The 72,089-nt window shown below is 37.8% G+C and overlaps 4 protein-coding genes across 5 annotated transcripts; 3 read left to right on the top strand and 1 right to left on the bottom strand.

Moving 5' to 3' along the window:
* Positions 1 to 23,288: 23,288 nt before the first annotated feature.
* LOC129728650 (serine protease inhibitor 28Dc-like) lies at positions 23,289 to 25,152 on the bottom strand. The gene has a single exon (XM_055687102.1). It carries the CDS (start codon positions 24,955 to 24,957, stop codon positions 23,410 to 23,412), a length of 1,548 nt encoding a protein of 515 aa, XP_055543077.1. The 5' UTR covers positions 24,958 to 25,152; the 3' UTR covers positions 23,289 to 23,409.
* A 12,826-nt stretch (positions 25,153 to 37,978) lies between these two features.
* Positions 37,979 to 41,299, top strand: LOC129727729 (phenoloxidase-activating factor 3-like). Its single transcript, XM_055685832.1, has 6 exons — positions 37,979 to 38,440; positions 39,398 to 39,527; positions 39,602 to 39,765; positions 39,840 to 40,054; positions 40,611 to 40,807; positions 40,864 to 41,299. The coding sequence occupies exons 2-6, from the start codon at positions 39,449 to 39,451 to the stop codon at positions 41,274 to 41,276; spliced, it is 1,068 nt and encodes a 355-aa protein (XP_055541807.1). The 5' UTR covers positions 37,979 to 38,440; positions 39,398 to 39,448; the 3' UTR covers positions 41,277 to 41,299.
* A 5,273-nt stretch (positions 41,300 to 46,572) lies between these two features.
* LOC129730207 (phenoloxidase-activating factor 3-like) lies at positions 46,573 to 63,935 on the top strand. 2 transcript variants are annotated; one of them, XM_055689358.1, is made up of 6 exons: positions 46,573 to 46,755; positions 46,812 to 46,969; positions 54,450 to 54,691; positions 54,754 to 54,941; positions 54,999 to 55,423; positions 63,797 to 63,935. In XM_055689358.1, exons 1-5 carry the CDS (start codon positions 46,698 to 46,700, stop codon positions 55,403 to 55,405), a joined length of 1,053 nt encoding a protein of 350 aa, XP_055545333.1. In that variant the 5' UTR covers positions 46,573 to 46,697; the 3' UTR covers positions 55,406 to 55,423; positions 63,797 to 63,935. The 2 variants fall into 2 exon arrangements, with proteins under 2 accessions (XP_055545333.1, XP_055545332.1); XM_055689357.1 differs by lacking the exon at positions 63,797 to 63,935 and having other exon boundaries at positions 54,999 to 55,521.
* Positions 63,936 to 63,995: 60 nt separating this feature from the next.
* Positions 63,996 to 65,752, top strand: LOC129730206 (phenoloxidase-activating factor 3-like). The gene is made up of 5 exons (XM_055689356.1): positions 63,996 to 64,239; positions 64,324 to 64,481; positions 64,715 to 64,998; positions 65,062 to 65,261; positions 65,321 to 65,752. The coding sequence occupies exons 1-5, from the start codon at positions 64,182 to 64,184 to the stop codon at positions 65,725 to 65,727; spliced, it is 1,107 nt and encodes a 368-aa protein (XP_055545331.1). The 5' UTR covers positions 63,996 to 64,181; the 3' UTR covers positions 65,728 to 65,752.
* The last annotated feature ends 6,337 nt before the right edge of the window (positions 65,753 to 72,089 follow it).

Here is a 72,089-nt window from a genome sequence, read left to right as displayed (position 1 = left end):
CAATCAAGCGATGCATTCGAAAAGTTTTGGCATCATTTAAAAGCTTCGTCGGAAAGCCGGTTACAGACCTTCTTAAGTGTTCATTTTTTTTCGTTTTTTAGGTACTTCTACCTTTTTTTGACAGCAATTGAAAAAAAATGCAAAATTTTATTTGTCTCTTTCTACGATGTTTATCAGGGGCTCGATTCCGTTTTGGGTATCTGTTAGGCGACTGAGAGATAAATGACAGCGTATACCCAGCAATTTTGTCACCTCAAAACTAAAAACATTATTTTTCTCACCACCCAATTGAACCGTTGCACAGTGGTTTAAAATAGCAATGTCGCGAACTTCCATAGTGTTTAAGTGCTTTACTTTAGGACTATAGTGTCTTCGAAGCAATTGTTTGTATTGAGATTGCCCACATGATGGTGCTATGCAACAATAGCCATAGCCTACTACGCAAAAAATAAAATTTCTAACTTTTTTGTTTTTGCATAAAACTAAAAGTTGTCTTCGGCAAAGTTGTAGATAATTACATTACAAACAACTTTGCCAACAAGACTTTTGCTCTATATACTGTAGATTTTGACAGAACTTGAGTTTTGTGTAACTATGTCCGTAAAATCTGTTTTTGCGTCTAACTTTTTGGTTTGATTTTTTTTATAAACACACTGTTCTAGAGAATATTAGGCCTTATCATGCTTTAAAAATTCCATGAAGACACTATGCTAAAATTCCTTTTGGTTTAAAAGATAAAAGAAATATTAACAATAATTTACCCTATTTTTAACTGTGGATTAGAGAAAAAGGGGGACGCCGGGAAGTACACACTCACCGCCATTTTGAAGCTTCAGGTTAGTACTACAAAATGGTGGAGAAGTTACTCGTCCGACTCGTCACAATTTTGAGAAAGAGCGTTAAACATTTTCGTAGTTTTGCGTACTTTTCCTTCAGCGGAACGAGATATCTTCATAGTAACACGGTTTTGAACACGGTCATGCACTTTTGAAAGCAATATTTCATTTATAATTAACGATTTTTGCCACTATTTCAGTGAGTGGTGTAAAAACTCGATGTAAATGAGGTTTGCACTTGCCTACTTATGCAAACAACGAATAATGTTTCACACTTTGCTTAATCCCTATTAAACAAACAAACGATCGCCGGTCGAGTTTGTGCAACAGCAACGGTAAAGACTAAAGGCATCAATGAAATGTCAACCAGCAGCCGTAGCGTTCAAGTGACATAGACTGACATTGCCACAAATTAAATCAACAAAAACCCGGATAAATTAAGCGCATGCAAAAAAATCCGTTGAGGTACCCAATTTGGATGAAACCACAGCGAAACACAAGTTACCTTGTTCACCGTAACATCACCTGATTCCCCTCAGATGCACGGATAGATCTAAATTATTTGTTATATTTTAATTGTTAGTTTTATGTCTTAAGGTGATTCCCAACCCTTCCAATCAATATCTGACGTTTAAGAAATGTGGTTTACATTGCAAGAAACTTTACACAATTGAAATCAAAAACAGGTGAGCAACTTTATATTATTTAGCTACATATTACGAAGTTGTAATTTGTAACTAGCAATAAGTTGTAAAGATTATTAAAAGATTATAGAAGATCAGTCCAAAACTTTCTTGTGAATAGTAAAGACCTCGACGGTATTTGCTGCCACTACCGGCGAACAATGAAGCAAATTGTTGAACCGTGCAGAAAAACGTGCAAACAAATTGTCATGGAAATTCCCAGATTAACATTCTGGCGTTTGAATTCATGCCTCCGTCACGTGACGCAAATATGAGCCAATTTTGCCCGTATGTGATTTAAATTTCTAAAGCAGATTTATGTTTTTTACACACCATTAAACACATCCTCTTCTCCGAACGGTGCTACGTCATTTGGGATCGCACTGTCTTTTGATTCCATGTTTGCTCTGCCGTTTAACATTCTTTCTAGGAGACACTCATGTCGCAGTGGCATTTTTACTGTTCGTTCAAGTTGACAAATGATGCAAACGTTTAAAATGAATGTCGTCAAAGTAAACACCTGTGTCGCTAAAAAATGAATTCAATTATAGTACTTGAATGTTAATATGTTCTATTACCATTTTTGAATGTAAGTATTGAAAACAAGCACTATCATAGTGATATCTGATTTCTACAAAAGTAAAAGTAAGCTAGACATACATGTTCTTCATTTTCTTCTCGCCAGTTCTGCACAAGTCGTCACTGAAGTCCCATGTAAAATCCTTGAACGCGGCTTTCTCTAAACAATAGCTCTTTAATTGACGTGAAAGATTATCCTCTGAGTTTTCATCAGATTGACACCAAATTTTGTTAAACCTTTTTGTCACATATTAAAAGTGCGTGGAAGAGGTTTTCTCAATAACTTTAGTGCATTCAATGTTATAAAATATGAGCAACCGATAATTTCAACAATTACTTGCAGCCCCATTATTTCCAGCGACCCTCTTGATGGTTGATCCGTCGCAACCTAAATAAAGTAAACATTCTTCATTCGATCATAAGACAAAACAAAATATAAAGGCAAAAACAAAAGCAAGCGGTACACATCTGTTTAAATCATTAGTACCAGCCAGCGGTCCGCAAGCTGGTCTGTTGTCGCCGCCCGACAGTACACGCAAAACTTTTCTTATTACTTTAGAAGCAATAGCGCAAAATTACCTTTTAGGTAACAAATCCATTACTTAAAAAGCAATAAAATTCTTCCCCAGTCAAGTAACAACACATACTGTCATATATTTAGCACGTGTTATGAGAGTACGACTATCTAATAATGGTCGTTTCAACCACATGCAACGTTTTTTCTGTCGAAAAATGCTCCCTTTCCACCTCAAGTCAAAAAAAATCACACACCGTCGCATAAGTTGCACATGTTACAAGTTTTTTCAATCTCTAATTCATCCGGTGGGCGTGTATTAGTTCGCTCGTTGTATGCATACGGAGTAGCGAAAAAATATGACAAGAGCTGCCAAGCAACATTTTCCCCGTCATAGAGTATGCAAACGTTGATGATTTCAAAGACTTGAAATGCGCCTTAAAATGACATCACGATCTGTAAACTGCGTTAGAGAAAAATAAAAACATTCGCTTTCTTGCAAGCTATTTACAGCACATAATCATTGGTTCATGGAAACTCATTTGCACCTGTTTGAATACACAAAACTGGTGCCCATCCAGAACAATATTAGCAACTTCGGCAACTCTGGATAGACAGTATAACATATTTCCATTTCAAGTAAACACTGGGGGACGAAACGAAAGTGTTTCTAATTGGACATTTGAGGTTGACGGTTGAGATTCTGATTATGTGTGGATGAAGGGAGACAAAAATGAACCAGATCTCTGCATCAATACAAATGCGGCGACTGAAGTCTTGCCAACACATGCATTGCGGTGCTTGGCTGTATGTTCTCCTGCAGAAACACATACAAGCGTGTGGCCGTCATAATTTTTATTACTTTTGGTTAAAATAAAAAATTGCCCAAGAGTAATAAAAGATTCCCCGTTTGCGTTGGGTGTAGTTTCACAACCCCTCGGAGGCGCGGCTCGCTGGGGGCGAACTTTGTTCATCACGGTTGTTGACGGCAGCGAAATTTGGATTTTCCCAACGGCACTCTGTCATCTACGTTTCGCAGGAAAACAGGATCATTGCCATACGAGCGTAACCACAACCAATCGATCTTACGTCGTGCCGATGAGATAATCCACGGTGATCGTGCCAGTTTAAACGCGCAACCTTTCTCGAAATAGTCATAACTGGTGGGCAGCACGTTCCACTGTTTATGAGAATAGTGTCATTCAATGCAGTAATTCTATATCCCAGATTCGCTGAGAGAAATAGTGATCACATCAATCAGACCGACAATCATTTTTTTTGTATTCCACAGCGAAATTAATTATGAATTTGATTCATTCAGCTTCTATAATTATGCGGTGAAAATGAACCCATACTGTTCATCCCGTTCTCACCCAAGTTAGTGAATACATTAAACACGATTATATCCATGCGGGGCTCGTTGTGATTTCAATCAGAGTATCTGAGAAAACATCTTCTCGGATCCTCCCAGTTAACCACCATGCGGTGGCGCAAAGCTCATGTTGATCTTATCAAATTTTTGCACTAGCTGGGATGAAATCATCTGAGAATGATTCTGGACTTCTTTTATGTACAACAAGATGCTTTATTAGAAGCGTGACTTGCTGATACTCCCTGGTTTTTTCGACGGATATCGAAAATGATTCCCTAGTGAATTCGTGAGAAATGCTTATTGATTGGAAAAATAATAACATAAATTAGATCCTACTTGCGCACGAATAGAATCGTTTGATTAAGCAGGAGCATTATTGCAACTTGGTCATGACATTCAGTTTCAAACACGTAATAAGAGATCCTATGGAAATTAATACAACCACGTTCTACAACCAGAAAAATTTTTTATCGTTCTATTTTCAAGACAGTAATTTTGGTTTTAAGATATATTGTATACATTTTTAATCTTTCATAGCAGCTGCGATATCGACACTTGCACAGCGTTTTTAACGATAAAGCGAGTTTGACGTTCCAAGAGAGGGAGAAGGTTTTGCTTAACTTTTTATAAGGCAGTGGCAACTATATTGCCACCAACAACTTTCGTTTTTTTCTGCTTCATAATTACGAGCTATGATCAGTGATCAGAAATAAACAATAAAATTAAATAACATATTTTTTGCCTCGGCCCGTTAAAGGGTTAAGTCACCTTCTATCTACAACAATTATATGAGCTCGGTCTTCAAGAGATAAAGCGCTAACATGAAATCTAGTTTGAATCAACCAATCCAGGTTCTTAATTTGCGTGATAGAAAAAAAGAAGGAATACAGCGAATTTCATGATTAATTTGGACTTTTTTGACTTTTTTCGGTATAGCTTTATTTAGCGAAACATAAATCAAACTAAACGATCTATCAGTGCATTTCGCGCGCACTCGTCTATGGAGCTGGCAGCACCTTCTTTAAATTCAATAGAATTTTGTGGGTTGTTGTTTTCAGCAATTTTTCTAGACTAACACTTCAAATAGTTTAGTCTTTAAAACTTTTTTTTATTGATCGACATATCTGAAAACTGACAAGAACTAGAGACAAGTTGTTAAGGGATTGCCCTTAGCCAATTGTGCGATTAGTATATCATTGTCTTTAATTGAAAAATATTGAAAATAAAATTAAGTTGCATTGGAAAAAAATTTATTTGAAAAACATTAATTGATTTTACAAAAATAAACGATTATTTCAGATATCTTTAAACTAAAGTTTTTAGATAGACAATGTAGATGCTTCAAACTTTTCTGAATTAAAAATGAGGACTATTAAGGAAAAAAATTCCAACAAAAATTGTTTATATGCCCCGCATTGTTTCACCTCTTTTGATTCTAAACGATCATGCGTCTCCATATTTATCAATCAACACTCTGTGAAGCTCTGCGGTAATCATGGTAATCACTGCTGTTTGTTAAGCTGAGTGCACATGTTTTCTACCCTAATTAGGACATAAAAAAAATCTGTACTGATTCTAAGCTCAGATCCATAAAGTCTTCTACGTTTTGTTCTTGTATAAAAAATGAACAGATAAGTTGAATAGTGCACTCAAATACTTGTTTAATCGAGGTTCGCAAAACGTGACGGGACAAAGCTAGCTATTTAAAAAGGGGCTTGTGTCAGCATTGTCCTGTCACGAAATTGCATAATTGTAAAATATGTTTTCAAGTTTATTTGATGGTCAAAACTTGTCATGTTTTGGTTATTGTGGATTTTAGAAAAATATGCATAAAATGTGCATATACGATGCTCAAGAATTACGTTCCGCCAGCAGAAATAATAATCACTTTTTAATGAAGAAATGACAATAATTACTACAAAAGTCGTGTATATGCACACTGTAAACCGATATATTGTACCTCAAAAATGAAAAATGTATTCAAACATCGAAGTTCGGCAAACTTTCTTGACACAGACATTGGGACGCAACATTCAGGATTAAATAAACGGTAGAAGAATTGTTTGTTTTTATGACAAAACGATAACGCTTTTGCAATTGAGGCGCAGTACTGGATTGTACATGTTCATTTATGAGGGCGGTTTACCCACAAATTACGTGACATAGCGTAAAAGTAGAAAAAAAGCATGTGAATCGCCTGTATTACCTTTCTAACTAAAACTGGACTCACTCAGATACCTAAAGGTGGTAATGTGACTAATCACATTTTTTCTCGTAACGTTTGCGATATAGATTACAAAAGGGATTATACACGCGTTTTATTAATGGGTCTACCTTTCCAGCCGGGGGAAACAATTTAAATCAAAGATTTACACATGGAACAGAACAACTTAAAGAGCATGGTGTGCATCTTGTCATCTATTGTCGTCTCGTCTATTGATTACGTAACGCAAATTTATGAGTTTTCAAATTCACCCTTCTAGGTATGTTAGAACGTATTTTTTAGAGCGGTAAGCTTTGTCAAATCGCCAAGACATACTTTTTCTTTCTCCTAGGACCGTTACGTAATTTATAGATGCCACCTTTCACATTTCAGGCAATATAAAGTCTAAAAACACAGGACTTTGTTGGCTGATATACATGCGAACAGATGCCTGTTTTCAATCAATAAAAAACAGGAGGGTTGTGTGCAGAGCCACGACCGCAAGGTTGAAGAAGAATACTTTTACAAGAAAGATAACCCGGCTGCTTGCGTGTCAGTCATTTTTTCTAGTAAATAAATGATAACTAATCAGATCAATCGAATTTTGCGCTTCGACAAGGATTGACCAAGTTGCTTGTCATGGTTGGGGCTTGACAATTTTTAAATTTTGAGATGAAATTTTTTCGGATGTCGTGCTCATGACTGAAAGAAAAGATAATTCAGTACGTTTTGAGACACGGAGATGAAGTAAAATGTAAAACTTTTACAAATTTAAAAATGTGAATTAACTCATTAGAAAATATTTACTCTTCAATCAGGTGTTTATTTCATCCTGAAAAGGACAATTTGTTGTTCATTTTAGTATCGGATAAGATGCCGATCACATCTTTGCGTTATCGCTGACAGGGTGAATAAAGTAGGGGTACTGGGGGTAAGCCCGGCCCCCTAAGGGAAATGATTCTTTAGTAGCATTTGATGGCGAATATTGTTATATTTCTTTCACAGAATCATTGCCCAGATTGTTTTCTACAAGATATGAAGGTTTCCAGTACTTTCAAACTGTTATTTTACAAGGAATAGTGAAGTTTTGAAACTAAGATAAAAACGACTTGGGGGTAACACCGGCACCTAAGTATGTGCATGAATTAACTCGAATTAACTAAACCAATTTGAATACGGAAACCGCCGAATGAGAGATCTTACATTTCTGTATGTTACTGTTGAATTTGGTTGTTGTCGGTTAGCTGGTTCTGAGCAGATTGCCGGAACAAGTTCCAGTGAACATTATGTATAAACAATGAAAGAATTTGATACTCGGCAAGCCTATCATGTGGCACTTTAAATCATATTATTAACTAGTTTCATTGAAGCTAGGATCACATTGACCACACCGAAGCACAAAACAAAACTGACGGCTTTCCTGGTGGTATTTGAAATATTACCACCGGAAGAGCCGTCAGTTTTGTGACTTGATTCAGTTCATTTGACACCTCTAATAACCCTTGGAATCATTCATAAATCACAGAAGAGCTTGAGTGCATGGTTCTAAGTCGATTATTTGATTTATTTATCAGCGAGAAATCGGTAATAGATGAGAAATATGTATCAGTAACATCCAACACTTCACATATTCCAAAACACAGTTAATTAGCGTTTTCTAGTAAAATCCTAGCGGTGACGGTCTTACCCTCAGTGCCGGGCTTACCCCCAGTACCCCTATTCCTTGTGATAAAGTAAACAATGAAATGCTGATATAACACTCAAAGTTAGACGTGTTGTCAAAATGAGTCAACTTTTCATTGAATGCATTTACTAGTGCCCACTATCGCACAGAGACTGCATTTCACTAAAGTGCCTCACTCCACCACCTGCTATCGATGCTGAGATCCGCTGCAACTAGTTCGCTATCCATAGCCATGCCACAGTTGTGGCCGCTATACGCTGCCATTGGTATCCACTGTCCCTGCATCAGCTGGCCCAGCTGCTATCCTTGCTGGAATCCGCTGCAACTAGTGCACTGTCCATTGCTACGCCACAGCTGTGGTCGCTTTCTGCCATCGCTTGTATCCACTGCCATGCTAGTGCTGCTGCTAAGGGAGGACGACTGCTGTTGTCGCTGTCTAGAACTATTATGAGCGGCTTCGGCTGAAACAGGCTCTTACATAGGTCAAATAGCATGTTTTCAATTGCAAGGTATATGATTCTGTCGACCGTGCTTGGGAAGCAATCATATAACGACCAATCAGAGGTCGTATTTTTCGTTTTGATAAGGCTTGACTATTTTCAATAGTACAATAGTGTGAATAATAAAATTACAATTATCTTCTTTTGGAAGAATCTTAGAAGATTTTCCAATCTATTGCTGCAAGAACGAAGGAAATCCATCGAATACTAACCATAGCATTTGAAATTGGACATATTTTTCACATTTTTCGGTTTTAGATTTTCATTTCACATCCCTATGCAGCCGAACTTCTTGAGAGAAGTATTCTACTTCAAAAATACCAACATTTTCGTGAGGGGACAACGCAAAGTTCAGTAATTGCAGGAATGCTGGCAAGCTTGAAAACCTAAATTAATCCACCTAGTGGTGCAGAAACCTTTGTTATACTAACTATTACTTTATACATATCTGGTCAGTCACTTACAAATCGTATACCATCATAAGTCCAATTTCAATAATAAATGAAATGAATTTGAAAGATAGTTTTCAGAGAGTTAACCAAAGACGATCATTGAATTAAAGCTTGACGTGGTTTTTGCAAATAATATGAATGTTATCACTGGAGTACATGAGTCCTATTTTTAAAATTTAAAATTGTTAAAAGTCTGTCCACGTGGTATGTTTGGATGGTCCCTTATCTGAAAATGATCCACGATCTTTGAGAATTTTAGATTTTCAGAGTGTAGGCGAGAACATTATTATTTTCGAAGGCCTAAAGACTTTTTAAATCTTGCTGCGATAACGAGAAGAGGAATAACATGGATACTCTGTTTGCACTTAGTCTTAAATTAGAAAGCAATATTTATATCTTACATGAGCATATTGTATCATTCATAGAGATAAGTGACTTTTCACCTGCGCACACTAGTAAACTTGTATAGCCATGTAGAGTTGCTTCAACACTTTTTCCGAATTTTGCTGATTACGTTCACCAGCTGCTTCAGATTCCTGGTCACAAATTCAATACATAAAATAAGTATTCAACTGATAAATTTTCCAGCTGTTCAAAACGTAGCATTGCAAACAAAACAGCGATTTATTTGTGTTTTTCTCAACGGGAGGCACTAACACATTCGTACGTAAATAGGTCTATACATCTTTGGTTAAGCTTTTCAAAATATCTGCATCGCTAATTGTGTTACATGTGCAAACTGTGGGATCAGATTCTGCTACAATGCTTGGCTCAAGAAAGCTGTAAATGTGTCTAACTCTTCGCAAAGCTAGGTTCAACGTACAATTTAGTATATATTTTATAAGAAGTGAGGACTGGAGCTTCGGAAGAAAAGGAGCTAAGTAAGCATTGCAGTTTCTTCTGAAATCTGGTTCAAATTTCCAAGAAAAAGCTTAAAGGTAATTTACGAAGAGTGTAAAGATTATGAAAAGTTGTCCATGATTGTTGATTTCCTTTGAGAAATAAATAGCGATACGAAAAAAGAGGGATAGAGAAGAGGAAAGAGCAGAAAGAGAGAAAAATTATCCAGAAAGTAAAATATCCCATGTCTAAAATATACTTTGGTCAGAACTCTACAGTTCAAGCAACCATTAAAAGATCGCACTCAGTATGATTTTCAAAGATCTCTGTGGCTTTCATTTGAGCATGCGAACATCAAAATCGGAATAAGCGTTCTGTAAAGAGAGTTTTTTTTTGTTATTTTTCTTTTTTGGGTCGATTTTGATATACTACACATATAAACAACATATTTACACATACATACGTACAGGCACACATACACAAACATACATAAATTATTCAATTCGTCGATCTGAGTAAATTGGTATATAACACATGGCTCTCCGTGCCATTAATTTTGCCTTAATAGTTGAATTTCTTATATAAAAAATACTCTTTGATCGATATTTTAAAATCTAAGCCACTAATAAAAAATCCACTCGGTAGCATTCTGGGGGAGCACAGTAGCTTTCGTTTGCGTATAAGATCATTAAAATCGGATATTGTGTTCTGTGAGAGCAAGCGCACCGGTGAGTTGCCATTTGAGTTGCTATTTTCACAACGCTGGCCGTTGCTGTTTTGGATAGCAACCGATCTTCGCACCGGTCGTTGCTAATGGGGATTACCAATTCCACTATTTCTTTTTCACACCGGCAGTTGCCAATTTCTGAAGACCGTCACTAGCCAGCGTTGGCAAAAAGTTTGTGATGTATTTCGCATATTTTTTTGCGGATCTAGTAATAACCAACTTATACGTCAGTCAATCGTTTCCGGAATGATCTACGTTCTTTCTATTTAATAAAATTTTCTCTACATTTCACGTAACTTTGTTTTAACTTTGTTTCCGTTTTCCCAAGTTATCGATAATGTAATTCTTTTGCAGATTTTTTTACTTGTGCGTACATAATTTTTTTCATCCTTATATGTTTATTTAAAGTAATTCCGTAAAACTCGGCACGTCCCGCAACGTTGGCTTAAATGACTATTCTACTGAAAGCTGACGAACTGTCATTAGTTGTATTCTGTATTTCATGCTGTCTCGGTTCCCACAGTTTGCTATTAATATTTGAAAATTTGCCGCCGAAAAGAACTTAAATATAGAACGCGTAAATTATTTTCGATTATTTGATTGATTCTAGTGATGAAGAAAGTGATTTCGCAAAACAAATTTCCTTATACGCGATTAAGAAAATAGTTTTTGGGAAGATTCGGGGCGACTCTCAGTCTAGTAAATAGCCAAATATTGACCGCCATACGGAGGAAGGTGCCATCCAGCGTTTCAACAACGGTCTATACCGATGACCATTTCCAACGCCGCTTTCGAACGCATCTTAGGTTGTTTTTGAAGATTGAAACAGCGGTAAAGGAGAAAAATGGTTTTTTATACAACGACCGAACGAAACGGGAAAATAGTTGGTAATACTCCCGAGCAGATTTGCTTAAACCTTCCAGGTTTATTGAATAATATTGGCCAATCTTGTGAGGATTTGAGTTTTCCGCATCGTGTAGGTTGCAGACCAAAATGCCAACCAAAATGTTCATCTCAATAAAAAAACCTATACAAAATGTTTACCTGCCCGAAAAAACACCCTGTGCAAAATTTCAGTTCAATCGGAAATAAAATTGAGTAGTGGTTCACGCCGACACTTGCCGAGCACAAAAAAACAACAGTTTGACATTTCATCAAACAGCAACGATTCGGCTCGTTGCTATCGCGTTGCCAAATTAAATAACTCGCTACTACCCGAGGTGAGGATTGTTATTTCCCAAACCAACAAAGCAACGCCCGGTGCGGTTGCCGCGTTATGGTGGGAGTTGCCAAACTAGCTTTAGAAACTTCAATTTAGCCACTGGTGGGCTTGCTCTAAGAAAGGTGCGTTAGTATTTTGCGACACATACATACAGACAACATACATACACACACATACACACACACATACACACACACATACACACGAACAGACATTGCTCAGTTGTCGAGCTGAGTTGAATGGTATATACGATTCGACCCTCCGGATCATGAATCTATTTTGCGTTTTTCGACCGATTTTATAACCTTTGTTTAGTATAACAAAGGTAATAGTATAACAAAGGTAAAAAAGGGCTCTAGAATATGATGGTGATAGCTCGAGTATTGGCACATTGTCTGTCCTCTACTCTATAGGATTAAACTCAACTTATGACAAAACGAGACATCCATGATGCCAATATTCCCGTTCGCCGTGAGGGGGTAGGCGAAAGTTATGTGCTGAACATGTCGTTACAATGAGACCTAATAATATTAAACGGTGATGAAATTGAAACCAATGACTTTGGCGAGAAGCAATTCAGGACACAGTAGTTTTAGTTTTCTACCCTCTTGCTCACTGTGTTGTGTATTAATGGATGATGGTTCCTCGTTGTCCTTCGTCAAAAATGCGGTTGTGTGTCAGATATAACCTTCTACTTTCTGAGTTTGTGTTGTTGGTAGTAATAATAATTATATGAAAACGAAAAATATCGCACAACTCTCCTTCTACGTGAATTCCTCCCACCGGCCAATGTAGCGCACCATGGTGAAAAAAAGCAAAACCCCGATCCGATGTTCTTAATTGTATGTCTATGTTAACAAACCTTTCTGACTGTCAAATATCTTTTTTCTTTTTATTTTATGGCGTAATCGTACAATAATCTATAAGAATGTTTTGTTTCCCTTCGCCTGTAAATCGTCACATCTCGTTGTTCTGATAAGTCGATTCGGTCATTTCCCAACAAAATAGTCGTTTGATTCATGTATCGCGCCAATCAAAGGCATGGTTTGCGATTCAGGAGTCCACCGTTCTCAAATGGCTGGCCTGTAATACGTATTTCCATCTGATTAAAAACCGGTTTGTTTTAATCACATGTGGCTTGACGAATGCAACGTTTTTTTTTTTTTCATTTTTTCATGAAAAAAAAAACAAGTAAACGTGATTTATTTCCAGGAAAACGAAGGTGCGATCTTGCGTAAACAAACATCCTTCAGAAAAAACAATAAATTTTCATATTGTAATTATTGAGAAACACAAGATAATTTCAGTACGGCTAAACGAATGCATCGCACTGTGTTGTAAATTTTAAATGAAATGAGAAAACTGCTCCTTTGAAGCTTATCTTCTTATTTATTTAGGATTATTTCAAAGTTTTTGACATTTTTCGATATAGCTTCATTAAGCTAACCATGAGTCAAACTCAACAATTATTCAATGCAAGAGAAACCTTCGATTAGTGTAAATGTCATTGTATTGTCAACTTCAGATCCAACTTGAATTTTGATAAGCCAATATTAGTTCCGAGCACGGTCTTTTTTGAATGCGTGCTAAATCAATAATCCCATGACGCATCCTTATTTGCATTCGCTCATGCACAAATCTGTCATCCTGTCATCAAGCTTAACTGCTTTTATACGAGCACCAATTCAATTGTCTTGCTGTGGTGTATTTATTTATTTCGTCAATCAAACGTAGACTATATACAGTTTTCGAATATAGTGTTTACAAGTTTTTTTAAACGTTTTGCGAATGCGCATTACGCTAAAAAAATTTCCCAAGTATTGATTGCAAGAAGCCGTCACGCGATCGAATGGCTCGTATTTCGCATGATATGTGCGGTAATGGTTAACTGCGATCTCGAAGTTGCCAAAAAGGTGCGTAAAAACTTTAATTTTGATAACCCGGCAAAGTCAAAAAGTTCAACATTTAAAGCAAGCCATGTTTTACAAAGATTACATCGCGTTTCAAATTATTATTCATTTCCTAGAAATAATCAAGTTTTGTAATGATATTCCAATGTAAAATAGGAATGAACTCATTAGTCTCAGGAGCTGCGTTAGTCAGAATCTGCGGCACCTACTCGAGTTATAATGCGATAATATTCCTATATGCGTATCAATTTTTTTCTTGTACACAATCGAAAAAACGCGTATTTTTTTACATTGTTCGGTTCCGAGTGGTACCGGTACGTAATTCGATTTTGGTTTTCATAACGAAATCCATTTATAAGGCATTGATAATGTGCTGCAATAACTCGCGGAATAAACTAGTGAACAGGTCCGAAGACATTTTGAATAAAGATGTAAGATGGTAAAACAGATCCGGCGAGAAAGAGTTGTAGATTTTCTGCCCTTCTACGATTGAAACTGATCCCAGTTGTTGACAATTGAGTTTTTTAACTATTGGAATTAAATGTTTTTAAAATTTCCAAGACCATGTTTCATAATACAATCGATGGGTAAGCTCGTATCGGTTGCATTACTGTCAAATTCTACATCTTGTGCAACACATAAACATTATATTCTCTATTAAAAAAGCTCGAAGAAACGATTGTATTACTAACCATAACTGTTCAATTTGTTTGACCTTAACTTAATTTGTTTGACCTTAACCGTAAGCCCTTAGAGATTTGAACTATATAAAATGGTTAGTGACCCGTTCAGGTCGGAAATAAACAACGTATGGGCCTGACTATCCACCTGAGTAAAGCCTGATGCGAGAGGGTATTGGAGAGACAGTGGATAGAAAACCAGAAACTTCCGGTGCAAGAGTTTTTTCTATCTACCGTTACATAGTGATCTAGGGAAGGAATTTAGGTCTACTTTCTTCTACAAATTTGATACATATGATGGAGCGCTTACTATGGGTGACCAAGATTTTGAAATGAAATCAAAAATCTAAGTTTCGTTCGTTTGTTGTAGAAATATAAATAAACCCCATTTATTTTATGTAATTTTGTGAAAAATCTTTTCTTATCAATCTTTGAAAATAACTGATTTAGCTTGTTCGCAATCGACAAAAAAAAAGAATACCAAAGTTCTTTAATTGTGCTCAAAATGGCGGGGATTATTCTTCATCGAAAGTTATGTTAATTACCACAGCTTCGGATAGAATTGAAATCTGGTCGCGCTCTTTTTCAGATTTGTCCGATTTATTTCGAAATTCACCAAAATCCCGCCCATTAATGATGCATTTATTTGTACAATTCAATAAGGGTTTAACCAGTTGAACTGATTCTATTTCCAGACATTCTAGTACGTAGTTGCTACCGTCTACGTCGCGTACAACTATTCAAATAAACACAATCAACAAATCTGTTACATTGGAAAAAGGAAAAAAAGAATACAACCGCTCTCATAAATCATTGAAAGTTTCAATGGTCATGGCCAAAAAAATGTGCAACTTCTTGAGGCTAGGTTCGAACGTCTCTAGACTTGTACATTATTCATCGACAGACATCCTGGAGATAAACAGCATATTGAACTCTTCTCCGGTTAATAACATGCTCTTTTCAGAACAAATATTCATTCGTGTCCGGTGAGCTCTGCAGATGACATTCACATGTGTTTGACTCACTTCCAATAAAACCGTCATCCAGAACCGTGCAAAGGAAATTCCAAAAACACACGTGACCTGGAAAGTCAACAAAATATTATCAGATGATTCAACTGTGTACCGCTCATCAATGGCGACGTCAGCTGATAAGAACTTTACTATCTTTTCCGACGAGGAAATTCTTGAGCACTGTTTCAGCGTACAGCGTGTTGATGCAGGTGCTGTCTTATGTACCTGCCGCGTCACCCACAAGTGCGGACTACGTCATACATTAACTCGGTGCAGTTGGATGCGGGTAGTAAAACTTGTAATCCACAGTTATTGACAGCTATAAACTTGGAGGAGACTGAAGCCATAAAGCTTCGTGGTGAATGTCATTTACAGAAAGGTGCCTGTGATGAATGGGATTAACGTCACTCACAAGGTTAAGCTCAATTCATATACAGTTTAACCCTCATGGGTCAATTTTTCATTACCTACTTTCATTACGTCTTGTTCCTCTTCTATTTCTCGTATAAACTCAACCCCAGTAGCCAAAATTTCTATTGGAAACTCCATGCTTCCTTTGCTCGATAGCCGTGCATGGTAACTCTCAGATGGTAACCATCTGCGTTGTTTGGTTTCTATGATTCGATACCCTTTTCAAATTTCATGTTCATCGGACGTGAGAATCATGTAAAAGAGTTAATCAAATCCAAATTCATACTGAAGCTGAAGAAAATTGAGAAACGAAAACTAAACTTCTGGGGTTTCGAAGTAATTGATGGCAGAAATAGAGAAGAAATTTCTTTTAGTTTTTTAGTATTGAATTCTACTGAGTCTGTTGTTAAGCCCGAATATACACACGGCGTAATAACGCATTCTCCTATAAATCAGAAAGCGTAATGGCGCCTTCCGTGGGCGCGCCTTATAACCAGATCTTTTTATAGCTTCGCTTTTTAGCAAAGAAAGTGGTCGCCCGCCGCCTTCTACTGTGCACTTAACTGCTTTCCGTGTAGACGTATCGTGCCTTCCACACGGCCTCGTGTCACCTTTTATTGGCGAAGGCGCTGGCAACGCCGTGTTGTATCATTTTCCGCCTGCTCGTGACGTGACTCGAGAAGTATGTTACTTTATTATGTCCTCCAACAAGCATAAATAAGCATAATTTCCGCGTAGACGAGCGGAAGGTGGCAGAAGCTAGAGGCAACATTGGAAAGTTTGTCACGCCGTGTGTGTATTCGGGCCTTTAGGTTATTACATAACCATATAACGAATACGAAATCACCCTACAGAAAATACTAACCTACATGTATAAAGAAAAGAAAACAGTTGTCGGGTCTATCATTAGTAGGTACTGATCTGGATATGAGTAACGCACCTATACTTACTAGGGTGGGGAAAAATGATCGATTTTCCAGAACCAAGTTTTTTTGGTTACTTTTGGGGCCCCAAACAACCCTAAACTTACCGGAAGTCGATTGGTTTTGTCTCCGATTGGCGCATTGCATTTCAAATTCATATAAAAATTTATACCTTTCTAGAAAGCTCAATAATGATCTAATAATGCACTACATTATGTAAAAGTATAGTATTTTAGATGCCTAACAACTTTGCAGAAGGCACTGAATAGCTTGGATGTCCCTAAGAAGTGCTATAGCTGTTCAAAGTTGAGTATGTTGATTTAAATGCAGAAAATCTTGTTTTCTGCCAACATTACCAATGTACCGGCGCCAGTAGGATTCCCATCAGAAGTAACCTGTCGTAACGAGTTTATACACTCAGCTGGATCAAACAAAGAAACTCAGGTCAAGATTCTAGGCATAGGTAGAATCTACAACGTGTTTCAGAGGTTACTTCTGATAGAAATCTGACTAATGCCGGTACACTGGCAGTATTGGCAGAAAAAATGATTTGCAACATAAATTTCGACATACTCAACTTTGAACAGCTCTAGTATTTTTTTGGACTCCCTAGCTCTTTGATGTCTTCGGCCAAGTTGTTGGGCATCAAAAAACCTACCATTTGAAGTCATGAAACCTATGGTTTGAGCCACTCTGAGCTCTTTAGAATGGAAAATGCAAAAACGTTGGCTTTTCCATACAAATCTCCATATAAATTCGAAATGCAATGCGCCAAGCGGAGACAAGACCTTTCGACTTCCGATAAATTTAGGATTGTTTGGGGCTCAAAATAGAACAAAAAAAACTTGGTTCTGGCTTTCTGCTATCAAGTTTCGTTTTTTTCCATATAACGATTCCCCCTCCTAATACCTACTATACACATAAAATTGATCGACTTGATAAGTTCGAAAAAATAATCGAGCGACGCGAAAATATGTTGTTTCTGAGTAGCGTTGTAATCTTTTCGCTGTCACCCGCGCATGACTCAAACGACGATGTTCTTATAGACATCCACGAGGTGGTCGATTTGGTCCACACTGACATCTGTGGGCCAATGGATACAGTAACACTAGGCGGTGCACGATATATCACAGTCGTAATCAACGGCTTCAGTCGGTTTGCTACAGTCTACTATCTAAAATAAAAATCAGAAGCAGTAGAGAGGATGCGGAACTCCTTTGAAATGGTCCACGCACGATTTGTGAGATATCCGACTGCCTGCTCGTCGGATCAAGGTAGAGAAAATAAGTCCAAGCAACTGGGAAGACTCTACCGAGCAAGAGGTATCACACCATAATTCACCATTACTTACTCGCTACATCAAACCGGCGTCGCTGAGCAAAAACTGAACAGTAAACAAATTTTTAAATCAACATTTGGTACGCAATATTTGCTTAAATGTGTAATCATAGACTAACAGACATAACACGTCGAACAAATTTTCAATAAAATCATCGTTTGGATGATTCCAGTACTTTACGTTAGTAACACTAGCACAATCTGCTGTCGTGTTCGCGCTGCGTCATGTATTTCGACATCAGCGCCAGCGTTACTGCATGTGTCAAATGGGGAACTACAAAATATGTATGAGATTGCATGACAGCGCCCCAGACGACGTTTTGTGGCGATGGAGCTAGGTTCCAGTGTTACGTCTGTTAGTCTGTAATTATACTTTGAAGAAAACTTCCTGCGCATTTTTTTGGCACTCGACATACAACTTCGTAGTTTTCTCACCAGCTCATAGCTGCGCTGTAAAAACGTTGACGGCGAACCTTCGGACCTTTCATTCTATCGATTGAGTCTGCGAAATTCACATTCACAACAAAATTATATCAGTGTACTGCGTACTAATTTACTCGCATTGTTTACAAAAGGATAGGTGTTCTAGTTATGGTACTATTTGGAACAACGGGTGAACCATAAGTAGTGGGACTAAATGAAAACAAGTTTGCCAGAAAAAAAAATGGAATATTTCACTACATTTTCAATCTCCTTCAATATTACGAAACCCACCTAGGGATCCACTTAATTGCTACATCAGAATTTGAGATGTTGAGCTGTTGTGGCTTCTCAACCCTTTTTGTACACCGACTAGGACAATACGGCCCAATACGACGGGTTCTTTTTTACAAAAAACAATTAATGGAATACACAGCGGTTGATGTTGGGGGTGTGCGAAACTGGCTTTTCTGGTGTCGAAACGCAACGAAACGAAATCAACCCTTAATTTCGGTTTCGCCAAATTAGTCGAAACGAAATCAAGGTGGATTTCGAGTTCTCGAGACGAAACGAAATTGGTCTCTAAATTTCGCGTAATTTCGAAAAATAAAATAAATGTTTCTGAAACATAGCATTACAATGATTTGTAACGTTGGAGCGTACGCTAACGAAGTACCCTTCAGCAGCTGATCGCAAGGCGCTTACCTGGTCGACGAAGAGTAACGTAGGTATTCAGATATCGATGAACCGACAATGACGAGAAAATCAAAAATGTTAAAAACTAAAATCTTGATGCATTTATTTATACAGATTATATTGCAGGTAATAGTAGCGCGATAGATACAAATGATATAAAGTTCAAACTCGAAATGTCTTTGTAAATAATAATTTAAACTTCTGAACTGATTTTTTTGGTTTGAATGCAACTATGTTTAAAATAGTAATCCTTCTTTCATAGCCCTTTCATCATTCAAAATCCAAGTTTTGTCCTAGAGCTCGAACTGGAAAACATACGAGATGGTAGGTAGGTTTTCAACTATTCCTGTGAGTTTTGGTGTCCCTAGCAAAGATAACTTTTCCAAAGAGTTTTTCCCTATGCAAACGTAAAAGTGACGAATCCGATAGGCAATTCCTCGGCGGCCTTCTGATGCATTTCTGCATTCTCTAAAAGCAGCAAAATTCACAGGAATGGTTAAAAAACTGTAAAACCTTTGGAGGGCAACTTTTTTTTCGCTTTTGTCGACCAGTGTTATTGAATTCTTTTTAACACCGTTTAGTCAGACTAGACTAAGTGACATCTTTATCAATTCGAGGAAAACAAAATTTAAGTTAACTATTCTGTAAACTTTGAAGTTTTCAATATTTTTGCACATTTTTTAATATAACTTAAAATTATTTTTTAACAGCAGTTACACAAAATATGTCCCAGTTTCAACATTTTTTTGTCATTTTAGATTTGGCCTAAACTTTTCATGAACGTTTCTATAGGCTGAGAAGCTATTTAAAATGCTATTTTGGGAGGGTTATTGTGATTATAAATATTTTCAGAGCCAAAAGTTTTTTGATCAGTGTGACGTCTCTGGAAAAGTTTTAGACAGTAATTTTATCTTTCCGATAAAAAAAAACTCTAAAAAAAAATCAATTTTTTAATGTAAAAGAAACATTAAAATTAATATAAAAAAGCTTATTTTTTAAAAATCTTTTTTTTATATAAAAATTACAAAAAAATTACCGAAGCGATGAAGAAGTCAAAAAAAAAAGTTATATTTAAAAAAAAAATTACAACATGTTTATTTTTGGAAGGACATTATTATTATCTACAACTTTGCCAAAGGCACTATGCCAATCAAACCAACTGTTTCGATTATAAAAATATTTTAATTACCCACAGAGTGTCCAATTGGAGATTAAAATTATTTTTTCTTTTGTTTTGTGATCTTATTCTGCAAATATATGTAAGTATGAAAAATTTATTAAAAAAAATGAAGGTTCAAGAAAACTGATTATTAGTTATTGCGCAAATTGTAAACAGAATTTTCAGTAATATTATTTTCTAAAAAACAAAAATAACAAATAGATAAAGGTTGTTTAATGTTGGATAATATTTCATTGTCTTTAACAAATATAATAATTTCCTTACCTGAAAGAAATTTAAAATACGCTTTTCTTTTGAGTATATTCAAAATAATTTTTAATTTGTTGTTGAGTATCAAAATAAATAAAATTTGTTTAAGCAGTTTGATCATCTACGATAAATTTTTCGCTTATAGTTATGGAAAATTGTATACTCATCTAGAAAACATCTAGAAAAATATTTTGTTGATAATAAGTGAAACCTTACTTTTAATGATTTTCAGGTATCGGATTTGTAACTTAGTTTTTTTAAATAAATCACAAAGTTTTTGAATGTCGAACAAAATATAAACATCTTTCTTTCTTCCTTCAGTTCACGAACATCCAGTTCTTATGTATTGTTTTTAAGACCAAAACGTTGATTTTTTTTACCGGTAGTTGAGTATTGAAATATACTTCCAGGAATAATAACATAAATCCCGACGTATTGCAAAATAGAACTATTATTCTAAAGAAGTAAATGCCATATAAGGCAAAGCCTGTTTAAAACAAAAAAGAAATTTCTTTGTTCGGATAAATTTGAAATATGTTTCAAAAATTTGATTACAGTTAATTGCTGACAACTCTCAAACTTTCCGTGACACTTATTAATTAGTCGTGTCAAATAAATTTATTAATTAAAAAATTGCGTCTTGACCTAGTGGCAATAATAAATTATTAGTCAGGAAAAAGACTACGTGGTCTATTCGTTAACCCCCACACCCCCCCCCCGCGTGATTTTTCGTGGTCTTTTGATAAGCCCCCCCCCCCCCCCCCCCCGTATCCCTATATATAACTACGTGGTTTGGGAACGGCCCCTTTGAAACAAACCAAAAATTATTTTTCTTTCCACCAATCAACAGTTAGAATGGAATGTTGTAATGCAACAAACAAATAGTTTTCTTTTTATTAAGTTATCAAATATCAATTAAGTTATTCGTAATCATCCTCGTTCTCTTATTCCTCGTTCTTTCTAACCTTTCTTTTCTTCTACCTTGTATGTTCGTCAAGTGCAAAGTCAGAATCACTTTTATGCTATAATCTGAACTTGTTTTTGACATTGTAAAATTTTGTGTCCCCTAAAACAAGAGTAACATTTCTCAGTTATGTGTTCAACGAGAGCGAACCATGTACTTTTTATTCATTCATTGATAAAGTATACTTTTTTGGTAACACGTTTAAAATATTTTTGATAAGATACCTGGCAATTTTGAAACCTATGCTGACTTTGAATTCAGAGTGTTTTGAAACAATACTAAAAATTCAGGCAATTACAACTTTTTCTGCTTGACACATCGATCACTCTGTCTGCACACTATAAGGCATGATATCTGGTCAGCCTAACGTTACCAATGAACTATCTGAAAAAACACATTTAAGTACACTACGGTGTGCGAAGAGGAGTCCTCTAACACAGAGAAATCCGAAAAAACACTTGAAAATTTTTACAAGTCGAGTAGCATAGAACATTTGGCTTGTAAGATAGAGCTTCAGAGCTTTAGTTTTGACAGAAACTGCTATGCCCTCCTAAACGAAAGTCAAAAAGTGACCTCTTTAACCTTGTGGGCTGCAAATATAACCACATTTTGATGTACGTAAAAGATGCGTAAAATTTATTCCTACAAACAAATTACTAGATACCTTGTAGCGCATTTGGACGGCTTCATATTCCTCGGATATGACTTCAGTGATGACATGAATTTTATGCTCTGCGTGAATAAAAAATACCTCCCGCATGATGTTACGGTTTTGTCTTTAAAAACAAAAATTACCGGCTGAGAGTTTATTCTTCTATGTCTGACTTAGTTTACCAGATATCTGTTGAGATATATTCAATTTAATTTATAGTCGCAATGAGCACAAATCAAAATAATGTAATAATGTGCAATTGAAATTTGGTCCGAAATTTCGTAACCGTCGAAATTGGAAGTTTAATTTCGCGAAATTTTAGGCGGAATTCAGCGAAATTCAACGAAATTTTTTGGCAATTTCGCGAAACCGAAATTTCGGGAAATTTCGAGTTTTGCGAAATTATACGAAATCATTCGAAATCTCGCACAGCCTTAGTTGATGTTACATGATAACTGAAAAGAAAAGTCTTTTGAAACTTCATGCCCCTTCGCATTACTTTCGTCAGAAACCTGGGAACGCCACTATGGGTATAGAGACTGTCCAGAACCTACCTGGTTATTTCAGAAATCCCAAATTTCATAATGATGTTTTTGTGTATTGTCCGTAGCTACGCCACTGTTCATTTTCTAGGTAGGTATTAAACTTGACTTTTTTCTTGGCACAATCTCAACCCCTAAATGAGGTGAAATTGAGCCAATGTTTATGTGCTTTTGGCCAATATCCATCTTAACCAAATTCGTGACAGTTGCTAATCACATATTAAAGCATACATTGACGTGATCAGGATCAAGTTCATTGCAGAAATGTGTATATTACAAGATAAGGAACAAAAACGTATACCTATTTGGTATAACCTCACCCCAGCAGACGGTAGCATTGAATATCTCTCTTAGGCACACCTTCAAAAAACAGGTTATTTCTCTTTTTCGCTTTTTTCATCTCGAAAAAAAATTAAAAAACATTTGTGAAGCCTAATAAGATAACTCCCTTAAGGATGATAATTCGGATTTAAGATTCTTCCCGTTGAGTTTAGCGCATCACTTCACTAGATACGTTACTGTAGTGAATTTTCTTTTGTAAGACCGGTTGCGTCGTCTTGCTTTACCATTTTTACCTCACTTCTCAAAAAAGGAAAATCTCATTATTTCCATAAGATGCAAGCATTCAAACCATTCAACAGATTAAACTTTACATTCTAGCTTTTCTCAAGTGACCATTTCACTCAATAATAATATAATTTTAACAGTTTAAAAAAAACATTCTACGCGATGCCTTTATTGACAAAATAATAAACACACGATAAAGTCATACATGCACGCACAAACATACACACACACTCTCTCTACCCGATACTCATACTAACTGGAAGGGTCATAGATACTTCCATAGAATAACGGCAGCCTGGTGGCGTCATGCCCCAACAACATCAGAAACGGTGTGTCGATCCGTACGGTAACCGACGGTAGCGATCGGAAGATCGTAGACGCCGTGACGGCGCCGCCTTCCGTTCCTTTCTCATTGATCTCCAGTTCTACCTTGTGAATAATCTCACTCGCGTAAAGTGGCATCCGAAGAGGGTTGTCTTGAAACCCATTCCTGTTGCGATCAGTTTGATCTAGCATCCCCGACAGATCACTACTCGTTGGGCTAAAAATAGTGCGAAGATTCAGCTTCTGCAGCACGTCTCTGAGATTAATCGTGTTGGAGATTTTCATTTTCGGCATTTGGATCAGCACTTTTCTGACAGTCATTTTGACTACCATATCGCCAATATCTTTACCCGTCAAAGTGCTTTGGAAACGTTGCAACTTTGCGCGACTTGAGTTGTTTGGTATGATTATGTAGAGAGCAGTTTTGTCACCCTGGTAAGGCAGCCCGACAATTTTTGCATCATACTGAACTGCGTCGTAATATGGGAAACATCCTATGACAGCCATCGATAGAACTTCCTTCACCGTCGATGGATTGGCATAACCGTCTGGGTAGAACTTCTTATAACTGGTTGCTTGTTTTTCGAACGCTTCCTTCCACAGACCTTTAAAGTATAGCGCATTCGCGACGATCATTTGAGTATCAGTGTTAATGTAGCTTGACACAATTTGATTAATTTTCCCATACGTATTATCACTCGCCCACTGGTTTATACTAGATGCTGACTGCTGAGGATTATTAGCAAAATCCATCTGGTTTACTGTGCTGTTGTAGAACTTTTGCGATAATTCTACGTACCTTCCGTTCAACGCAAGATCCCGCTTGACAAAGATGGCATTTGCCAAATGAATTATTTGAATTTCTTGCTGAAAATCATCCTCGTCATCATATTCATTGCAGCGGTCCGTTTGGCGCCATGGGATTGGATAAACATCCGGAGCCGATGAGGCTACCTCTCGAAGCATTTTCCCATACTGATGATGAATACCATTACGTTGCGTTTTGTCCGGAGGAAAATTCAACACTTGTAACAGTTCCCGTTTGGTTTCTTTGTCTGCCGCAAGCAGCAAAAGCGAGAGAGCACAAGCTATACTAACTGGAGAAAACACTGCTGCGTTACTTTGCTGGCCCAAAACCGTACCGATTCTTCTGGCCAGATCAGTGACGGTAAAAGATGCTGCATCATACTGGAACTGTGGTTGACCTTGACTAGGAGATGGGGCACTAAAACTTTGCCCCTGCTGTTGTTGTTGCGCCTGCTGCTGCTGTTGCTGCTGTTGTTGCTGCTGTACTGACGACACGGGCAATTGTTGTGGCTGCTGCTGAGCCTGGGGCTGATTAGGTTTGAGTTGATACCATTGCACACGGTATGGGTTCAATTGCGTTCTAGATGGTGCCTTCACTAGCGGTGAGCTATTCTGAGCATCGATCGTACTAAATACTGACAGTAAGACTAATACTACCGCACCTAACATATTTCAATTAACACTAAAAATCAGTCTTCGTAAATGGCACTAGATCGGAAGTACAATCGATCAATTGTACGCACGATCAGAAGATTATTCCGCAACCCTATCACACCTGTCTGAAAGTGATCGTTTCTAGTAAGCACTTGGCACTTCTTGTTTGCTTCGCACATAAGCTTCGACTGAACTTGGCGCCGACCGTCGGCAGCTGAACAAGTCGGACGACAAAATCTACGCTACCCACGAACGCATACTAGAAGAACTACCCACACACAGTGCCAGGGCAGCCGGCTTCTTCACACGGCATTTCTGCAACCGTAAGGCACCGATGGCAGTTATTAAATAGTAATTGGAGGTGCACGGTATTGGAAAGTTATCCGTAGAGCTCTTGCTCAAATATTACAACACCAGTTTAGCTAGAGATTTGTCAGTTAAACTACCACGAATACCTAATATATTGATTATAAACATAAATACTTCATATTCCCAAAAACCAACGTCAGAAAACTATTCGTACAAACGAACTTTAATTGATCTAAAGGATTCGGCGTAACTCTTCGTAACTTGTAATGAAGTCCTGAGTTTAGTACCCTAAAAATTCTACTATTAACCGATTCATGTATCTGGATATTTTGGAAAAGCGAGATGGAAAGTTCGTTTTAAAAAACAATCAAAAATTTTCTTAGAAGTTAACTGAAGCGAGCCACTCTACAACATCAAATCAACGCTCTCACACTCTCTTCAATTACCGGACCCAAATCCCAATGAAGATTCGTAAGATCGTCTTGAACGAAAAAACTGAGATCATACGATTCAGAACAAAAAACCAGCTGAAGAAGTTTCGTGACAACCCAACAACTCGTTTAAATGAATAAAAAACATCTGAAGAAATTAATTGCAATATAATGATTAACTCGAATTTGCAAGATAAATATGCACTTTTTACGACCTTTTTTTTTAATTTAATTGCATGCTTACTTCGATTGTGAATTTATTTTAGTGGGTTTGCTACAAAACAGAAATAAATGTGACATTTGTATTGAACGCATTAACAAGTCCCACCTATTGTATATCAAATCAAATGTTTTTTGACACTGTGCATGTGCACACTGTCGTACGCCAAAAAACATTCGTTTTCCTTTTCTCGATAGTTCTTATTCGTTTGCTAAATTCCCATGTAATCTATATCGAAAACGTAATGTGAATAAACAATTTATAATTATATTTACATTTGATATGATCCATTGGGACATACGAGAGTTCCAGAAGACATTTTCGTTATTGTTGTTTGACGCAGCGAACAACATTCCAACACAGTCAATAAATTATTTAACAACCTTTTCAATTGATATTCGATTGATTGACGTTATTTCTTTTTGTGGATTCCTGAAGAATGCAAAACAAAAACGGCATGTATTATCTCATATACGCAATGATACTTAATCCCTTTTGAAGTAGAATACTTCTCTCAGGAAGTTCGGCTACATAGGGATGTGAAATGAAAATCTAAAACCGAAAAAAGTGAAAAATATGTCCAATTTCAAATGCTAATAAATCGGTTAGTATTCGATGGATTTCCTTCGTTCTTGCAGCAATAGATTGGAAAATCTTCTAAGATTCTTCCCAAAATAAGATAATTATAATTTCATTATTCACACTATTGTACTATTGAAAATAGTCAAGCCTTGTCAAAACGGAAAATTCGACCTCTGATTGGTCGTTATATGCTTGCTTCCCAAGCACGGTCGACAGGATCATATACCTTGCAATTCAAAACATGCTATTTGGCATATATAAGAGCCTGTTTCAGCCGGAGCCGCTCATAATAGTTCTAGACAGCGACAACAGCAGTCGTCCTTCCTTAGCTGCAGCACTAGCTCTGTGGTTGGTCACCACGTCTCAGGAGCAGCGCGGTTTTTCTCAGCGTGTGTACAGCGACAACAGCAGTCGTCCTTCCTTTGCAGCAGCAATAGCCCTGTGGTTGGTCACCACGTCTCAGGAGCAGCGCGGTTTTTCTCAGCGTGTGTCGCCAGACAGCCATTATTCCCCCCGTGTTGGGGCAGCATGAAGATTGCCATCAGGAAATCCAATTTTGAAGTAGAATACTTCTCTCAGGAAGTTCAACTACATAGGGATGTGAAATGAAAATCTAAAACCGAAAAAAGTGAAAAATATGTCCAATTTCAAATGCTAATAAATCGGTTAGTATTCGATGAATTTCCTTCGTTCTTGCAGCAATAGATTGGAAAATCTTCTAAGATTCTTCCCAAAAGAAGATAATTGTAATTTTATTATTCACACTATTGTACTATTGAAAATAGTCAAGCCATGTCAAAACGAAAAATTCGACCTCTGATTGGTCGTTATATGATTGCTTCCCAAGCACGGTCGACAGAATCATATACCTTGCAATTTTAAACATGCTATTTGGCCTATAAAAGAGCCAGTTTCAGCCGAAGCCGCTCATAATAGTTCTAGACAGCGACAACAGCAGTCGTCCTCCCTTAGCAGCAGCACTAGCAGTGTAGTGGATACCAGCGATGGCGGAAAGCGGCCACAGCTGTGACGTAGCAATGAATAGCGCACTAGTTGCAGCGGATCTCAGCATCGATAGCTGCTGATGCAGTGAGGCACTTTAGTGAAATGCAGTCTCTGTGCGATAGTGGACATTCAATGAAAAGTTGACTCATTTTGACAACACGTGAGCCGTCTAGTTTTGAGTGTTATATTAGCATTTCACTCTTTACTTCATCACAACGAATACTTTGTTCGCACTGTCAGTGATAACGCAAAGATGTAATCGGCATCTTATCCGATACTAAATTGAACAACAAATTGTCCTTTTCAGGATGCAAAAAAAAAACATGATGATTAAAACGTTTATGTTTTCTCTTGAGTTAATTTACATTTTTAAATTTGTAAAAGTTATAAATTTTACTTTATTTCCGTGTCTCAGAACGTACTGAATTATCTTTTCCTTCAGTCATGACCACGACATCCGAAAAAATTTCATCTAAAAATTTAAAAATTGTCAAGCCCCAACCATGACAAGCAACTTACTATATTATTGAAAATGGTCAATCCTTGTTGAAGCGCAAAATTCGATTGATCTGATTAGTCAACGTTTATTTACTAGAAAAAATGACTGACACGCTAGCAGCCGCGTTATCTTTCTTGTAAAAGTATTCTACTTCAACCTTGCGGTCGTGGCTTTGCACACAACCCTCCTGTTATTTTTTGCTTTCGTTCTTCTTCCGTTGAATTACAACGGAAATTAGCACAGTATGACGAATCGGAATTTTCCCATTTTGGCGAAGTCTGCGGTAACATACCACTAATATGCAAAATAAAACGTGCCACAAAGGATGAGCTGGTTTATTTCCCTGATGTACCTATGTTATTGGTAAGCAAAGTTTAAAAGAATTGTTTTTCTTGCTGAATGGTGTTTGTCTTTTAATTTTTATAAATACTATTCTTCTGCTGACTTCTAATGTTTAATTTTCTCTAAGACTTTCGTCATTTGGCCAGAAAATTACCGTTTTACTTTCGACATTCGATTTATGGTTTCCAGTTGTTTTCAATGTTGAATATTCGATTGGCAATTTGTGATTATCGATTCATAGTTAGGTTGTTCTAACATTCAATTTGTGATCTTCGATTTTCGATTTCCAACTTTGATTTCAGACTATATAATTTAGGCACTAAAATGTAGTCTTCGGATTATAGGCTGTAGACTATAGCTATCCGACATCAGACTTTAGACATCAGACATTAGACTTCAAACATTAGACTTCAGACTGTAAACTACAGATTTGAAACTTCAGACTTTATACCTTAGACTTTACGCTTTAGATTTAGACTTTGGATGTTAAACTCTTAAATTTAGACATAAGACTCTAGACTTTAAACATTTCTAGTCTAAAGTCTACAGTTTGAAGTCTGAAATCTAAACTCAGACTTTAGATTTCAGACTTCAAACTAAAGACTTTAGACTTTTGACTTTACACTTTAAACTTAAGGTTTTAGACTTTAGACCTTAGACTTTTAACTTAAATTTTAAACTTTAGACTTTAGTTCATAGACTTCAAACTTAAGACCTTAGGCTTTACACTTTAGATTTTGACTTTAAAATTTAAACTTTGGACTTTAGTGTTTAGACTTTAGACCTAAGTTTTTCGACTTAGATTTTAGACATTAGATTTTGGCCTTCAGATTGAAGACTTCAAACTTTAGACCTTAGTCTCCAAACTTTAGATTTTAGGCTATCGGCTTTAGGTTTTGGACCTTAGACTTCAAACTTTAGGATTTAGGCGTTAAACTTTAGACTTTAGACATGAGACTTAAAACTTTAGATTTTAGACCTAAGATTTCACACTTTACACTTAAAATTTTAGATTTTAGGTTCTAGACTTTGAGTTTACACTTTAGACTTAAGACTTGAGACTTTGAAATTTTGTTTTTAGACTTTAGACTTCAGAGTTCAAACTTTAAACCGTCAGACTTTACATTTTAATTTTTTTACTTTGGACTTTCGACTAAAGACTTTAGACTTTAGATTTCAGACTTTAGACCATAGACTTCACACTTTAGATTTTATACTTTAGACTTTAGGTTTTAGACTTTGGACTTAAGACTTGAGACTTCAGACTCTATACTTTAGACTTTCGATTTTAGACTTAAGACTTTCGACTTAGGACTCTAGACTTTAGGCTTTAGACTGTAGACTTTTAATCTTTTAGACTTTAGATTTTAGACTTTATACTTTAGACTTTAGACCTTAGACTTTTGACTTTAGACTTTAGACTTGAGACTTAAGACTGTAAATTTCACACTTCACACGTTAAATTCAAGACTCTTGATTTTACACTTTAGATTTTAGACTTTAGACTTTTTACTTTAGACTTCAAATTTTAGACCGTCAGACTTAACACTTTGAATTTTTGACTTTGACTTTAGGCTTTAGACTTTAGAATTTGGACTTTAGGTTTTAGACTTTAGACTTTCGACTCAAGACTCTAGACTTAGGCTTTAGACTTTATATTTAGACTTTAGAATTTAGACGGGCAGCACAGTATGGCCGGCTGCAACGTGCTTTTCAATCGTTCCGATAACTAGTGAATTTTCAGTGATTTTTGTGTTAATATATCGTTAAATATATGTAGGGTTCTCTAGTTCGGATCGCCGCGTGTGATATGTGTAAAGTTCGTCCAAAACAAGCTGTCTTACAAGCGAAAATTGAATTTAAAGATGTGTTTCTTTCGGCTTGTTTTCTACTCTTTTTTCGTTACCTCGGTGACGGTGACGGTGTGAGGTGTTAGTGTGCGAGCGAGAATAAGAAACTAACAGTGACGTATTTGGCAAAAAAAATAATAAACCATTCTATACCAAAGAAAAAATATTTCACAAGTGTTTCTCGTCTTGAGAAATAGTATTCTCAGCTGAACATCTGAAAAGCCCAAAAGCTAAGTATTCCTTTTTATCCATTTAATGTTGTTTACTTACACTCATATTCGTCTTGTCATTTCCCACACAATGTGAAAATATTCCAACTGAACGAAATCTTATTGGAATTTGTTTTGCTATAATCAGTGATGCCGAATTGTGCCATAAATCATTGAACTCGCACAAGACTAATAATTAATACATGCAGTTTAGTCGAAGTCTATCAGGTAAACACTCTGCATAGCTCCCGTTTGCTTGTGTGTGCAAATTTGATGTTATCAACGCTGCTTTTTTTTCTTCGTTCGATTGCTTGGTTCAATTGTTCGATAGTATGTGTGTTGGCGTTGTTCGAGTGGTTTTCGGCGAATAAGATATTTCATATATAATACATTGGCTGCTTGTTTCCATGTCTCTGGTACGTGGTTTATTCATGTCGGCAGAGAACCTAGTACATGAATAATTCTTCCTCTTAGTACCACGGGGGGGGGGGGGGTCTAGAAACATAGCAACAAAAATTTTTTTTTTGTTTTTATTTGGTGTAGACCAGTGACCCGGGGTTGCCAGCTATGTAGATTGATTAATAGAATGACACTTTTATTAATGCATGACACTTTTACAAGACAAAATAGGCAATTTACAATATAGTTTAAAAATAGTTTGAAAATTTAATATCGCGCTCGTCAAGTATTCGATCCTATCGCCTACCATGCCCTAACTGGTCGGTTACAGACATTTCACTTAGTTCTATGCTTTTATTTTATGACTTTCCTAGCTTTTGGGCAATTGTAATTCACATAAACAATTTTTATTTAATTATACTGTAACCGTTTTGGTCGGGCTGACGATAGTCCACGAAAACTAAATTTTGATTGCGATTGTTTTGGATTTTTGTTAATAAACTTAGCACTTTGTTTTGTTTGATATGCATATTTGCATTTTTTCTAGTTTTTAGGCTTTAGAGGCATGAAACTTTGCCAGTTTCTATACTCAGTAGGTATCATAGTTTATTTATTAAAAGAGAGAACCGGTGCGAAACATCGTGTCCCTGCGCGTCTGCGTCGGTATAAGGGAATAGTGCTGCCGTGCATAACGCTCCGGTGTAAACGCGTCTTCGGTTCTGGTTTGTTAAGCATATCTAAGGGTTTTCAGAGTGTAGTGACTTCCCGATGTGTCTTATTTATTCATGTCTTACGTTGACCGTTTAGTCGGAGACTGCTCGTTCGTCGGTTTTATTTAATCACGTTGCAAACCGAAATAGGTTTTGTCTGGTTGATAAATATCGAGATTAATTTAATAGCTACGCGATGTAAATCTTATAAAGGACCGCCTCTGCCGAAGTGCGCTTGCTTTCTTGAAGCTGTTCAGAATTATTAGTCACTTATATAAATACTTAGATGCTTTGGGTTGTATATGATTTTCGCGCGCGTCATTCACATAGGATCGCGGTGTTTGTCAAGAAAGATATTCTCTTAATTAGCGAGCACCGCGCGCAGCGGTGTTCGATTCCGTCAAATATCGTGAAGACATGACAACACAAACCTTTCTTTCCGCCACAGTAGTAGAGATTCAGAAATAAACTCGGTCTCGGGCTGTCCGTTTAGCCGAAGATTGTTCACCAATTGCTTTGATATAAGCGTGTCGCTAATCGGAGTAGGTTTCGTTCGGTTTATGAATATCTTGAATAATCTAATGGCTACGCAAAGTATACCTTCGAAAGAGCCGCATTAATCGACGTGCGTTTCTGTGTTTCTGGTACTCGTGATTGGCCTTCTTATGGTTTATTAGTTTAAATCAGATCCACATCTGTGGTAGTATATGCGTGGCTCCAATAACATTATATTGTAAAAATCGGTCAATTTTGTGCTCCATTGAAATAAACCATGCACACCTGTGCGCGGCCCCAAAGGCATTGGTAATGTTTCTTGGTCTAAACCGGTACCAGATATAAATAAGCTAATTGTGTGTTCTCTAGTCAGCCGGCTGACTATAGAATAAACCGAAAATAGCTAAATAGAGACGGATAGGAGTTATATGTATGATCGCATCACTTATCAAAGTGAATCCTGATCCAACGAGCCCTCCCCTACTAACGAAAACCTCCTTCCGGTGACCTTTGTGGAGATGCAGAGGTAAACACGGTCTCCAAATAGCAAGGGCCACACTAACATCCCTTACCTCTTCCTACCTGATTGCAAGGACGTGGCCGGCGTCGTTATTGATCCTTCAAAGTATTGATTCACTAAAACTTGTACACTGAGAATGGTCGGTCACTCCCAACCCCATTTAGTTGATTCACTGTACAATTTTACTGATTCGGATCAATCACGGAGTGCAACCATTGATATGTGCAGTCAGTCAAGCTAAGCTAAGCTAAGCTATATTTGGACTTTAGAATTTAGACTGTAGACTTTTAGACTTATAGACTTTAAAATTTAGACTTTAGACCTTAGACCTTAGATTTTAGACTTTAGCCTTTAGACTTCAGAATTTAGACTTAAGACTTTCAACTTTAAACTTTAGACTTCAGACTTTAGACCTTAAACTTTGGACTTTACACTTTTGACTTTTGAATTTAGATTTTAATCTTTAGACTTATAACTCTAGACTTACGACTAGAGACTTTAGATGTTAAACCAGAGTTTGGAAAAAGTAACCGAACTGTGTGAAGGCGAATAATAAGAGCATTCATAGTACAATATTTCCAGCTATTTCATTCTATTCTATCCCTCATACAGCATGCTCTGACAAAAACTTTATACCGTGCCGATAGCGGTGTGAATCTCTCGTTAGTTCAAATGTCAACTACTTTGCGCTTGCTTAACTGAAGTCTCTGTTCAAAATTCTATCAATTCGCTGGATTTATTGTGAATTTTCAATTCCTGGTGCTGAAATAACTATTAGCCATTGGTTTCTTGTAAAATGGTTTTATAGTAACACTAATTTAAAGAATCATGCTTCATCCTGTAGAGCACCCAATGCTTGCTGTAGCCTGACGAAACTAAATGGGCGCTATAAGTTTGATAGCATTCATTACTTTCTTGAACGAATGAATGCCAAAACATGACAAAAAGTAACACCAGCCGAATCAGTAGAACGTTAAATTTGGGGTAAGGGTAACTAGATTCAATTCAGTATCACTGCAGAGGGTGAGAGTGAGTGTACAGTTAGCTTCATTTCAGGTGTATTCCAAGCATTGAATGTGAGATTTCGGAGCTCTGCGTTAAACCTAATACTTTAAGATTTAAGCCTCTAGGCTTTAGCTTCAGACTTTGGACTTTAGGCTTTAGACTTTAAATCTTAGACTTTAGACTAGAGACTTAAGACTCAAACCTAAGACTTCAGACTCCAGACTTTGAACACTCGACTTTAGACTCTTGCCTTTAGACTCTAGACTTTAGACTGTAAACTTTACACTCTAGACTTTATACTCTGGATCAGGTTTGCAAACGGTCAACACTTTCATTTGATTTCGCTTCCTTAGTGTGCGTCGCAGTAGGTTTTCCCTCGTAAATTTAGAACAACCGTCGCCCTTCACACAAAGAACAGATGGTCAATTGATACTCCCGCATCAATTTTTGGCCTATTTCTGTCTACTTCGTTCTATTTATGTTGGGAAATATTATTACAATTATTACGCACAACGTTCGTAACTCTCATTTCTAGAAAAAATGTCCAAAAATGTTTGAGGAAAAAACGTCGTGGTGGCGAGTACTCGATTGACATGTTTGTTCAAGAATGTATTTAGTCAGCGTACCTTGCCATCGTCAGAAGAAAAAGAAGACGATAATCGCAGTGAAAAGTCGCTATGCCGTGACCATTTACAAGCCTGCTGTAGTTGTTAGACTTTAGAGTTAAGACTCTATACTTTGAACTCTGGTTGGTGAACGGCTGGGCAGTGCGTACCAGCAGTACATTCGTACTAGTTGGCATAAAATAGACCCCAGTGTGGTCCATAGCATAATGCCCAGCAACTCCTATCCCTACCTCCATGTGGTACCGACTGGGATACGAGCAACCAAGGGAAGAACGGTGAGCCGCTGGGAACTTGATCGTATGCTGACAGGTAAGGAGGAGTTGTTCTCCTTGGAGAGCAGCTTGCCTGAGCGTCTGTTCCCCAGGTTAGGGGCGGTTCAAACAGCGACTGAACCGATGACGTAAAAAAGAGGTTTTATGAGCTTCTCAAGAAAACGTATGGAGAGTGTCCACAACATGACATAAAGGTCGTCATCGTAGATATGAACGCACACATCGGACGAGAGGAGTTTTTTCGTCCCGTGGTAGGTAGAGAAAACCTTCACTCTACCACCAACGACAACGACAACATGCCACATTTAGACGTCATAGAGGTGCGGTCCTTTCGAGGGCCAAACATTGACTCCTATCACTATCTCGTAGTAGGCAAGATTGGCGCCCGGTTATCCAACATATTTAAATCGAAATCGGCGAGGAAGATACGTCTGGACATCCAGAGGTTATCAGCGGAAGGAGCTACTGCAGAGTATACTCGGATAGTTGAAAGCCGGATCTGGAGTGGACCTGAACGAGCAGTGGAATCATCCATAATGCGGTCAGCGAAATAGCGCGAGAAGTGATAGGCATGACATATATTACATATATTACCGATACATCGCAGGTGGCCAGGCGTTGGAAGCAACATTTTGAAGTGGTGTTGAACGATAGGAGAGTCGTCGAGGGGAACAGGATAGAAATTGGGGAGGACGGACAAGCTGTGAGCCCACACTGTACGAGGTGAGAATGCTTGCAAAGAACTGAAGAACCACAAAGCCGCTGGGAAGAACGGCTTACCGGCCGAACTTTTCAAAGTTGGGAGCGATCGGCTGTGTAGTGCAATTCACCAGACTATTCTAATGGTATGCTCTGAGGAACAACTACCTACGGACTGGTTGGAAGGTCTCATATGCCCTATCTACAAGAAGGAACATAGACTCGATCTGTTTATTGACTTTTAAGCCGTACGATACAATGAAACGCAACCGTCTCGTGACATGTGACAACGAGGTGAGCTGCGAGGTTAAGAGACGGATTGCGGCAGCGAATAGGGCTTATTACTAATTGCGTAGCCAGCTTAGGTCCCGTAGCCTACAGACCCGTAAAAGGTTTGCGCTCTATAGGACTCTGATCTTCCCGATGGCGCTCTACGGACATGAATCGTGGACGTGGAAAGAGGCCGATCGACGGGCGCTTGGGATCTTCGAGCGTAGAATCCTGCAATCAATACTCGGTTGCAAACTAGAAAATTGGGAGTGGCGCAAGCGCATGAATCACGAGCTGTACGAAGTAAACAAACACGGTGATATTGTCAAGCTGATGAAACACGGTAGGTTAAAGTATGAGCCACCGGAAAAGATGATATTTAGCAGAGAACCGTATAGAAACCGACGACTTCGAGGCAGACCTCGCACGCACTGGATGTGTGCTGTCGATGAGGATGCCGGAGCAGCGGATGTAGACTGGAGAGGAGCAGCCCAAAACCGAGTTTTGCGGAGGCGTATTCTGGATTCGGCCTAGGATCTCAACGATCTGTCGTCATAAAAGTAAAGTAAGTGGTACTTTAAACTCTACACTTGGACTTTTGAGTATTAACTTTTGACTTTTAATGTTTGTCTCTGACTTCTGGTTTTTAACTGTTAATTTTCAACTTGAGAGTTTTGACTTTTGACTTTCGACTTTTGACAAACTCTTCCTACCTAAAAATGTTGTTCAAATTGTCATTTCGCATCGTATACGGCACAACGGTGTTTTTAACACAACCTATAAAAAATCTTTTTAATTGAAAGTTATCTGCGAGTAGAATTCGATATAGGAATTTCCTAAATTCGTTGTTGAAATGGAATTCCCAAACAAACTGTTGAAGTCAACACGAGGTTTATGCTAACTTACGATCAAGAAACTTACAACGGGAATCGAGCAGTCAACACTGCTAGAATAAATGAAATCGTGCTCTAATTCAAAGTATCAAAATTCTATTTTATGATTTCGATAAACGAATAACTCAACAACTGCTAAGAATTTTTTTTCGGAGATTAGTCAAACAGCACTAACTTTTGATTTACCTTTGCGAGTATGTGCTGTTAATTTAAGAAATACAAATAACACAATTTTGTCGTGGTTCGTACATGCAAGGATGCGAGTGTTTACAAAACGTCAATAGGTTCAATAAATATCATTTGTGTTTATGAACAACATAGGTCACAAAAATAACAATCTGCATGTTCATTTTATCACTTGCAGTAACTCAATCCATTGTACGATCGCTTAACGTTGCACATAGGAGTATTTGACCCAAAAAGTTGGCCAAAAGTCCGACACACAAAATACACGATTTCCATTATTTTTAAATAATTTCAGTTAAAACATACGCTCATGACCTATTGGTGTCTTATCACATAAACCAAACTGTTACATTTCAAAGTTATTTCACAGTAAATTGGTCAGTTTGAAAAATACGTGCTACTGCTCGGGTGGCGTATGAAATTGATAAATTATGTCAAATAGTTTTTCTCTCTCACAGGACATAATCTACAAGATAAGTAAAATGTTTTGCAATATTTAAAACGTTGAATGTATAAAATAATCATGGATTGTTTACGAAATAAATGATTATGAAAACCAACCGTGAAAAATCCATAATACTGTGAAATTAATTTTATGATTTAGTAACCTTCCGGGCAAGTCCCGTCGAAGCTTTATTCATTGACAGAAAGGTCAAAGCCTTCTGTAAATATACGAAAAGAGAAATCTTCCTCCTGGTTCCTCTTTTTTCTGTCAATAAACATTTTATTAAATGAAGATTTATATGGAAATTTCCAAATCTTTGTTTTATATCATGTGTGAAAAGACACTAGAAAAATGGAGCAAGCGAATTTAAAGTAATATTTTATATATTGGGTGACGTTTTAAATAGATATCACCTTTTTTGTGTTGATTATACGAAAATAACACGTTTTCGATGTAAATCTATTCAATTGCTACCAAAATAGAGCGACTTGGACTTTTGGCCAGCTTTTTGGCTCAAATACTCCTATGTGCGTTGGGTTTTCCCACACACATGATATACAACTGGCGAAAAAAGAGTGCAGACCAACCAAAGAGAACGAAGGGGGCGATCTCTGACTAGTGGCTGCTGGTCGGAGAAAGAAATGCTGGAAAAACCAACATTTGAGTAAGAGAACAATATGCGCCGTTCACAGGCGGCAAAGATTGTCAATCACTTGCACAGATTCTTGCATATCAAATGGACCGGGGTTAAGTAAACGTCATGCTTAGGGTGTCCTCTGTTCAAAGACGTTAGATTATTTTAGGTTGACAAGTTAAGATTTTTATTATAGAATCATACGCTGGCAAGGAACTATTATTACAAAAATTTTCCTTTTTTTTTACTATCCCTTCTTTCACTTTAGAGAAAAATTTGGACAATCCTCGAACATCACGACCATTTGTAATAAAACTCGTTATACCAGTTTGGTTTATTGACTCTCATGATCGCTGGGAAAACCCACTAGAAGTACGGAACTAAACGGCGATAAAGCTAGAAACGACGATGGACCAGTACAGTACAGGCGTTTCGAATGTATTGGAACGTAGAAGCGCTGAGTGGAGCCACAGCTCCAACAGTGCTGTTCGGCTTTATCGCGCGAACAACAACAAACCTGATAAGCGAGAATAAAGCGGCTGAAGATCCCGCCCATCAGCGAAACAGTATTAAACGTTGAAGCGGTCTATCAATTGGACTGGAATGGGACGTGAGGGACGAAAATTGAAATGTATACTTACTTATTTACTCGAGTTCCTCCAAACAAGCGACTGCTAGTTGACGCTTTTTCGTGTCCGAAGGCAAATTAGCAAAACCACCGCTAGTATCAAGTTTAAATTGATCTCCTGCAGAATCAAAAATTGTGAACTAAAATACCGATCGTTAAGTGATCATATGTTGGTTCAAGTGGTCGAAGTGAGAAACGCAAATAACCCGTAATTATATGCGGTCACTATAAAGATCGTTCAACGAATCAATTATTTGTGCGATCTTCGGGTAAGTGTGTGTATTTGTGATATCATACTGATCGGGTGGCGTCGTGTTATGTATACATTAAATTCATTGATGATTTTTAACAGAAATGTATGTAAATGTGAATGGAATAGATGCTATTACAAAAACGCATTGTTATATTAATATAATGTCGCCTTCGAGTTCTTGCAGTGATTTTACTCTCAGTATAATTTATTTTCATTTCTTAATTTTTTTTAATATCCCGAAGAAACTGTACTCTGCTGTACTCGTTCAAAATAAATACGATCAGAAAAACTTTATAACATTTATTGGGCAATCGAATCATATACTATCAATGTTATAGCTACCGAAACAATAAGAAGTAGGCGACGACAAAAATTTAAGCACTAAAAATGGAGGTTTTCTGATATAAATTGAATGAAACTCAAAATTGAAACTTTTACTAGCATATACGCTGATGCTACTGATTTCGGTTTGCGCGCCATGAAGGCATTGCAGTTTAATTTTCCAGCACAAAATTTTGTTTCGAAAACCGTGCACAACTGCACGGGTCAGCAAGAAAACGCGAGGTAAACAGTATTCTGTAGATGTCGTCAAAATATCGTGTCAAATAGCGTGTAACATAACTTGAGTTCAACTTATCTTAAAACAATATTCTTTTTTGGCTTTTTATAAGAGCCTATTCTGCGTTGTTCGTTGTTTCTTAGCTTAAAGATACAAAATAAAACGTTACTGCAAAGATCGTACACAACCGTTCAGGTCCCCCCTCTGCCACGATGCTAAACAGGGCTGCTAGTTTCTCGAAACTTCAAGTAAAGTACGGAGTTTGGAATAAGGGAATTTTGCACGCCAGCCTGTGTTAGCGGGCAAAATTCCCCTGTTCCAAGATATTTCAATAGAACCACTGCATTCACAAGCTCTTCTCCACAGCAGCAGTAGAGTTAAAGCGATTATACCGCTCGATGTTTCTCGTTTCAGTGTCGATTTAGGTGACCTGCAGAACACGTTGCTGAAAAAGTTGCATTCGCGATGCAGTTTCTAGCAGATTGGCGGCTTGCGACGCTATCAATGATACTGTCAAGCTTTTTGAGCGATATAGTCACAGCTCGTGAGTTTTCTACACAAACTTAATTTATAAAAACCAAATATCTCAAGTGATTGGTGTTTGCATATTTTGAACAGGAAATCTGAAGTCATGTACCATGTACAACGAATTTTGTGTTCCAGTTCAGAACTGCACTCTGTACAAACAATACACAAGCACACCTTATCGTAACTGGCCAGAGGAGCTGAGGAAGAAAGCAACCAATAGTTTGTGCAACGATGAAGTAATCAACAGTGCTAAGGTATGACTCGCATTACAAATCCGAAACTCCTGCTACTGTAGTGTTTACACATTCTTTTGGGTCTCCTCAATCAGGTGCTGAGCGTTTGCTGTCCGACATCAATGAATCCGAAGGAATGTGGCTTGCAGTCTGTAAATCGGATATCTAAAGGTAGTATCGCAATGCTATACGAGTATCCGTGGATGGTGCTCCTGGAAAACTCTAAGAAAGAATTCGTTTGCGGCGGAACGCTAATTAGCAAACGACACGTTCTAACGGCCGCTCACTGCATTAGAAACAGTGCAGCAATGTAAGTACTGCAGTTTTTTTTTTAACATCAAACGCTGATTAGTGGACAAAAAAGCGCACGCACATTCAGCGAATCTGGCGGAATTAGATTATTAATCGACTTTTGTATTGACTTTTGTATTGACAACAGGTCGACAAAAGCGAAAAATATGTCCTGAAGCTCAAACTAGATAAAATGTGAGAGCATGTGAGAATTTCTTACCACTCCTGTGGTGCTTCTAAATAAGTCAGAAGTGCGTAAAGTCTTCACTTGAGTTAAATAAAGTTTTCCCCTAAGCAAACGTGGAAACGACGAACCCGACGACAGTCAGTTTTGTTAGTTTCTTCTGTTAACTACCTATTTGCGTAGTTTTCATGGGACCTTTCGCAGCATTACTTAGACAGAGATTCTTCTTGGTAGGTTTTTGCATCAGATTGTACAAAAACCAGTCGAAGAAAATCACTGCCGAAATAGTCCAATAACCTAACCTTAAAAAATCTACGCGCATGTGCGAATCTTGAAATGCACACTGATGCCTACATTCTATCGTGAACCGTTTAATTTTCTTGTATTTCAGCACTTCCGTGCGTGTAGGCGAACTTGACCTCAGCAAGGAAATCGATTGCAACATCGTGGAGAACGAGATGGACTGCGCAGATCCACCGCAGGATATTAAAGTGGTAAAAATCACCCGCCACCCGTCGCACAGTCAAAGAGATAAAAAGAATGACATTGCACTGCTTCGGTTAGAACGTCCGGTTGCATTTTCTCACAGTACGTTCCTATAGCGCCTATAACCTGGAATAAATTAACGCCTTATCTACTTCCAGGTGTACGCCCCATTTGTATTCCCAACGGTACTCCGGAGCAGCGGTCGGTCAATCCATCGTTTTATATTATTTCCGGCTGGGGATTAACGGAAAATGGCACCTCCTTTGACGTTCTGCGTTACGCTCGCGTTCCTCCAGTTTCGTTGGACAATTGTGCAACGAGTGTGAAACGAATCAGTGTGGCTTTACGACTGGATCAGAGTCAGATTTGTGCCGGAGGTATCGATGCAATAGACAGCTGTGCGGGTGATTCCGGTGGGCCGCTGCAGTACGTTTCCAATCGAACATCGCGCTTCTACCAGCTGGGTGTGGTTTCCTACGGGGTGAGAAGTTGTGGCGAACAAAGTGCTCCAGGAGTTTATACCAATTTGATGTCTTATTTGAATTGGATTGTGGAGAACGTGGATGAATAAAATGAAATTTTGAAAAAGTATAATATTTGTTTTTTATCGAATATGACCTGAGGAGGCTTTGTCCCAACTCAAAAAAGTACGCAAACTTATTAAAGTAGTGAAGAAAAATCGACCAATTAGGATGAGGCAATGTTCTTCGATGTAAAATAAATGATTTTTTATTCTAAAATATGGTGAGATAACCATAACTAACCACTCAATTCAGATCTCAAAACCAAATATAAATCTATCGTATTCCTTCGTAAACCATGCGGCCGTGGCTCGGATACGACTATTCTACTTTTTGTCGAGATTTTGTAAAAAAAGCTTGCGTTAAAGATTTCGGGACACCTTTCAAAACTAATCAACTCAGTACCAAAAAGCTTAAAAGCCAAACCTTGGGTGCTACATTCCGATTCGGAACTTAACCTTCTGTTTATTAATACACAGGTGCTTATTACGGGAGTCACTTTACGGTGAAATATATTTCACTCTCACGCTCAGTTCACTTTTTTAGACCTATTCCCGATTCCATATCAAGTGAGATGACAAAAATCACCTCCGTGGAGTGAGATTGACACTGAAGTGAAATTGAGAATAGGACAAGCGAAATAAGATTGTTTCCCAGCTCAAATCTGTAAGTCCCAGAAAGTCAGTTTTTCCTTTTTTTTTTTGGATAACACCAGATCTTGACATGTTCTGAATTTTTTAGACATACATAAAAAAAAATGTTTTTTTCGTTATCGAAAATTTCCTGAACTAGTTGCATTTTTTTCATCGGGCAAAAAAAAATGAAAATTTGACCGCTTTAAGGCACGGATCAAATTCTGATTCGTTTCGTTACTGAAGATTAAATCCAATATTTACCATTATATCACAAATCAATCGACTTTAAGACCTATGGCATCTTCGTGGAATCATTTCACCGTTCAAAATGGTAGTGAAATAATTCCACGCGAAACGTCGCTTTTTCCGTTCTCACTCCACTGATATGACACTGAAAATAACCCAGATTCCGCGGCAGATGTCACTTTGCGACGTTTTTCTCACTTACGTGAGTCCCGTAATAAGATTTTGTTCACTTCACTCTGATTTCACCGTGAAGTGACTCCCGTAATAAGCACCACAGACTTCGCAGCCGACTGTTTAGTGTACAGGACAATTGCGGGGCTAGCGCTACGATCCTAACACGACACTAACAGTCTCTCCCGAGCCGAGAGACTCGAACCTACGACGACTGGCTTGTTAGGCAATGCATGAAACGTAAATATGTTCAATGTTTATTCCCTTTAGCCTCGAATATACCAACAAAAGCCTAAAAACCGCACATCTTTTCTTACAATTTCACATTATTACTGTTACAAAGTTACATAACACATTTACAATCGAAACATAAACAATTTTGTCAGGTGAATTAAATTGCGCTCCTAACTCTTGGGTTGCTATCTAAGAACTAAGTAATTAAGCGGAGTGTGTCCCGTAAAAAGAAAGACCACGAATCAAATATGTTCACAAGATAAAGCAAAAGACGGGAATCCACCTATTCTACCGTTGAATTTCCGACATATCGAAATTATCGGTTCATTTCGTCCGAATTCCGTTCTCCGGAACTTCAATCTCAGCTGGTCTCTTCGGCGTAAGGGAATTGATGGCACATAAATATTTTTTTAATTAAGTACCACATTTTCGAGCACTGATAGTCAATGTCCTGTATGATTGAATATACGCTAATCTAACTCCATATGGAGGCAAGCGGGATATATCGTTGAAAAATATCGAGATTATTAGTGGACCATGTTTTTTTTTAAATCTTGGTTTATTCATTAAGGTCTTATCGGAATAACCATAACGAGACCGAATATCATTTGTACAAAAAATATATTAGCCTAAATGGTACGCAGTACCGAGAATCATTTTTTCAAATTCACTCCATACTTCTTTGACTTCCTTTGCATGTAACGCAAAGCGCAAGAAAATCTGAGTTTATTAATTATTCAGAAAGGAATTAAGGGGTAATCTAGAACAAATCATGTTCCATACTACAATAATAAGTGGGAAGGATCGCTGAATAAATGGTTTCCACGTATCTGGTATGTTGAAAATGTCCACGATCAGGTTAGGGGCCATCCACATACCACGTGGACAGATTTTAAACGACTTTTAAAGTATTCGATGGTCACCAGTATTCGATGGTCACCACGGTCGAAAGCGGCCTTTATATACTGTATAAAGTATATTCTGTGTCGATTTGATCACCATTTTCAACGTTCTGCATGCAATATTGCGTATATTGAACAACAATCGTGTCAATAGAACGCCCGGAAAAGATTCCGTGTTGTTCCAGCGAAATGTATGATTTGGAAGCAGAAAATATGATATCTCCTACCAGAATCTCAAGTAGTTTGGAACCTACACAAAGCGATGTAATTGGCCACATTACGTTTGTCTCCTTTTGTGGACAGGAAACATGAACGACTCTTTCCACAGTGTAGAAAATGTACAGGGGATAGGGCGGCATCCATAAATCACGTAACGCTCATAGGGGGAGGGGTGGGTATCTTTGAGCGTTACGATTTGTTACATAGGGGAGGGGGGAGGTAAGAGCAGCGTTACGTAACGAAAAATCTCTGGAGAGACCCTCCAAAAACTAGCATTTTTATTAAGCAAATTCTTCTACAACGTTACGTAATTTTTATGGGGGGTAGGCGTTTGCGTTACGTTTCGTTACATATGGGGGGTGGGGGTCAAAAAATTGTATTTTTTGCGTTACGTAATTTATGGATGTCGCCTAGACAAAATGATTAAGACAGGCAAAAATTGTTCAGAACTTCACGAAAAATGAATCAAATTTGACGAAACCGGTTTCAATTTACTGGAAAACTATCCTAGTTTCCTAGTACTACTTGAGAACTTGGCGTTACCAACGGACACTGGGAAGTTCCGGATTTTAGGAGAGTGTGTCAAAATGTACATTTTCGCAAAGCGTAGAATTTTTTCTGACATTTTGTTTCTTTTAGGTTTATTGTTGCCAATGAACTAGAATTCATTCCGAGTTTGTTGATACCTGAATATCGTAAATCCGTCAAAGAATCATCGAGATATAAATTAGTTAAGTATGGGTGGTGTTTTTGGCAGTTTTTTTCCTGTTGGGAGCTCAATGAATCCTCGTGGGTGTTTAGGCCTTATTCAACCAAGCAACTTTGCAAACTTTTTTTGAAAATTATTCTGCACTAACAATTGGAAAGGTTTGAAGTATTTAAACCTATTTCTTATAAATCAATATATCTAAATAATGACGAAAGATAGAGTATGGTTGTCAATGGATAATGGATTACGTGTTCACCCTTTAGGATGTCATTTGGACATAGTTTCTCGCATCAAAAAACCCTACAGCATGATCCTAGCAGCAGAACCCAGAAAGTGGAGGTCCGCGATTTACACGCTACCCGTGACCAAATTGGTCCGCACAAAGATTCATCGCAGCCCGGTACGTTCCATCAGGAAACTTGCCAAGGAAACCAACATTTCTATAAAATCGGTGCGAGGAATCATTATTTGCATCTTTCAGAGCCAGGAAGGAACATCACTTGTTTACGAAGCGGGTAAAGGAGCTACGAGTAAATTTTTTGAAATAATTCCTTTTTTTTGTTGCAGAAAGAAAAAAAATACTAATCCTCCGACGGAAAGCTATTCAGCATCGATGCTGTGTCCTACAACCGCACACCGGTTCATTTCACTAAAGAAATTTGCGAATATTTTAGGAAAAGTTATATTCAAGTTCCAAATCAAACTTTCGGTGGGTTCCATGAAGTTTGTATTGATGGTGTCTAACGGTTTAAAAATGCCACCTGTTTTCTTTGCTGGTGTTTAAACCATAGTGTACCTATATCGTTATTTTAAAAACCAAGTGCTTCCCTGGGTGAAAGCCAACTTCTCTTAAGATCAATACGTAGTTCTATAACGGAATGGAACGCCGTAGCACGGATCAAATCGGACCCAACGATTGCTGCTGAAAAACATAATCGTTTGGTCCAGAAATTCGTGGTTCCCTAGAAGTCTGGTACGTAACCAATTGGATTATTCAATTTGGGCGTATATGTTGTAACACAAACCTGCAGAACATTCCATCCAAGTTTAAAGACTTTGTAATCTGTCATAACGCGTACGCGGCTGTCGATACCGGAATACACATCGCGTACAATTGTTTAAGAGAACCTAATAAAGATAACTGAACTCGGTAATTCCGATATTATTGCTAAAAATAGTTAAGAATTAGATTTGAAGTAGTACTATACATTTTGACATTTTTTCCTGTCGCACCCTACATTCCATTGCCTTCTCTGTTCAATTCCATTTCATTTCATTTTAACTATATCTAAATCTGTGATACTTTATCATAAGTTTGGAAGACTCGTCATTATCTACTATATTTTTCAGTGATTTTGGGCTTAATCGTACTGTACTTACTTGGTTATAGTTCACCAATATAGGCGTAAAAATAAGTAAAGTATTTGAAAAAATCTTATTCTCGTTTTTTACAATACATAAAAAATATCTCTTTTTCATTAAAACTATTATTTATAATTTTCGATTTACGATTTATTAGGGTTAACTATACTACAGGATTTCCTAAGCCCATAATTCACCCATGAACCAGAAAATACAAATCATCTGGTTATACAAACCAGCATCCAAAATAAAACCAGCATTGACAGTGTATCATCATGGCCATATTAATTCAACTCATAGAACTCCCAGTTGCACTAACAAACGAAAGAATAAGCAGAAAAGAGAGATCTCACGCAACCTCGTCAACAGAGTTGTTAACACCTATCTGCCTACAAAAAAATTTGATGATTTTGGTGACATCGGTACTTATTTTGGCTATAGTTTTGATGAAATATTTTTCCGTATAAAACTTTTTTCGTATAAAACTTTTTTCATGCATGCATACCACAGAGAAAAACTATGTTAAAAGCTCTCATTTGATTCAAATAGTTCAAACTCATTTTTTAAATTTTGTTGAAATTTTGAAAAAATGCTTTTAAAAATTTTGCAAATTCTGTAATATCCTAGTACAAAAAAAATCAAAAAAAGTTATAGAAAAACTTTGACTCTTTAAAAAACTAGTTTTTTCTTCAATGTGAAGAAAAAATTCTAAATCGAAGACTAGGAGTGCTAATACCCTCCTGCTTGTAATGGTAGTGCCATGATTTAGTGATTATCATACCGTTGTTTTGATTTTTATTTTCAATACATGAACACCATTCAACCTATCAACGACTAATGCAAATCTATAAACTCTCAGTCAGTGTTCATGTCGCGCGGTAATCGAACGGACATATTGCTTTCTGCGCGAGTTTCACACGCGACGAAAAACATTCACCAACTAGGTATAGAAACATTGTATTGTTTGGTTTAACCAAACACTGCCTGTGAGACATGTTGTTACTAAAGAAGCTGATGCTAGTGGCACTTCTGTTTGTAAACTCAACATTCGGTACGTAAAAGGTTTTTCCTTATTCTGAATGCTCCGATAACTGTTCATTTTTCCAGGAAACAGACGATGCGTGGGCCAAAAACAGTGTACAGAGTTTGGGGACTGTCCCGAGTTTAAACACCTAGTTGGAGTGCCGTTGTCAAGTTTGCATGCTGATGTACGAGCCAAACTCAAGAATAATCACTGCAAAACTGAGAAACGTGGAAATGTGAACGTAAGCGTGCATTAACACCTGAACATAATGGATACAGTTTCCGTTACAGACTTACCCGGATGTGGGTAATAAACACATAAACACAGATTCTGATTAACTATATCGAAGTTAAAAAATAAGACTATAGTGTATCCATTACTGTTCGGGTTGTATTTTAGTAATGAAATTGCAAATGAAAATATTTCATTTTCCATTATTTATCATATGTTTGTCAACGTATATCCGATTTGACAGGTAAACTATACAATCATCCCAACAAAATTGCCCTGTATTATTGGTATATTTGCAATCATAGCACAAAATATATTATCAGTTGAATTCTGATTCTGATCGATGCATGTTAATTTTCGACGTTGTCGTTAAAGATCATTCCTGTTGAATTAAAAAAAAATTAGCGGAAGATTATTTTGTTTGAGTTTATAGATCAGAATATCCGACCGGATAAACCTTCATAACATTTTATTGCCGTATTGGTTGGAAGCACCGTTTTTGGCCATAGCTTTAGTTTTGATCATACTATTCTTTCAATGAAAAATGTAAAAAAGCATGGATAACCACTCCAGTTACAATATATTCTATTGAAACTTTTAACACTACTCAAGCTTATTACAAACTTTAGCGAGCATATATGAGCCGTTGCGAACCAGAGTGGTCCAAAGACCATTTTTAAATCCATGTGCAATTCCGGTCGATCCTGGTCAGTAACGAAGTGGCAACCGGTGGTGATCAATCAAGCTCAAGCTCAAGCTGTAATTGGTTCATCTGACTGTTCGTATGCAAACTGTTTCTTTATCAATCTCGGCCGAATTCGTGTTTCTGTTTGAAATTCCGGATTTACTTCTGAAATGTCGGCAAGTTCTTTAGCTTCAGAAATGACGCTATTCAAACCTTCTTCATTTCTCATATTTTTCAAAAAGTTTTGAACGCTGCCTATCAAGTCTATAGCGATTTCTAGACTACTGTTTATTTTTTTAAGGTACTTGCTCACTAAATTGATTTTGAACAAAATTGAATGCCAAGCTACTAAACTGCATAAGCATCTGATTTTTTTTATTTTTATTTTTTTGCTAGGCTTTTTCCAGTATTTCTTGCAAACGCATCTTGCTTTAGATCCTCGCTTGCTTCTTATAGAGCAGAATAAATTTCTCCTATATTAAACTTCAAGGGAGTGACTGCATCAAATCGACTTTCCCAACGCGTTCCACTCAGAGGCTTTACCATATGAGAAGTAATGTGTTTTTCAAGAACACTCCAACGATGAGTTGATGCAGAAGAGAAGTTATAAATTTCTTGCACGACACTGAAAAAGTCTACTGCATCAAAACATGACTTGGCACCATCGTTAACAACAAAATTGAGAGAATAGTTGCTGCATGGAACGGATTGATTTTTACAAAAATTGATTTTTACATAAAAAAGTTTAAGATGATAAGTTTAAGAGATTATACCAGATCTCGACGTTTCATGCATTTCTAAGACCATTTTTTTTTCAATATCGAACATTTTACGAACTACCTGTGCATTTTTTATCGGCCGAAAAAGTGAAACTTTGGCCGCTTTGAGGCACCACTTTTCGAAGTCCGACTAAGCTGAAATTTTGCAAGAAGACTGTGGCATGTGGAGTGTTAGTAAATACAACGTTAGTACATCAAAATGTGGATGTAGTTATTTGTGTGAATGCGCGATATTTGCATTGAAAAGTTCTGTATCACTATGCTCGAAGCTCTGACAACAAACGACTTTCCCCAACAGCACAAAATATTACTTTTAGTAAAATATTACTTTGGTTCACGATAAAGTCTCACGAGCCCTATCAAGTATGTAGTTCGAAAAGCGACAAGACATCATCTTGCGCATCCTGCAAATTGTATGGCGCATGCCTGGTCACGTGGCACGTGAATGGAAATCCTGCTAGCGAGAGAAAAAAATTCCTAGTCGCTTAAAAATTAAGCACACGCATTAGCCGTCTGTTTGCCGCCCCTCGATGATTGACGAGCAGGCGACCGCCTGTTTCGCCTACGCGTTAATCCGCCCCTGAATACATGAAATCTTATGCTTCACTTTTCCGATTTTTCTAGCTTTTGGGCTGTTTATGTTTTGTATACAATGTTCCAAACATGACAAGGTCGGCATTTTGTTAACAAACTTAAGACCATATATTGTTCAATATGGAAATTTGCATTTTTAAATTATTAAGGCTTTGCATGCATGAAACTTTGCCAATTTTTTTTATTTAATAGGCAACATTCGCATCGACAACTAAGATAGAATCGGCGTGAAAAGTCGTGTCCCCGAGTTTCTGCGTCGGTAGGAGGGAATAGAGCGGTCGTGCATAGTGCTTCGATGTAAACTGCGTTTCCGGCTCGGGAGCATTTTACTTATATGAACGTTTTTAGAACATAGTGATTTCGAGGGCTATACCCAGATACTTGTTCATGTCTCACTGTGACTGTTTAACCGAAGATTTCGTCCGGTCGATATATATCGCGATTAACGAAAACACAATGTATACCCTCTAAAGAATCGCGTCGGCCGACGTGCAGTCGTTTCTTCGAAAGTACTCGGTCGCTTCTTCGAAAGTACTACCCTACCCCAGGAGTTACTTTTGCCGCTAGGTATTTGTTGGTTGCTGCTATTCGACAAGATTTAGCATTGTTGGGGGTGGTGTAAAGGTTCGCCCCGGGTGTCACTGAGTTTCTGAGAAATAATGGTAACTAAAAAGGTATTTATAGTTTTTAGTTTCCTAAGAACAGATGAATTCGACAGCTTAGTACTGGAGAACTTTAAAAAAATATCCAAACTTTTTGCACCATCTCATAAAAAGCAATGATACGAAATTGTAATATAATGCATTTTTTTTGGCTTGCCAACTCTCATAATATGATAGACATGCATAGCGGCAGTCTATTGGTAATTCTTTGGTAATTGTTTAGTTCAACTTGGAACTGTTTAAGTTTAAAGTATCTGTTACCCAACAAACAATTTTTAGTTCCAAAAAAATCCAAATCAACGAAATTGTTGCGCCAAAAAAGTATCCTGATTTATACAGGGGGTAGACAAAATAATTGAGATAAAATAAATTCTCTCGAATTTTAAATGGCCAGAACTTTACGAAAAATGAATCAATTTTGATAACCGGTTTCATTTCAATGGAAAACAGTATTATATTAGTATTACTTGGGTACTTGGTGTGACCAACCTACACCTAAAATGTTTCGGATTTCAAGAGTGTGTGTCAAAGTGTACATGAAAGAAAGCCCGGTTCCGAACGGCCAACGACCCTGAGCGACAAGAAGCTTCAAAGGATGCTGAAGAGGAAGACCGAGGGAAAAGTGGCTAAATCGCTGCGTGCACTTGGCCGGGAGGTTGGTGCATGCTCTAAAACAGTGAAAAAGTATCAGGAGAACATGCACATACATGCAGAAAGCGGCAGTCCCGTCCACTGGTCTCGAAGCTGCAGGCAATGACGCAGCGACAGCGGTTGAATAAGATGGTCAAGTCGATTTTCCCGGCGAATCGCGACGTGGCAGTAGTATTGGACGACTAGACCTATCTTACCCTGGATGGCAATGACTAGCAGGTCTCTTTGTATTTTACCTCCCCCACGAAGGAAGTGAGCACCGAGGTAAAGTTTATTTCACAGACCAAGTTCCCCAAGAAGGTGCGGCTGTGGCTGACAATCAGCGAGAAAGGGATGTCAAAGTTGCTCTTCTTTCGCTCCGGGCTGGCCGTGAACGGGGAAATCTATAGTACGAAGTGCCTGACAGAAGTTGCGTCGTTCATCAAGAAATACCAAAAGCGCGAAGACACGGTGTTCTGGTTAGATTTGACGTCGGCCAACTACTCGAAGCGATCGTTGGAGGAGATGGCGCGGCTGAATATCGATGTGGTACCGAAGTCGGCGAATCCGCCCAATGTCCCCCACCTGCTTCCCATCGAGAATTTCTGGGCAAACTTGAAGCGCAAGATCTACTCCAACAATTTTGTCGCGAAAACGGAGGAAGAATTAATAAAAAAAAACGAAGAAAGAGCTTAAAAACATGGCTACACGCATGTTTTCGTCCGCCATGGCGAATGTTCCGGTTAGCTGCCGAAAGGCTGCACGCAAGGACGTAATATTTTTCGCGAGGAAGCTAACATGATAAGCTTCCATGGGAAATTTATCCAACTCAATTACAGTGAGGGGCAAAATAGAGTGCCCACTTTATTTTTTTTTTTCATTACTTTCATTTTTCTGGTTCAAATTGAACGAAAACACATCGTAATCATTCCTAAAATCTCTCTCATAATGTTCTTTTTTAATATTTTTAATTTCAATTTCTGATAAAAAAAAGTTTTTCTTATAGAACAAAAACAGTTTTTATTCCCAAAAAAAAAACAGTGACAAAATAAAGTGCCCACTCTAAAAATCGATAAAATTTCGATGAGTTTCCATCGTGAGACCCCTTGATTTTGTTTGTTTTGAGTATTTTGACGTTTCACAAACAACTGGCTTGGCTCTAAAGCATTTGTAATCGTGTATGCCTTCGAAAAAGTTGTAAAATATGGAGAACGTAGTAATTTCCCGTACGATCCCGTTGTGCATCCGGAAACTGGTTGTTGGCGATGTCAATAACGGCCAATCGCACCGGGAAGTGGCCAAGCACTACAAAATCAGCAAGGCAGCGCTCGGAAAAATCTTGAAGAAGATGAAAACGTTCGGATCGGTGGTGGATCGCCCAGGAAGGGGACGAAAACGCAAGACAGATGCCAGAACGGACAAGAAAATCATTCGTGAGGTAAAGAAAAACTCAAAAGTTACGATTCGGCAGATACAGGAAAAGCTCCAACTATCGGTTTCGCGTCGTACTGTGCGTCACCGCATCCAAGCGCAGGGGTTCCGAAGCAAGATGGCAGTGAGAAGGCCTTTCATCAGCAAGGCGAATAAGGCTAAGCGTCTCAAGTTCGCCAAGGAGCACGCCAATAAGCCGCTGCAATACTGGAAAACTGTGTTGTGGACCGATGAATCCAAATTCGAGCTGTTCAATCGGAAGAAGCGGGATCGTGTGTGGCGCAAGTCGGCTGAGGAGTTCCAAGACCGCCATATTCAAGGAACTGTCAAGCACGGAGGAGGCAACGTGATGGTGTGGGGGTGCTTTTCTTGGGGTGGGGTGGGCAGTTTGGTGAAAATAGACGGAATCATGCCAGCTGAGTCGTATTGCAATATCCTGCGGGAAAATCTCATCAAGACGGGCCTCGAGGAGCGTTTCGTTTTCCAGCAGGATAACGATCCGAAGCACACGGCCAAACTGACGAAGTCATTTTTTCGTTCCCGTCGCATCAAACCCCTTGAATGGCCCCCACAAAGTCCTGATCTGAAACCCATCGAAAATCTGTGGGCCATCCTTGATGCTCGGATCGAAAAAACTGGTGTAACTAATAAAAAAACTATTTTGAAGCCCTGGAACGCGCGTGGGAAGAACTCGACCCACAACACTTGAAAAACTTTGTAAAAAGTATGCCGAAGCGCTCACAGGAGGTGTTGAAGGCTAAAGGAGGCCAGACACACTATTAAATTGTTGTTGTTTGCCTTCAGTTTGGCTTATCTGAAACAATATTTATCTGGGCACTTTATTTTGTCCCTGTTTATTTAAGTATTCCAAACCGTTTTTTTTTTCTATTAGAAAAACTTTTTTTGTTACCAGAGCAATATTAACTAAACTTGAAAAGAACATAATAAATAAGATTTTAAAAATGATTACGATGTGGCTTCGTTTAATTTTAACCAGAAAAATGAACGAAAAGAAAAAATAATCAAGTGGGCACTTTATTTTGCCCCTCACTGTATCTGTCATAGTTTTTTTTCATCACCATCTGAAATACTTTTTTTCTCACCATCTGAAAAAAAAAATTTTACCGCAAACGTTAGCTGTCAAATTATCGATACTTATCGATAATACCGATAAAAGCCCCGGAATTATCGATTGTTATCGATGTCTGTTTTGGGCGATATTTCCCGTCACTAGAGCTATGCAGGAATTTGTGCTTGGTTTCTATGGAAGCCCTCCCTTCCATGAAAGGAAAGGATGTTGAACCATCATATAAATATTTATTGCTCACAAAAAGCTCTCAAATTTGGTTCTATTTGCTTGATTATTTCTTGAGTTTTGCAGAAATCCGTGTTTCTTTTTAAACTGTTCCTGAAAAGGAATGGATGTCGAACTTCCATGAAAATATGTTTTGCCGCTAAAACCTTCAACAGACCAAATTTGGTTGAATCGAATTTGGCATATGGAGGTTTTTTGTCCAAATTTAGTACAAGAGGGAGGGGTCTCGAACTATCCTGAACACCTTTCCCGGCCCCAAAAACATACAAATTTTCACTCCGATCGGTTCAGTAGTTTCCATGTCTGTATGGATCAGGCAGACAAATAGAACTGCAATTTTATATGTTTAGATTTTATCAAAGCGCAGTTTTTTTGAATACTTGAGAACACTATCTCATGCTCATCCACAAGAAAGGTTCGGGCCTTTTTGTTTTAAATAAGCCCTTTTCAAATGTTTGTATCTAACAAAAAGGCAGACACAAACTAGAACTATTGATGACGTTTGTAAGGTCGTACTTTTCTGTAAAAATAACCAAACTTTGGATTGTAAATATTTTTCTATATCAAGTAAATCAAGATTGAACTATTCAGTTAGGATTTTGTTATTGGGATATACCTATATGTTTGCCTTTCTCCTAGAAAAGTATAGCAATCACTGCAAAAACTAAAGGTAAAAAAGTGCTCAAAAGGGCCGAATGTCGTATATCACTCGACTCAGTTCGACGAGCTGAGCATTTTCTGTATGTGTGTGTGTGTATTTGTGTGTGGGTATGTGTGTGTGTTAGGGGCTCTCCCAATCTCACTCAAATTTTTATTTTGCGAATCCTAATTCCTAGGAAACTGAAGCCCGTCGAGAGACGGAATTTGAAAATTGGGCCCGAAAATAACACAATCCTTTAGAGCAATTTCGTGAAGATCATAAAATGTTAACGAAAAAGTAACTATCCTTAGTCGCTTCCGGCCGAGTTAACTTGAACCACGTTGTCTCTTACGACTAATCATGACTACAACAAAAAAGGATACAGGTTCATGATAATTTGCAAATTTAAACCACACAAAAAACACGTATCTATTTCTCAAGCTGATTTTAAAAACGTCAAACAGCTTCACATATCAAGTGTTAAAATATCAACTGTTCACCAAACACTCTAACAAATTTGGTATTTCGTCATTTTCGTAACTTTCTACTTTGGCTACTAAACCACCGAGAAATAGTCAAAACAAATGCTTTTTCCCAACAACCGTTCACATCGATAATACAAAGGCGATGTGTTTTCATTAGTGAATTCTAACAATTCTAACATTTTCACATTTCTGCTATTTTTGACCTTTTTCAAAATTTCCGACATTTTTATACATATTTGAACATGTAACCTCCCGCCGTTCGTTTTCAGATTTATAGTGTCTGTTGCAGCACTAATCCGCCATTGTTTGATCGGTCCAAAGCACTGGCGATGCTAAACATGGCTACATGCGGAAGAACTACCGAAGATAAAATCTCCTTCGGAAGAACCGCTAAAGTATTCCAATACCCTTGGATGGCATTGCTTCTAAACGACGAACGGGATGTAAAATGCGGAGGAACGCTTATAGCCGAAAGCTATGTTCTCACTGCAGCTCACTGTGATAGAGATGTGTAAGGAAGACAGAGCTCGCATTTTTTGTCTTTTTTTTTTCAATTTACACTTTTTATTACAGAGCCTTAGTACGGTTGGGAGAGAATAACATCTCCAAACCAATCGATTGCAATGATTTGGAAGATTGTGCTGATCCACCGCAAGATATTCAGATTAGCAAATTCATCAAGCATCCTCTCTACAGTGCATCCAAAAAGAAGAATGATATTGCAATAATAAAACTAGCCAAACCAGCGATCTTGAGTTCAAGTGGATTTTCTAAAAGTAATCTAATTTTCGTAATCATCATCTAAGTTTTTTTCCCAGGTGTTAAAACGATTTGCTTACCCATCGACCCTTTGCACCGGCATCCGTTACCAAAGAGCATGATTGTTTCTGGCTGGGGCAACACTGAGAATGGGTCCACATCAGATGTGCTGCAGTTTGCATCGCTCTCGCTGTTTCCGACGGAACGCTGTGCCAGAATAATATCCCGAATGAACGATGCAATCAAGCTCAGCGACGAGAGTCAGTTCTGCGCGGGCGGCCGTAATAAAATAGACAACTGCTCCGGCGATTCTGGAGGCCCGTTGCAGTCTTTGTCCTGGCAATCGGTGGCAGTGCAGTACGGTATCGTGTCCTTCGGGATAAACTCCTGTGGGGTACAAAACGCGCCCGGTGTATACACGAACGTGTCGTTTTATACAGAGTGGATATTGCTAAATTTAAAATAAAACCAGACGAACAAAAAGGTATTTTACATATATTTCGTCGAAAAATTGTACGCCATTTTTTAGTATTCGATATGTTATTTATTAATATAAAATACACGTAACATCTGTAGCTCAAATTAGTGCATTTATTTAAGGAAGAATCTTCGAAAAAATCAAAAGAGTGACTAATCAAACACCTTGAAATTGACTAATCTACCTATGAATAATTTAAAACAGGTGTATTGTAGTTACAGCAACCCGCTGAGAACTAGAACCGGTTTTTATAACAATATTAATTACGACTAACACGCATCATTATTTGTGGTCGCTTAGCTGTGGCTTTCCTGTAATTACTCTTACATCGGATGATGAAACAACGTTGTGACATCTAATGGTGCAATGTATTACAGTACAGATTATGAAAATCATATCGAAGAGAAGCAACAAATGTGAATGAAAGACGCAGAGAGGATTTTTTCTAAACACAGGAAAATTGTGCAATCATGAAAAGATCCGTTAGGTTGGAATTTTTCTTTCATGGACAACGTAGTTCGACGCGTTAGTCCTCCCACATTTGCAATGACATCAGATGTTTCTCTCGAGCCAGATTCTTTCAGTTCTTGGTTACCGGTCAAACAAGTTGTGCTTGATTGGAACCATCGTGCTTGGACAAGGGCAGATGCGTGTTTGAAAAATGACTCAATGTATTAGTATTTGTTGATGATGTTAAAAAGTCAAAGCTAAAGCAATAATTTTATTGTTAAGATAATTACTTAGAAGATAAATGGCGTTGGACAAAGTTGGTAGCTTCCCTATATTCTCAAACAATAACAAAAGTATGCCAATGATGACACATTATGGATCAAAGAGAAATATATTGACATGTTTTCTGATTTATTGATAGCCAAACCACTGGACTTCAACCATGATTTAGCGAGAAGAATGTAGTCTTTTTTTGTCCAATACTTTGACCGATCTTTCACTGCCTTTTCAGCGAATAATGGTTGAGGTTTAAAGAAATTTATACACCGTCGAAACCGGAACATTGCTTGCGCAATGCTTCTTGTTTCGGCGCCATTTTGAACAGAGCTAAGCATTCATAAACATAACCAAAAGAGAAAAGAGAGAGCTCAAATATACATATCTCATATCTCTCAGCATGTTCGTCGTGGTTTAAGAGGGCCTGAAAAGAATTCAAAAATTTTAGTCGCCATTCGTTGGTTTGGTTAAAACTCTTGTATTTATTGTGAAATAGGGGAACTGCTCCATTATTCATCTCATTGAGCCGATATTCACGAAGAATACACGGATTGAACACCAAATTTTCACGAAATCATTGAACAAATAAACTAGATATGCTCACGTGCTCTTATGAAATCCTGCAGCATTGTATATTCAGTGAAATTAGTTAGATTTATCCTGAACTTTGTAAAATAAACCATTTTTCACAACGCTTCCATATCCATCTCAAAACTTGAATCACTGCTCAATTATTCGTCTCAAGACGCCCCCATATTCATCACACTGTTAATCATGAATGAAACACATTATTATGAATGAACGTAGCCGCAGCCCGTCGTAGTAGGTTACCTAGATATCCGCTGCAGTTGTTTACGTGCAAAATTGGTAACCTAGTTAACCACTACAGTGCTGTCGATTTATGTCAATTATGTCGGAATAATTAAGTATGATTTTTTCGTATTAACAGAAACTGATTTGGCAACTTTTGATTTTCTTCAACGCAGTGAAAACAGATGAAAATACATACAGTTGAAATTTAGGAATTGTAGAAATTCATCTCATATATTTCTGCTAATTAAAACTTGTTTTGGGAAAATTGAGGTGTACATTTCAAAGATAAAAGTATTCTTAGTGTAGTGAGTGTTTTTTTAAAGTGATTAAAATAAAAAGTGGTCCGCTGGTGATGAAAAAAACTTTGGTTGGCTGCTGAACGAGTCCCATTGTAGCCGTATAGAACGATGCGCGGATTTTGTTTTCTGAGGTAGGTGATTGAATTAAATGAGTTTTCGAGTGCAGATGCTTTTAAGGGGTTATATACCTTTTTGGTCGAGAAAAATGAGGGAAGTTTGAATTTATTTTTAGGTGCATAGCACCATTCTATTCTTCTCCCCAGATGGTCTCGAGGTACGATGGTGGCCTAACAAGCCAGACGTCGTAGGTTCGAGTCCTGACTCGGGAGATACTGTTAGTCTCAGTAGGATCGTAGCGCTAGCCCCGCAATTGTCCTGTACACTTAACGGTTGGCTGCGAAGTCTGTGTATAGTAAACAGAAGGTCAAGTTCCGAATCGGAATGTAGCACCCAAGGCTTTGCTTGCTTTGCATAGCACCATTTTCATTGCAGCGAAGTGATATTTTTCTGAAAGTACACTTTATCAACAACAAGAAAATACGTTTGATTTTGAGATATACCAATTATTATTGGAGCAATGGCCGTTTTCCCGAAACGCTATTTTTTTGCAGAGGCTTGCGGTGATCCTGATAGAGATTCAGCGGATCAACCGAAATCAAAAAATTCATATTATTTCATTAGTTTAGAAGTGTGCCAGGTCCTTGAACGATCGCTTTTATGAGTATTTTGTTTTCAGTGTAAACGGAAACGTTTTTTCCAAAAAATGCACGTTTTGAGCGCAAAAAATTGCATTAAAAAATTTTTTTGCGGCAAAATGTAACTGTATGTTTCAAAAAGCGATCGTTCAAGGACCGGCGAATTTTATAACGAAAATTTAAAAAAAAAAGATGAAGGAAATCGGTTCAGTAGTTCTCCCGCAATCAGGATCACGGCAAAGCCATTTTCCGGAAAAAAACTAGTCCGAAATAATCGCGTGTAAAGTTTCAAGTTTAGCTTATGCGGCCGTGGCGCGGCGCGTTACAAATCGCTCTAACTTTCTTCCTATTGCTCAGATCTTTATGAAAATTTGTGTAAATGTTCTCCAGATGTTGTATATGAAGATAATGTAATAAAAAAATTTTCCGGTTTTTTGAAAACTAAAAAGGTATATAACCCCTTAAGTGAGTTTTTGAGGATTATTTTTTTTTTGTAAGATTTGGACCACTGCGACCATTGTTTTGATCTTTTATGGTATACCTCTTCTTCAGTCTAGGTACTCGTGGCAGACATATCACTATTGATGGAAGTGATCGTCGTTGTCATATCGCACCCTTTCTCCCAATTAGGCACTGAATTTCGTATGAAATGTATTACCTCATTAGGATTCGCAGACCAGACCTCAAAAGGCTCCAAAGTTCCTTTTCCAAAGGCTCTTATTCTGCGCTGTATTAGTGCACTGCAGTGGTAGAGCAAATGTTCTGCGGTTTCACATTCGAACCCGCAGAGACGACAAATTTCGTCATTTGACTGACCAATTTGTTTCAGGTGATGCTTACTTGGACAGTGTCCTGTAAACATTCCGGTAATTGTTCTTAGTCCCTTTTTATTTAAACTAAGCAATTGCTGGCTATTTTTAAAGCTTGGTTTTATAAAGCGTTTAGACTGGCGTAGCCCTACTGAGCATATCCAGTTCTCTTGTATAGTCCTATGTTCCCAGGTTTTCAATTCTGCTTTCAAGGCGCTTGATGACATCCCACAGAACGGTTCTGGGCCAACGAAATCGGTACATGACCCCTGTCTAGCTAACGTATCGGCTTTTTCATTGCCTTCCACTCCGCAGTGACCAGGAACCCAGTATAACCATACTTGGTTCCTTTCTGCCACTTGTTTCAGTGAAAGGATGCACTCCCATACTAGCTTAGAGGTACATGTGAAGGCTTTTAGTGCTTTAAGTGCTGCTTGGCTATCAGAAAAAGTTGAAGAGGTTGTTTATAAGACACGACCGCAGAGGTAACGTAGAATACGACAGCCTGTCTTATGCCAATGTATTTCTTGGAATAGGTTTGGGAATACACTGAATTGGGGTTAATTCTTCAGATAAACTTTGAGGTTAATTGTGTTTGTCAATGCCATTTATTGACAAGTGAATATTTTTTCAACATGGCAAATTTTTTATTTAGTTTTGAATGATTCACAGTGATAATTAAATTCTACATGAGGTGATTTGTTAGCAATTACACTACCCGTCATAAGTTTGGAATCGCTTTACTGAGTATTGCAACACCCGGTTTTAATATTGCAACGCCTCCCGAAAAGTTTAGCATCACCTGGAATAGGCGGATATCTCGTGTTTTTGACAACCTAGAAAGTTGCGGTTTTCAGCAAACTTGTTCCGAAGGTCAAAGGCTGTATGGTGGCCAATTCAGTGTGAAATTTTACCGCTATGTGGTGCTAGTGGGCACACAATAAGTCGTATTTTGAACTTAACTAATCTCACGATTCCGACCTGCCAGAAAGTTGTGGTGTTCAGCAAACTTGTTCAGAAGGCTAAAGGCTTCTACATGGTAGACAATTTAATATTGAATTACCCCGCTATGCGGCGCTAGGGTGCATGCAGTTTTTCATATTTAGACTTCAACTTATCGCGTGATCTTTACTACCCACAAAGTTGCGGTGTTCGGCTTGTGCCACCAGCTCTGGTCAAGCATATTACAGTTACAGTTACAGAAATTTGCTCATTTTGAGTGATGCTAAACTTTTCGTGGTGTTGCAATATTCAAACTGGGTGTTGCAATACTCGGTAAAGCGATTCCAAACTTATGACGGGTAGTGTATATATGAAAATTTCAACCGCTATACTGCTAGCCACGCACGCTATATAGCAAGCCACTCACTCTAGCCACACGCTTTATAGACATGCACAGACACGCTAGACATTCACACGCTATATAGCAAACCACGCACGCTATATAGCAAGCCACACGCGCTATAAACATGCATACACACCATTAACATACACACACGCTTTAAAGCAAGCCACACACGCTAGCAGAGTTGCCAATGTTCCAGTTTAAACTGGATTCCTCCAGTTTTTTTCAAGTGATCCAGTCAAACAGTTTATTCCCAAAATCTTCCAGTTTTTTCAGATATTTGCCAGTTTTATTCCGTTTTTTATTCACTGAAGCTCCGATTGATTTTTAGAAATATTTTAAAAAACGTAAATTTTGTAGATTGATAAATTATTTTGACAACTCTTAACAGCATTTTCAGTATTCTATCTTCTCGCACGAAACACGGTCAAATTAAAGATTGCACGACATGGTTGGGATAAAACCAAACAAATAGATTTTACCAGATCATGACAAATTTTTTATTTATTTTCTGTTGCGTAGCAGTGTAAAAATAGTTAGGAGAATTAGACACCAAAAGATAGCGAAGTCAGAAATAATTGAAATTTGAACTTCACTGATGTAACGGAAGAAAACGTTGCTCTATTTTCTTAATTTTGAGATAGATTGATTGTGTAATTTTAAATTTTGCTGCTGTTAGAGGAAATTTTTCAGTCCATAATTTTAACAAAATGTAAGCCCGAAACAAAACAGTTCTGATCAAAATGAGTAATTTTTTGCGAAGAGTTATCTCTTTAGCTGCTATATAAAAAAAAACTGTCACTGGATTCAGTACCCATGACAGAAAAGCACTCTCGCAATCATTTTTTTTTTTTTTATTTATTTGGAATCCAGTTTTTTCCTCAGCCTTTTTCCAGTTAAATCTAAAATTTTATTGGCAACTCTGCACGCTAGCCACACACCTTATATATTAGGGACACACGCTTCAAATATTCACACACGTTATGTGCATACACCCTGTATGTACATACGCTGGATGATGGTAGTTTCTCAATCCACCTGGCGGTACGAGTCTCTTTCAGTTTCGGGTTGTTTTATGCCCAACGATATCTGAATCGGATTACCGCTGGTGGGGTCCAACTCAGATCAAAGGGGAGCCGAACTGAAGGAGGTAGGACTGCGGCTAACCACTACCACCGCCGCTGTTGCCCGCTTCTGATCCACTTCGCCTACTGCCATCGGTGTTGATGTTTGCTGTTGTTGCCTGCTGCTAGTAAACTGTTTTGCTTGAGGAGAAACAGTCTCTTATATACATGGTAGTGGTGGTGGTGGTGATGGTGGCGGCGGTGGCGGTGGTGGTGGCGGTATATATTAGGGACACACGCTTCAAATATTCACACACGTTATGTGCATACACTCTGTACATACATACGCTGGATGATGGTGGCTTCTCGGGTTGTATTTGCCTAACGACATCTGAATCGGATTACCGCTGGTGGGGTCCAATTCAGATCGAAGGGGAGCCGAACTGGAAGAGGTAGGACTGCAGCTAGCCACTACCACCGCCGCTGTTGCTCGCTGCTGATCCACGCTGCCTTCGCCTACTGCCATCGGTGTTGATGTCCGATGCTGCTGCCTGCTTCTAGTCAACTGATTTGCTTGATGAGAAACAGTCTCTTATATAGCCCAAAGAGTGCATTCCCGGCTAAATAGGTACTCCATTCTGTCGTCCTGTTTAGGGATAGGCAGCAAGCGACCAATCAAAAATCGACATTTGCGTTTCGACATTGTTCAACAATTTTCAATATTACAATAGTTTGAACAATCAGATTACAATTTTCTGCATTTGGACGGGTGCTTAAATGATTTTCCAATCGATTGCTGCAAAAATGACAGAAATCGGTTGGAAACTGACTGGGTTTAAAACGTTTGAAATTGGACAATTTTTGTGACGCTCTCGATGTTTTCGGTTTTGAAATTGGATCCCTGTTTTGAAGATGGGTCCCTGTATATGTTGCCGTAAGACGTATTCTACGTCAAAAATGCATATGTTAGCATACCTATATTTCCTAGCCAAACAGACTTGTGCACATTCATAAATTGCAAATATTTCGGCCTGGAACACTGTAGGCCAACGGCACATTGGTATCGAGATACTTATCCCAGGACCATTTATACCTGCTCCGGTTGAATCATTCATTTTTGAGCCATCTGTGTAAAAGACGACAGAGCCTTGTCGGATATTCGGGCCACCTTGTTCCCAAACTTCCCGTTCGGTCTCTATGATTTTGAAAGGTATTTCGAAGTTTGCTTCTGTATTCATCCAGTCTTCGATACCTGGTATATGTTTGCTCAGCTGGAAATGTTTGAGGATTGCCAGCTGGCCTGTCTGATCTCCATCAGGTACTTTCTTAAGGCGTGTTAGTCTCAATGCACTTTTTTCCGCCTCTAGTTGTACTACCTGATGAAGTGGTAATAGGTGCAGAATTGCATCTAAGGTTTTTGACGGAGCACTTCTCATTACTCCTGTAATTGCATTACAAATTAGCCATTGCAACTTGCCAAGCTTGTTCTGCGTTGACCTTTCTTTTGTTCTAGGCCACCACACTAGCGAGGCATACGTTATTCTTGGTCTTATTATTGCCTGGTACAACCAATAAATTATACTTGGCCTTAGACCCCATGTTCTGCCAATAGCTTTGCTACATGCCCAAAAGGCACTCGAAGCTTTACCGATGACATATTCAATATGTGCATTCCAGTTGAGTTTCTGATCCAAAACCACTCCAAGGTGTTTGGTCTCAATGGAAAGCATAAGTGTGGTTTCACCCAATTTCAGGCTATCTATGTTATACCTTCTCTCCCGAGTGAAGGGAATAATGGTTGTTTTTGAGGGGTTAATGGTCAGCCCCTCTCGTTTACACCATTCTAAAGTGCAGTTCAAAGCTAACTGCATTATTTACTATACTATACTGTCAAATTTTCCCCTCACAAGAATAACTACATCGTCGTCGAAGCGAAGAGTATTATACTTTATGAGGAATCTAAAGTGAACTAAGAAGGTTCCATTCCATGGATAAGCAGATTGGTTTAAGAAGAAAATATGCGTTTTTTCCTGTTTTTATTTGTGTTTTTATGTTGTATGAGATAAATATATGGACTGAGATGAATAATGAAGCAGTTCCCCTATTTGATCTGTCGGCGTTTGTTTTTTTCCGCATTTTTTGTGTCGCATTCGAATTTGTCTCGAAAATTGTTAGGTTGCATTAGAGAAACGAAAACGCAGTTGGCCAGAAACGAGATGAAAATTTTAAGGATGGTAAAAAAAAATCTTAACTTTTGAAACTATCGTCGACTCTCCAAGTGAATGATCGCACACTTTTTTCTCTATTCGCTTTTTCACTGTGTGCTTTATATATTTGACTTGCTCAATATGATAATTAGATTATGTATATTATATATATTTGATTAGATTATGTATATTACATATATTTGTGTATTTCATTCGCGATTAGTCTTGAAAAATTCCACCATTTAAATCCACATCTTTTGTTAAGATTCGGAGACAAGCCGAAGCAAGCAGCGAACATTATAGAGAAATCCTAAATCATAAATATCAAAAGTAAAAGAAAAACTTTATCTTTCACCTTTATTTTAAATCTCATGACTCAAACATTCGATTTTGTATTTTTTGGAAAACGATCCCGGTCTAGTGTCGCCCAATAGTGGGATATTCCTAACCATACCCCAAGACAGCGCATCAGCAGCCTGGCTGCGTATGATTCTGCCATCTATCAAAGGTAACACCCTCGTACAATCGTTTCGTTTTATACACTGTGACTTGGCTGTGTGGTTGGTCATCCGATTTCTGATTCATAAAAGCAGCTTTGAAGGGGTTGTATCTCACTAGTCTGAATTGATACACAGTTGCGAACGAACGCAAGCAGGCTTCCGTGCGCAAGCCTCCTCTAGCAGCGCAATCAGGTATGGCATGAGGACGCAGTGCCGCGTAGAATCAAAAACCTGATCCAAGCTGTCGATTAACTCGGAAGTGGTTGTAGCTATATATTAGTGCGTAGTAACTTATAGGAAGGCAGAATGAAACATTCGCAAGTAATATTACTCATTGGATTTTTATACATTAACTCAGTCTTAGGTAAGTTTTCATTTCACTCGAAATCCATAATTTTTTTATCACTTCGATTGGCTATCAGTTAATTTTTTTTTCTACAACTAACAGGTCAATTAGCAACATGTTCCTCGTCACAACAATGCGTTAGGTTCAGCGACTGTCCTGACGTTCGAAAATATACTGGACCATCGCAAAACTGGCCTCCGTCGGTGCAAAAATATGTTAAGAGCCGGTTTTGCAAATTTGAGAAGCATGCAGGCCAAAACGTGAGTTAATAATACATAGAATACCCGTTTGTATCCCTTCTTCAACGATTTTTGGATCGATCAGCACCAAAACTACGCAACTGTGAAACTGTCAGCATTTCGCCGACTTGAAATAAAACAATAGTGATCATTGCGATGCTTAATAAATTGTTAATGTGGGGACACAAACGGGTATACTAAAAAAATAAATTCGATGGGTGAAGGCAAAATATAATTATCTTGTGTCGTTACAGATTTACAGCGTTTGTTGCGATTCACGAAATATGCCCACAAATACTCTGTCAGCTCCCTGGGGATATCCGATCTCTTCCCATCAGCCAAAAGGTCTAGACTTGCTGGACATGAAGGCGTGTGGCAAAGACAGCAGCGAGCGCATAGCCTTCGGAAAAAATGCGAAGGTATTTTCCTATCCATGGATGGCCCTGCTCATAGATATCAATGAGCAGATCCGTTGCGGCGGAACGCTTATCACTGAAAGCTACGTCCTGACAGCAGCACACTGCAATCGACCGCCGATGTAAGTTTAACAGATTCATAGAAACTTTCGCAAACGTATGACAGCGGTTACAACTATTTTCAGAGCAACTGTCCGACTAGGAGAAAACGACATAACCAAGAAAATAGATTGTAACGACTTTGATGGAGAGGAGTCCGACTGCGCTGATCCACCGCAGAACATTGGTGTGTCCAGATTTATAAGGCACCCAATGTATAGTAGTTCCAAGAGAAGAAATGACATAGCTTTAATCAAACTAGCCGAACCGGCTAAATTAAGTTACAGTAAGTAAAACATCATCCACGCAGAGCGCACGATTTGACTGATTCTCCACTTATTACAGGTGTTAAAACCATCTGTCTACCAATTGGTCCGATGGTCCGTAATCCGTTGCCAAAGGAAATGATCATTACCGGCTGGGGTTTCACCGAGAAACGAAGAACGTCCAACGTTCTGCAGTATGCCACCGTGCCGATATTAGAAAACAATCGATGTGCTAGCACATTAGCCAAACTCAACGATGCCATTACACTAGATGACTCAAGTCAGCTTTGCGCCGGCGGAGTCAACAAGGTGGATAACTGTGCGGGTGACTCCGGGGGCCCGTTACAGTATTTCTCGCGAACCTCTGCTGCGGTCCAATACGGAATAGTAGCTTTCGGGGTAGACTCCTGTGGAGACAAAACCGCGCCCGGAGTGTACACCCGAGTTTCATATTATATTGACTGGATTTTGCAAAACTTGGAATAAACTCTCACTGTGTGCAAAAGTTGAACATTTGCTTCGCAGAATATTTATTTGATAGAAGTTCAGAACTATTCACATTCAAGATTGCTTGAAAAAAAAGTAAGAAATGAAAAAGTAAACACTATTAACATCAAAAACTAATGTGAGTTTTGTTGTGGAATAAAGTACTCCCTCTCCGATGAACGCCTTTACGGAAAAAAAACCTTCAAACCCATCTGCTTTTCGGTTTGGATCTCCTCAAGCGACTCAACACCGTGTCCACAGAGCCGTCATTCGACTTTGAAAATCAGCCAAAAGTAGTACGGAGCTAAATTAGGCGAATACAGTAGGTACTAAACCATATGCGTCGAGTTTTTGGCAAAACTGTCCAAATTGCAACCATTGCGATGTGAAATGGCGCGCTAATGTGGTCCAAGAACCATAAGTTGTCTCTCACTATTTTCACCTTTTCTAGCAACTATTCTAGATACTATTCACACAAAGAACGCCTAATTTGAATGTTACTAATCCTACACTGAAAATATATTTTAGTTTATTACACGAAAACGTATGTTTTATATACAAAACCTTTTGTTGTTTTCTGCAACGAAACCAATGCGTAATAAATATGAAGGTACTTTCGTCAGAACTGTCAAAACTGTTACAGATTTATATTCGTATACGTAACGAAAGGTTTTAAAAATAAACGCAATCAATCGTACAAAAAAGGCTGCATAATGTAAATAGTACGAAAAATTAGTAAGCTCACGCAAATAATTCGTACAAAGAACGCCGCATAATGTAAATAGTACGAAAAATTAGTGAGCTTACGCAATAATGTGTACATTATACGAAATCAAAAATAAAAGAGAGAAAGAGAGAGCTTGATTGATCATCACCGGTTTTGCCACAACGCGATTCTAGTTCTATCGATTGCGAGAGAGCGACGACGCGCGCCTTCCATTCCAACTCAACCCTGGAGACGTACAAATGTTCACGGAAGTTATTTCAAATACGAAACCTGAGCGAAGGGTAAATGTATCGCGGCGGTTCTATCGATGCGAAAGTGATGTTGTTCTAGAAGCGTATAAATGTTCTCTAACCTCACCGTGGGAAAGTAACGGATTCGGACCAAATAAAGGAGTGGAACTCACGACCATCTGCTTGGCAAAGCGGACCCTGTAACCATGTGGCTACCAGCACTGTTTATACGAAATCGAAAATAACAGAACACCTTCAAGTAATTACTCGTTGTTATCCACGTTCATACGAAAGTACGTTCGTGAATTGGACAAATTATGCGTGAGTTGCAGTTCCATTCGATAACTTGCAATACGAATGTTCTATGAAATCAACAAAAGTGCGGTACACTCTACGAAATCCATGTTTACGAAATGTGCGTGAGTGGAATAACGAAAAAATATTTGCAGTGTGGTATATCTTTAATAAGTATTGAATATGAAGGTTCTTTTATCAGAACTGTCAAAATGGTTGCAGATCTCTATTCGTATACGTAACGAAAGGTTCAAGAAATGAACGCAATCAATCGTACAAACAAACGCTGTATGATGTAAATAGTACGAAAAATTAGTAAGCTTACGCAATAACATGTACATTATACGAAATCAAAAATAACAGAACACAAAAAATTCGTTCAAGTAAATACTCGTGCTTCCGTTTTTTTTGTTCGTTGTTATCCACGTTCGTGTGAAAGTACATTCGTGAATTGTACAAATTATTCGTAAAGTTGCAATTCTATTCGATAACTTGCAGTACGAATGTTCTATACATCCAGCAAAAGTGCTGTACAATCTACGAATTTCATGTTTACGAAATGTGCGTGCAGAGAATAACGAAAAAATATTTTCAGTGTATCAAAGGCAAAGTCATACATATATACTTTGATGAACTGCTGGGAGAACAAAAAGGAAAAATGGTAAATTATGCTTTTTAACAATTTCTGTGATTTAGGTGAATGCAGGAGTATGTCAAAAAACCGAAGAGAATTACGTTCGCCGGGATTGTCGCTACTTATACGTTTGGCTATGGGTAAACTCTGAAAAAGTTATGTTTGCTAGAAGCACCAAAATTCACCGAAATAGGTAAAAAGCTATAATCTTGCATTTTTTTTCAGTTCGAGCTCCAGGGTAAAACCTGTGTTAACCAGTGTTATCTTAAAAAAAATTTAGTATTTGTTTTTGAACTTTGTTTTTGCTAATTTTTGTTTTTTTTTGTTTGAATTTGACGTTCTACACTGAAAAAATGATGACGATGATTTTAAAAACATAAATTGACTCCAAAAACTCAAAAGTTCCGGCTAGTTGGTGTGTCACCCAATCTGACCCGATTGATACAATTTTTATTCACTAACGAGCTTTATTTTGAATTTATCATGAGTTAGTATCTTAGTAGAATCAGATCGTTCGATGCCAGAGGGACTTCACGCATGGATTTCTTCTCAGGTTCACTCCTATCCCCCTACTTGACCCTTTTCTCACGCTTAACTAAAGAAAAAAAGTCACAAAAAGTTCAATTGATACTGTTGGCGACAAAAATAGTCTAGTCTAGTCTAGTCTACACTAACACAGCCAGTACTTGAAAGGATCCTGGAAAATGATATCCACCATTTAAAAAAATGATTTCCATACATTTTTCTTGTCAACGGCCAGGCCTACTGTGTAGCGCTATATAATACAATATAATCTAAGATCGGGGACAATCCGTGATACTGTTGGCGACAAAAATGGTAAAAATTTTCATTCCTTAACAACCACTGTTACAAACCAGTTCATAAAATAAAAAGCTCTTCAAGATTTGATCGAACTTTTTTCGTCGAGTGAAAAATAGTTTGCGGTTCCGATTTCGTCCCCTTGTCCGGATCCTATCTGGTCGTGAAGTCGCCCCGTCAAGATAGTCCGTCGCAACACACTGGTTGCTGACAGTGGTCCGTTCTCTCCGGCAGGTACGTCTCGCCTCGTCAAGATAGTCCGTCGCAACACACTGGTAGCTGACAGATACCTCTCTATGCAATTATAATTGCCGGTACTTGACAGAGTTTGGAGGAGAGAGGAAAACAAGAAAACAGAAATATGATAGTAACAGCAGTAGCACATATTAAAGGAATACGTTTTTTTTTTCCAATTTACATTAAACTATTAACAAAGTTTGACATGTGATAGCACACCTTAAACTAATTGCATTTGAAACAACATTTATTTATTGATTTAGTTTAAATAAATAAATCATTACAATCAATCATCAAATTTTAATCAATAATTAAGTGTTGAAAAACACCATTTTTGATGATAGCTTTCCAATGGTATGTCGGTATAAATCAGATTGAGATTAGATACCGTGTAGTATAAAATTTTACAGTTCACTGAAAAATACCACTTTTTGGGCGCGGCCCCTTCACCATACCGCTAAGTGTGCATCTCTAATCAGCCGATTGAACGGAGAATAAACCGAAAGTAGTTTAATAGATTCGGGTATGCATCATATATGGTCGGCGTGCGACCAGACCGAACCAAGCGCCAAAAACATTATTTCGAGAAATCGGCGATCAAAGTTTACTCACCCTGTATACTTCCTGCAAGCTGCTGCAGAGAAATTTTGTTATAATACCAGTTTATAAGTTCAAATGATTTCGTTTCTTCGTGAAATATAGATTATCAATTTTAAAATCCACTAGTGTTAAAAACTCAATTTTCGAAAAAATGGCGCTTGGTTCGGTCTGGTCGCACGCCGACCATATATGATCGCATCACTGATCTAACGGAACCCTTTCCTACTAACAAAAACCCTCCTTCCTGTGACCTTCTTGGAGATGCGAAAATTCACACGATCTTCAAAAAGTAAGGGTCACACTAACATCCCTTCCCTCTTCCCACCTGATTGCAAGGACGTGACCGGCGTCATTATTGACCCTTCAAAGTATTGAGTCACTAAAACTTGTACCATGAGAATGGTCACTCCCAGCCCCATTCAGTTGTTTCACTGTGCAATTTTACTGATCAAGCTAAGCTAAGCTAAGGTAAACAAATGCAAGAAAAATGAAACAATTCCTTTGAATGCAACCAAAATTGCGAAATCTAAACAAGACTCAACATTAATAAAAAGTTTGAAAAATCTATTGATAAAATAATCGAAACAAAATGGAAGCATTTTGATATATATTTAAAATGATCAATGTCGAAACCAAGAGACAGCGATTAACATCATATTGCAACTACTTCTTCATAGTGTAGCAATTGAATACTTCTCATATCTCCAATGAACCATCCCCTCTTCAATGGTGAGTCATCCAATTGTTAAGTATTCATCTAATTTGACTTAACTTTCATTTCGACCATTGCACATAGGATTACGTAGAACAAAAACTTGGCCAAAATTAAAAAAATGAGTTTTCAGACAGCAAATGTGTTATAAAGTGGTTTTATCTCTATTAAGCTTCATATTTAGACATAAAAACTTATTATTAACAAATTTCGTTAAGTTAAATCACCTAGCAGTGATATATCAACTGCCCTCTGCTATTACTCTGAAATTCGAAAAAAAGTACAAATATGGTAAGAGCTTGTTCTGGTGAATACCTTTTTGCCAATAATAGATTCTGATACTTTTGAAGCGTCATTTAAATCGCTAGCTTTAAAAGGATCGTCTGATATGGATATGTTGGATACCGCAGTGCTCCCAGTAGATCATTGAGTCATGGGAACTGCTTAACTCAACTCATCCAATGATACATTTACGGAGTGATTCGCGATTAAGGCGCAACTAACAAAATGTAAACAGATCTTTTTATTACACCATTGGTTTCGAAAAGACTTACAAAATTCATGGCAAGAATCCTTTCTTTTGTATAAATTGATAAAATTATTTTAATCAATTTTTTAGTTGAGAGCGACAAAACAGTTTATCCAAAACAAAAGATACTTTGGAACTAGGCCCTTTACATTGTTTTGAATCAACGGGCTTATTTGCGAAATATTCCGTAAACAGGCGACGGTAAAAAATTGTAGTATTGTTAGGAAACTATAAGACAAGTTTATTTTACGTCGATTTTTGGTATTGATGTTAATGTTAGTCACTTCCTTTGAACTTACGATTTGTAAATGCAATTCCAAATTTTCAAACTGATATTTCCCAATGTTTATCTTTTGCCAGTTGCGCCCTTATCGCAAATTACTCCAGATTTTCTCTTAGCATTTGCGTTTTGCGTCTCTTGCTTCGATCACTGCAATCAATCCTTTGTTTAGACGAAATGAACGTGAAGCTTCCGACCAACTTTACAATTTTATGGTTAAGCTATACCAATTTTGCCATATTTCGAAACTGTCAATTTAATTTAAACTAACTTTTGAGACGACTTCGTTGATATCTTAAGATCAATTGCTTCTTGAAGGACATTTGTTTTGTTTTTTTTTTTTTTGTAAGATTTGGACCACTCGATCATTGTTTTGGTCTTTTGTGGTAACATTTGATGGTTTTTTCAAGTTTGTATACCAGAAACAGAAACTTTTTATAACTTGAATGTTCGTAGAATTGCGCAATCAACTTGAATAGGGCATTTCTCGGCAAGTTATCATACAATCTTAAGAAACTAATCAAATTTTTACAATCGAATGCATCACAAATGCGCTCATTCAATAAAAAAATATTATCAGAAAATCTGGACGTTCCAACTTCGCATTGATCGCAATCACGAATGGGTCAGCATGGGGCAGATTTTCCTTCTGGTACTTACTCAGAAACACATAAGCTTTCTGATGGTGAGTGAATTTTTGCTGGGACTTGCTGGGAACCCAAACAAAAATCCTTTTTTGTAAAAAAATTGTTAATCAAAAGAAACTGAAAGACACGGGTATGGCAAGACCTTGTTTTGAAGAAGTTTTTTCAACCTATACAACACATTTCTGACCTAAATTTACTTAATATGCCTTTGTTTTTACTGCCCATATTTAATTTACGCCCAAGAATCACTTTAAAGTTATAAAAACATGAGTGGAAATTTATATTTTTCGTAGAACAATTTGTGACTTATTCATGGGCTCTAACTAATACGAAGGTAATGATAGTTACTGTCGTAAGTAAACAACTCAGATAATTTCAAGCTGGCCTTCATACAATGTAGTAAGTATCAGAGAATGCAAAAAGGATCAACAGAACGAGGAACACTTAATTTTTTTTTTCGTATTTTGGCCAGGTTTTTGACTGAAATACTCCTATGCAGCGATGGAAACGAAACGATTATGACCCGATTGTCGTTTTGTCCCAAACTGTACAGATTGCGATGTGTTCAAGTAATGAATAAACTTGAATCCTCTCAGTACGTAACAAAATGTTGATGCATTGCTCACTCGGAAATAATAAATACATAACTAGAC

This window comes from Wyeomyia smithii, chromosome 3 (assembly GCF_029784165.1).
Source record: "Wyeomyia smithii strain HCP4-BCI-WySm-NY-G18 chromosome 3, ASM2978416v1, whole genome shotgun sequence".
Lineage (NCBI taxonomy): Eukaryota > Metazoa > Arthropoda > Insecta > Diptera > Culicidae > Wyeomyia > Wyeomyia smithii.
Note: the sequence above shows the minus strand (reverse complement) of the source record. Positions and strands in the feature narration are given on the sequence as shown.

Coding starts and splice junctions, on each gene's coding strand:
- LOC129728650 (XM_055687102.1), bottom strand. CDS start 24,957: ATGTTAGGTGCGGTAGTATTAGTCTTACTGTCAGTATTTAGTACGATC.
- LOC129727729 (XM_055685832.1), top strand. CDS start 39,449: ATGCAGTTTCTAGCAGATTGGCGGCTTGCGACGCTATCAATGATACTG. Junction 39,528..39,601: donor GAGCGATATAGTCACAGCTC/GTGAGTTTTCTA, acceptor TATTTTGAACAG/GAAATCTGAAGTCATGTACC. Junction 40,808..40,863: donor TCCGGTTGCATTTTCTCACA/GTACGTTCCTAT, acceptor ATCTACTTCCAG/GTGTACGCCCCATTTGTATT.
- LOC129730207 (XM_055689358.1), top strand. CDS start 46,698: ATGTTGTTACTAAAGAAGCTGATGCTAGTGGCACTTCTGTTTGTAAAC. Junction 46,970..54,449: donor AGAAACGTGGAAATGTGAAC/GTAAGCGTGCAT, acceptor GTTCGTTTTCAG/ATTTATAGTGTCTGTTGCAG. Junction 54,692..54,753: donor GCTCACTGTGATAGAGATGT/GTAAGGAAGACA, acceptor TTTTTATTACAG/AGCCTTAGTACGGTTGGGAG.
- LOC129730206 (XM_055689356.1), top strand. CDS start 64,182: ATGAAACATTCGCAAGTAATATTACTCATTGGATTTTTATACATTAAC. Junction 64,240..64,323: donor ATACATTAACTCAGTCTTAG/GTAAGTTTTCAT, acceptor TACAACTAACAG/GTCAATTAGCAACATGTTCC. Junction 64,482..64,714: donor AGAAGCATGCAGGCCAAAAC/GTGAGTTAATAA, acceptor GTGTCGTTACAG/ATTTACAGCGTTTGTTGCGA.